At 32.1% G+C, this 72,089-nt stretch overlaps 3 protein-coding genes across 3 annotated transcripts; 1 reads left to right on the top strand and 2 right to left on the bottom strand.

Moving 5' to 3' along the window:
• The first annotated feature begins 10,321 nt into the window (after positions 1–10,321).
• Positions 10,322–11,314, top strand: LOC139484768 (GTP-binding protein Di-Ras2-like). The gene has a single exon (XM_071268740.1). The coding sequence runs from the start codon at positions 10,322–10,324 to the stop codon at positions 11,312–11,314; it is 993 nt and encodes a 330-aa protein (XP_071124841.1).
• A 28,964-nt stretch (positions 11,315–40,278) lies between these two features.
• LOC139484696 (uncharacterized) lies at positions 40,279–41,106 on the bottom strand. Its single transcript, XM_071268610.1, has one exon. It carries the CDS (start codon positions 41,104–41,106, stop codon positions 40,279–40,281), a length of 828 nt encoding a protein of 275 aa, XP_071124711.1.
• Positions 41,107–46,224: 5,118 nt separating this feature from the next.
• Positions 46,225–47,178, bottom strand: LOC139484627 (GTP-binding protein Di-Ras2-like). Its single transcript, XM_071268486.1, has one exon. It carries the CDS (start codon positions 47,176–47,178, stop codon positions 46,225–46,227), a length of 954 nt encoding a protein of 317 aa, XP_071124587.1.
• Between the last annotated feature and the right edge of the window lie 24,911 nt (positions 47,179–72,089).

The following is a 72,089-nucleotide window of genomic DNA, read 5'->3' as shown; positions in this document are numbered from 1 at the left end:
AAAACTAAGCAAGACGAACTCAACCAAAACAACATGATGATTTGAAATATAAATGGGAATTAAGCTAAAGTAAAATGTATTTTTTAAAGTTAGAGTAACAATAAAAAAAAAACCGCTTGTAGTGAAAAGAAAAATCACAAAAATATTGAACTTCGAGAAATGATGATTGATACGTATAGCAAATGTTTTAGATTACATTTTTATTTATGGCCAACATGTCCACAATATCAATAGTCAAATATGAAATACAGGTTGATTTATTTGCGCATAAAATTTCAAAAATTCTTTTATTGCGTTTTAAATGCCTTTAAATATTATCATTATAAAGAACAATCAAACCCTTAGAATTTGAATTAAATAACTGCATTTTTCATAAGCTTAATTCCCATTAAATATTTGCATAATGAAGGTGCCGGATGACCAAATATGATATAAAAAAACTTACTTCTGAGCACCAGTATTGACACGTGTCTCCGTAATAACGTCCACCTGTTCAAGCTAATAGAATACTGCTCTGTGCGGTATGATGTTTAAATGTTATTTAAAGAAAACATACTGACTCACATGAAGATTTAATCAGCTGGGTATTGGCGCAATATTTATGCAATATTGAATAAGAATTCATACTTGAAAATAAAATTAATTATACAAGAGTACGGAATCAGAACAAAATAGTAAATAATAGGTTTATATTAAAAACTATATTGTTCTGATATCATGTTAACTGTTTATCTTTCATTAATTAAATCTCATCTACATTAAAAGAACTAAATTTTAAAAACTAAATAAAACTCCATTTGACAGTTCTCGTGACTCAACCATGAAAAATATTCGAACATGAACAATGGAGGCAACAAAAGTATACCTCTGTTCAAAAGTCATAAATCCATTAAGCTCATTCTAATCCAGTTCAAAATACAAAACCCAGAAAAACACATCAACTTTAAGAGGAGTCAACGAACATTTTTCGACTTTAGGAATAAGACTGGTGGACTTATAGATCCCTGAGGGTGTCATCAGCACAGTAGTCAGTACTTCTGTGCTGACATGAATTATCATTGATATGGTCATATTTATAAATTAACTGTTAACAAAACTTTTCAATTTTTGAAATACTGAGGCTTTTCTACCTTAGGAATAGATTACCTTAGCTGTATTTGGCAAAAATTTAAAGAATTTTGGTCCTCAATGCTCTTCAACTTCGTACTTTATCTAGAAATAAGACTGTTGGAGTTTTATAGCCTTTGTTACTTTTTTGGATACGAGTGTCACTAATGAGGCTTTTGTAGACGAAACGCGCATCTGGCGTAAATACAAAATTTAATCCTGCTATCTAAGATAAGTTTATTTACAACCACTAGGTCGATGCCACTGCTGGTAGAGTGTTAATTCCCTGAGAGTATCACCAGCCCAGTAGTCATCACTTCTGTACTATAATGAAATATCATTGATATGGTCATATTTATAAATTAACTGTTTACAAAACTTTTGAACTTATGAAATACTAAGGCTTTTTAGGAATTTTGGTCCTCGATGCTCTTCAATTTCGTACTGATGTGTCTTTTGTAGACGTTACGCGCGTCTGGCCTTAATGCAAAATTTAATCCTAGTATCTATGATGAATTTATTTTCCAACGGTAAAACATCCCTAGTATGAAGTATTTAAAAAAAATCAAAGTATATAGTTTTGTACTAGAGCTAGGTCATAAACATCCATGTTCTTCAATTTTTGCTGAAACTGCGTGACTTTTTTAAATTGATGAGTTTTTGAATGCCTTTTTCCAACATAGCGTTAAGTCAAAAATCAACGGTGTTCGCGACTAGAAAATAAACTAAATCTAGATTCCACTTAGAAGTTATTTACAGTACATGGCATGGTTTATATAGATAAAAGATGTGGTATTAATGACAATGCGATAACTATCCATCCCAGTCACAATTTGTAAAAGAAAAACCATAACAGGTCAAAGTACGGTCTTCAACACGGAGCATATACATGTCAACTAGATTTAATTGAATTCAGTAGCTGATGTTCCTTTGAAAGTCCCTTTAGAAGTGACAATCGTCATGTTGTTCAAGCCAGGAAATTCAAATTTGAGTGAAATAGAAATGTGCTATGACTATATCAGGTAGAATATATCCGTTTTCTTCTGTAAAACTTATATTACTTCATCATCAATATCGTTACAATTAGGCAATTAAGTTTCAACTGCTATTTTGTAAGTTTCAACTCTTTATCACAATAGAAACCATCATAATTTAACAAAACATTTAAACATATTATTACCAATCTGATATGAACAGCACATGCGATTTTTTTTCAACTGGAAACACCTAAATCAAATCTTTTGTCGTACATATTGTAGTTTGCAATTTGTTTTCAATTTGTAGGTGTACAAAAATGTAACTATTTTATATGTACACAAGGGTCACAAATCTATGATATTTTGCATGTTTAGGTTTTTTTTACACCTTAACCGAATAAATCAACATCAGCAATACAGCCTCAAATAATTAAAATCAGATAAGCATTTCTAGATATAACTAGATAGCTTTTTTTTTGTAAAACTACACATGCTACATGCTATTTAGTAATAATTTCTCTATTATGTGTTCATATTGTTGCAAATGTCGTTTAATATCAACAACAATGTAATTTTGTTATTACATAGAAACTGTATGATAAGTTACTTTAGTTTTTTTTAGATTGAAAAAAATCAATTCAAAACAATTGTCAATCAAAACAAATCTACACATAAAGTTGGTAATTGAAAGGTTACAGAATTACGGAAGCCGATAAGGGCCATTCAAAAAAAAAAATATGTCGTAATTACGACATAGCATGTCGTAATTTCGACATAACATGTCGTTATAACGACATCGTTATGTCGTAATTTCGACATAATATGTCGTTATAACGACATCGCTATGTCGTAATTTCGACATAGCATGTCGTTATAACGACATCGCTATGTCGTAATTTCGACATAATTTGTCGTAATTTCGACATAATATGTCGTTATAACGACATCGCTTTGTCGTAATTTCGACATAACTTGTCGTAATAACGACATAGCTATGTCGTTATAACGACATCACTATATATATTAAAGAATATGTATTATGATTGCCAAGACACTAAATGACACAGAAATTAACAACTATAGGTCATATCATAATGCCCCCAATAACTAGAAAAGTCCCCGCATAATCAGCTATAAAAGAGCGACGAAAGATACCAGAGGGAGCAGTGGCGGATGCAGGAATTTTCGAAAGGGGGGGGGTGCTAGCCCAGGGCAAAGGGGGGGTGCAGGGGGGGGGGGGGGTGCAAAACATGTCCCGATTCAAATGCATTGATCGGCCAAAATAAAGGGGGGGTGCGGACCCCCGGAACCCCCCCTCTGGATCCGCCACTGGGGAGAGCCCCCGAAATGCTGTGTGGCAGACAGTGTTATTAATTAATTATTAGCTCCCTTGGTAAAACTCCAAATTTCATATTTAATGTATTTCATTGTTAAATAATTTACATGAAGCTAAATAAGTATATATCTGTTAATTGCATAGCTTTTGCTATTTGAATTCATTGATTAAAGATATTTATTTATATTGTAAAGTTTAATATTTGTATCGTCGCAAAGTCTTTGGTCACCTTCTTTGGTTACCTTCTGTGAGAAACTTATATATTTTATAGATCCTGATTGTAAGTAATAAGAAACCGACAGGGGACTAAGCCGACTGACCTAAAGTCCTATCAAGGCAAGCAAAGCTTAACAGCTTTCTTTAAAGAAGCGCACAACTACGTGGTTTGTAGTAATGAGGGTGAATGGACGTATCGATTGCTGTGTATTGACTGTCAAACGGATGGGCACGATGTTCCTAAAACACGACGTTACACATAAAAAGCGGCGTCGAAGAGGGTTCTTGATAAATTTTTGCAAGTTTTATTCGTTTTTTTATATGTTGGTTGATTTATTTATTATTATTACAAAATTTTTAAAATTTCTGATTCTGGTTCTGTTCGTTTTGTGATGTCATTTTATCATAAATTACCTCAAGTTGTGGAAATCTATTTAATAATGTTTACCCTTTAAGTTATTTCAACTAAAAATGCATTACTGTCGCAAGTAATGTGGGAAAGAAAGATGGGACATAAGTAGATATAGGCAGATGTGGTACAGTTTTCCGTAAAAAAGATAATTTTTTTTAGATGTACGAAACTTTTATCATATGATGTTTAACTTTCAAGGTGCATATCATCTGTCATTGTAAAATTTCTAAATCTTAACTCAACCCCAATACAAATATATCTGACACTCTGCAAGTAAATCGAACATTTTTACCCTTGGTTAAATTTGAATAGAATTGTATTTTCCCTGGTACATAAGTTGTCGAAATACACCCCTTCAATTACTTGAACCTTGGCTTGAGAATTATTTCCGCAAGTCATCTATAGTGTTTAATTCCTGATATACATTTTAAAATATAGTAATCTACTCCTGGATCGTCCGCGAAAACGGCTTAGATAATCCCGGGTTTTTAAAATTCGATGAAACGGTTTTCGTCGCTGTTTGGAATTTGTCTTTCAATTACTAGTACCTCCATTTCATGCACAAGTTTATATTGACGAAAAGTTCCGGCTTCGCTAGTGCAGGAATTAATTTCATCACGACAGTTATAACATGAATAGCAGGACAAATCGCGAAGTAAAACACTCCGTGAACTGGTATAAGTCTTTTAATATTGGTGATTGCACCTTACTGAAATGACGACTTTAAATGATCTATGGAGTACTTCCACAATATAAATTTCAATTCGAATTTTACATTTAGAGGATTGTCTTGGTGTCTAAAATTTGTCTTTGCAAAAGTTGGACGAAGTTCATGTAATGAGATGTTTTTCCCCATTTCCCCATTATTTTAAATAAATCGTTAAAAGCTATAAACGATTAATAAAAATTGCAAAATTTAACCTGTGTCGAACCTATGTCCCCGGGTGGAGTCTATAGCAACATGCGCTATTCTTTTTTTTCGGCAGCAATCATCAACCTGTTTTTCCAAATTTCACAACACGATTTGTTTTAATTATCATGAACATTTAATTGAAACTTTAGCACATGTAACGACGGAAATTAGCGTCTTTCGAACTTTCGACGTTTGGACAAATTGGCTACTGCTTTGTAATGTGTGGAAGCATTTTATTCCTTTAGACCCAAACATGTTGTTAATAAGAAAAGAATCTTGTCATTTTTTACTCTTCGTGTATCTAACTTTTGTTTTGATTAATTATAGAAAATACGCGTTAACTGCTTTGAAAAATGAAATATCAACTTGGACAAAATGGCTACCGTTTGAAAAACGACTGTGTAGAGAAGATTTTATTGAATCAGCAATATTTGAACTCACGAACAATGAGGCAAATATTTGTACTTTTGTAGATATTATTATTGTCTTACTATTTTTTATTCATTTTCTGCTACTTACAAAATTCACTTTCAGTCGTTGAGATAACGAAAAACGTCGTTGGACATTTTTCTTATTCCCGCTTAATATAAAGCCACCGAGTCAAATAAAATTTGGCAAAAATAACGTCTTTAACGCCACAAAGAACCGACACCTGTCGTTGTTCCTGCCAAGTATCAAGAAGATCAGAGAATAAGAAATAGGATCACTATACATAAGATTTAAAACAGTTTTTCATAAATGTAACGTTGGACATCCGGTTTTTTTCACATAGCTTTGCTAATATAATCATCAAATATACTAGATATTACTTAGTATATGATCAAGAGCTGTAAAAACATAATTTGAAACATATATTGAATTTGCTTTAATATTGGTTCGTGTTTTCTAACATTTTTATTTTGTTTTGCGGATGAAATTTCGAAGATTCTGTTTTAAATCCTAGAGGTTGTAGAAACATCGTGTCCAACGTTTGTAAGTAGAAAGAGAGCAATCAATATTTCAATTCACCCTTATTACACGAAGGCATGTAGTTGGCGCTGGTTTATAGGTAGGATGTATGTCAGTCCTCATATAATTCAACACAGATTAGTTCAAACAAGTAGAGAGTTTATCAGACTATCTCTGCATCCCTTCCACGGTCGTTATCTCCTTAGATAGGATCTATAAATTATATAAGTTTCTCACAGAAGGTAACCAAAGAAGGTGACCAAAGATTTTGCAACGATACAAATATAAAACTTTACAATATGAATAAATATCTTTAACAAATGAATTCAAATAGCAAAAGCTATGCAATTAACAAATATATACTTATTAAGTATCATGTAAATTAATCAACAATGAAATACTTTAAATATGAAATTTGGAGTTTTACCAAGGGAGCTAATAATTAATTAATGTTAACACTGTCTGCCACACAGCATTTCGGGGCCTCTCCCTCTGGTATCTTTCGTCCCTCTTTTATAGCTGACTATGCGGGGGCTTTTCTAATTATTGGGGGCATTATGATAACATATAGTTGTTAATTTCTGTGTCATTTAGTCTCTTGGCAATGATAATACATAGTCTTTAATATATATAGTGATGTCGTTATTACGACATGTTATGTCGAAATAACGACATAGCGATGTCGTTATAACGACATGTTATGTCGAAATTACGACATAGCGATGTCGTAATAACGACATGTTATGTCGAAATTACGACATGCTATGTCGTAATTACGACATAATTTTTTTTTTTTGAATGACCCTTATCGGCTTCCGTACAGAATAGAAGTGCTATAAACAATACACAGCACATTAGTTAAAGGGCTATGAACCTGATGAATTTGATTTTTCTACGCAACTAGAACTGTCGGTAAAATACGAAACTTATTATTGTAAAACAAAGAAGCTCATACTAATAATGACCACTACCCTTTCCTCGTTCTTGATATCTATATCATAAACGGAAAGCTTAATACTACAATTTTTGATAAAAAAGATGATTTTTCATTTCCTATCGTCAATTATCTATTTTTAGATGGTGACGGTCCCTTGTCACCATCTTACGGTGTTTATATATCCCCACTTGTACGATTTGCTCGTATATGTAACAATGTTTAAGATTTTAATGAGACAAATTTATGTATTACTGAAAAATTATTACACCAGGGTTTTCGATATCACAAACTAGTCAAAACATTTACTGAATTTTATCATCGGTACAAGGACATCATTCGTAAATATAACTCTACATGCAGACTTCTTATACGTTCAGGTATTTCACATCTAATCGTTTATGATAATATTCTGTATAAAGCACAAAAATGTCAGTATTCACCTCAGAAGCTAATAAAACCTTTAAATAGACTTATTAAGAAGGGATATAGTAACGATACTGTTGTCAGGTCATCAAAGTTTGCATATTTTGGCTTTAATATTGATTCACTTATAAGGTCTTTGCATCGGAACTAAACACATTCATTTAAAAACCAGTTGTTGGCATGACACGGTTGTGTTCTCCTCATATATGTTTAGATGGTATGATACATAACCCCTAACGGGAGGGATTGTGCCTGATATTCATATGATGAAGACATAACCTTTCAATCAGTGTAATTGTAGTCTGCAGCTGGCATATCAGTTAACTGCTAGTAGTCTGTTGTTATTTATGTATTATTGTTATTTTGTTTAGTTTCTTTTGTTACTTATTCTGACATCACACTCGTACACTCTTGAGATGAATTTTAATGTACGTATTGTTATGCGTTTACTTTCCTACATTAGCTAGAGGTATATGGGGATGGTTGAGATCTAAAAAAACATGTTTATCCCCGCCGAATGTTTGCGCCTGTCCCAAGTCAGGAGCCTCTGGCCTTTGTTAGTCTTGTATTATTTTTAAATTTAGTTTCTTGTGTATAATTTGGAGTTTAGTATGGCGTTCATTATCACTGAACTAGTATACTAGTATATATATTTATTTAGGGGCCAGCTGAAGGACGCCTCCGGGTGCGGGAATTTCTTGCTGCATTAAAGACCTATTGATGACCTTCTGCTGTTGTCTGTTATATGGTTAGGTTGTTGTCTCTTTGACACATTCCCCATTTCCATTCTCAATTTTAAGGATTATAAAATTTATTAAAAAATTGTATATATTGAAACTTTAGTGTTTTTTTATGGAAACAATTTTGCGATCGCACGATTACGACATCGTTTGATTTCCGGCGCCATTTGTAAACACCCTGATAATTTTTATGTAGAGCTTATTATGGAATACAACAATTTAAAGTCTTATATGGTTTATATGTTACGGTGTCATTCAAAACAAATAAGTAAAATTAGGAATATGAAATCCTAAATCAAAAGGGACTTCCTATTTTGGATTTTCTTTGGTGTTCGGTATGTTTGGTTTTTTTTTACTTTTACTATATAAGTGTATGGAAATATCAAGTTGATTGTACGCCATCCTCATTGAACATTGCATTTCATAATCACAGTAGAATATTTGACAGAAATAGCACATCTATATATTCTATACAAAATATTGAAATATAATTGTTTTCAAATATCTTAATTTAAAAATGTAATGATATAACCATTCGGTTTCTTCTTTAGTATTTTCAATTATTAAAACAAACCATCAGCAATATAAAATAAAAACATCACTATATACATTTAATGCGTCCAAATAGTTTTTTTGTTTTTTGGAATGACCTTCAACCATAACGCTCGAAGCCGAATATTTAAATGCCAAGGATGTAAAAGAACCATGAGCTGTTGAAGATCTTTATTACCAAAAAAAATAAGAGCTTGATTTATCTGAGGTCAATTTTGCCAGAGGGAATTGCATCTTTCTTATATCTTTTTATATCTCTTTAAAACCTAACAAACCAGTGCTAATAAGGACATGAACATACATTGAAAGATGGTATAAAACTATGACATTTCAATTTAGTAAAGTTTATTCATTAGAAAACCAAATACACCGAGGCTTTAAAATGCATACCTAACATTATTTTAAACCTAGAACACGATAATTCCAACTTCTGACAAACTGTAATAAGTTTGTGTATAGCATTTATAAATTAAGATGCAAAATCCTTATGAATGTTTGAGAAAAGATCCATACAATATGGCACACTTTTAATCGCCTCTTTGATTTCACTTTTATCTCACCGAGTGCCTTAAAAACATTTGCCCATTGACCCCCATTTCCTTTTATAAATCTTTTACATGTCTAATGAAAAGTCATCTGGTAAAGTCTTATAAAATTTCAATTATGTATTAATAGTTTTTGAGAACTTAAACCTATCACTGATAAAGCTATGAAAAGTCAAGAGAGAATATTTTCCCGCCAAAATGTCAATGGCAATGGCTAATATCTCGAAAACAAGCACATTGACCTATATTTATTTTTTGTTCTTTTGATTCCTTTATTAATACCCTATCAAGACAAACAAGTGTATTGAATAGTTAATTATTTTGAAACTCCTTTAAGATTAGAAGTTTTAGAAAACAATTTTGATACTGTCTATAATGTCTTTTTTATCAAGTATTTTACCGGATTGTATTTCTCTATTCTATAATTCAAGATTGCTTACGTATGCTCAAGTATGAATTACTGGGAAGCTCGTTTTGTCTTACGCGATCCCTGGATATTAGCAAATTTCTATCATGGACAAATACATGTAAATAATTAATAAAATGAAACCGTAAAAATGAAGATAAACCAGTATACAAACTTACTCTTCTGGAGCACCTGATATCACTCACAATTTTTGGTGGGTTCGTGTTGCTCATTCGTTTCGATGTTGTGTTATGTGTACTATTGATTGTCTGATGGGCTTTATCATTTTAAAGCCATGGCGTTGTCAGTTTATTTTTGACATATAAGTTTAAATGTCCCTCTGGTATCTTTCGCATCGCTTCTTTTTGCAAAAGAAAAAAAAACTTTATATTTCGGGATATATACCTTCAGTAGGAATGCTCAACCCATAAAATTGAAGCAAGGTTTATTTTTGTATTACCCAAAAATTGCTTGATATTGGAATTACTTAGATTTAATTCAGATGTATTTATGTTTTGCGTGGACCAGATTAGATTTTGATATAGTTAAAATTTAAAACTTCAACGAAAAATGTCACATTTAAGAAAATACACAAACACGTTACATTCAAAATCAATACGTCATTCACTTATATCTTTAGATCAAAAATTTTCATTGGTGTATATTTTGAATTCCTATTTACACCTTTCAAACGTAGACTTTTACGACTATTTAAACCAACTTACGCAGCATTTTACAACTATTCAAACCTTTGCGTAGTAAATAATACTTCATTCGTCATAGAAAACAAAATAGGGTAATTTTTTGAAATGACAGAATTACAGTCTAGATCTCAAATAGCCGTTCTTGGTTTAGGAAGAGTTGGAAAAAGCTCAATACTGCAACGATATTTGAAGGATAAATTTTCGAGCGCATATAGAGAGACAGTTGAAGACATTTATCCTCAACCCTATGATATAAATGGAAAGCGAAGATTTGTTGACTTTATAGACACTGCCGGGAATATATACTTCCCTGCAATGCGTAAAATATACATTTCGAAGGCTGGATTCATTCTAGTTTACTCAATCTGTGATAGCAGGTCATTTGAAGAGGTACAAAAACTGTGGAATGAAATAAAGTCTGCAAGGGAAAATAATTTAAGTATACCTGTTGTAATTGTTGGTAACAAACTAGACGAAGAAAATGATAGACAGGTTGAAACCTTTGCCGCATTAGAATGGGCTTACAGGGAGAACCTTGGTGGATGTTTTATAGAGGTTTCTGCAAAAGATAACAATGCAGTCACAGAAGTTTTTGACATGCTATTAGAACAGTTGGGAAATAGGAGAGCTGCACAGCCGAAAACATTCAGAATACGTTCTACCAGTTTCACAAGAAAAGAAAATGAATTTGATAAATGTCGCAATAACGGTAAACAGAAGAAGAATAAGAAGATGGTGTCATATGAAAAAGTTCAACGTTCAAGCAAAGGTTTCCAGGATAACGTATTTGACGATTTCAAGGAATCTACAATTTACCGAGTCCAAAGAAAACAAATGGAACTGTGTCGATCTGTGAGCGATACCGATGCTTTACAAAAACCGAATTATAGTGGAAGACAGTTTTTACGCAGCATAAGTATGCCAGATGAAAAATCAAAAAGCGGGTACCAGGGATGGAACAGAATTCATAGACTTATAACAAAATTATTTCGACGTTCAGATTCCATAGAAACCGACACATCACGTGTTCAAAAGACGGAAGGTCACACTGTCATGTTGTTGCATAATAGATTACCAGAAAATGGAACACGAAGTTGATCTTTAGTCTATGTGATGTTTCTGTATTTGAATAATTTTGTTAGTCAGTATTAAAATGTTTTGAATATAATCATGTAGTTTTGAGTATGCACTGTTATTCGTTTTCTTGAATATATAAATAAAGATATGTATTTAATACCAGTGTATTCTTCATTTTATCTCAATTCCTTGTCAAATCTAGCATTTATAAACCACTAAATGTATCCCTGTTTTTTCGATGTACGTCTTGCTCAATTTTCAATCTCAAACAATCCATATTGCAAGGTATTCAAAGTGCTTCACGAAACCTCTTTCTTAGTTATTCACATCAATTTTATTAGTTACCAAAGCCGGGGTAAGAATCATGGTGAAATCCACTACTTCACGGGCAATCAAATGTGGCTACTGGCAAATTCTTATGATCTGTAAGAGTACATATAATGCAAGTATTGTTTCTCTTCTCTTGCAATATCATTGAATCAAACGATCTTTTAAAGCAATTAAACCCTTAAACTAGTATCAACCGACCTTTTTTTCTTTAAATGTCCTGTATTGAGTCAGGAATATGGCAGTTGTTATAAAAAACAATGGTTTCTCTGTATGTTGATGTCTGTTTTGTTGTACTGCAGTATGTATTCCTGTTAACATGATTACTTTGTTTTCCTCTTATAGTTGATGTGTTTCCCTGGGTTTTAGTTTGTAGCCCAGATTGATTTTCTCTCAATCGATTGATAACTTTTGAACACTGTTATACTACTGTTGTCTTTATCTTTCAACGGCCTTTTACCCAAATATTTCTCATATCAAACTAAATGACAAATTGAAAGAAATTGTTCAAGCTTTGTAACGTCAATGTAAATATCTTGAGTAATTGATAGATAAGTTTTTTTTAAAACAAATACCAATTTAATTTAAACAAAAGAATCATTGAAACGAACATTATTAAAATTCTTTATTTATGAATTTCCCATGTAAACCGATTGTACTCCTGTACTCCTGTTCCTCTTCTTAAGCTTGCATATTTCATCGTCTATTCATCTGACACAGACTTCCTACTTCTTATGCAGAATTCAAACATCTATGGTTATCCTTTAACTTCACGTTCCGCAATATAGATATATGATGTCCTTCACTAAATAAAAGTGTGGGACATTGTTGAAAAGTTATCAATGGTACCAGGATTATAATTTAATACGCCAGACGCGCTTTTCGTGTACATAAGACTCATCAGTGACGCTCAGATCAAATATTTGTAAAGCAAAACAAGTACAAAGTTGAAGGGCATTGCCAAATACGGCTAAGGTAATCTATTCCCGAGATAAAAAATTCCTTAGTTTTTCGAAAAATTCAAAGTTTTGTAACAGGAAATTTAAAAAAAAGAAATACCATGTAATTTATATTCATGTCAACCCCAGCAGTGGCATCGACCCATTGGTGTAAATAGTTATCAAATGTATCAGGATTATAATTTAATACGCCAGACGCGCGTTTCGTGAACGCATCTATAGAAGGAAAGGAAACATTTAATACAGTTAATAAATAAACTCATCATAGAAACCAGAATTGCAATTTTGTTCGATTCATACCTTGACTTATATTTAGAAACTGAAAATGAGGATCATTTATAGGAACAACACATTGTGACAAATGAGAATACCTCTGCTTTCTAATTGTGAACTTTTGATTTCTATTTAGCGTCTTCATATGGAGTACATATACCAATAGGGATACGATAATACATAGCTTGCGTTTATCATCGTGGTTCCTTGATAGTGGGTTGCTGTATTCAACCCACGTTTATAATGATATGTGATGCTCGTTGTATTAAAGTATCTTATTCGTTTGAATTTTGTCCTGCAAAATTTAATCGAAGCTTAGGGTTTTCATTTTACTAATAATTTAACGTATTCAGTAGTTACATCATATTCTATGAAAAACACTACCAGATTATTAATCATTGCTAATGTTACTTTTAATTTTTAGTAACATTATACTTGCTGTTTTATGTCAATTGGTGTGAGTTGTTTACTGTCTAATTATATTCATTCACAAAATATTAGTAGACATCCACTTTTTTATTGGGTTTTTTGTTTTGCTGCTCACAATATGATTTATATAAAGAAAACATAAGTATTGTATTTGAAATAAAAAGCAATTAATACTTGTTGTATATGATTTTGTTTCCAAATATTAGATATTATAGTATCAAAAATTTATATTAAGTGTTTTTAAAAGATCGCTAATGTATATCTTTACGGATTGTTACCTAACTGAAAATCATCAAATGCTGGAAACTGCTTAAAATCCATTAATTTCAATTTAGTTCACACACAGTAATAAAAAAACCATCAAAACCATTGTTCACTGGTAAAATTAACTACATACGTTTTTTAGTTTCTACACCTTTGTCGTTATTAGGGTTGAAGGTGATAACAGGAGAATATTGTGCTGGTATTTGCTGGAAATGCTATGTATGGGATTTCAAACTATTACTAGTGCAAATGAAAATGCCGATAAACATTAGTTTTTTGGGGGGTTTGTTATTTTTTTGGCAAAATTGCAATCAAAATATTATCATAAAAAGGATGGTCTATTCTTCGAAATCTACAAATTTACGGGGATGTTTTCAATATGTTTCCTTCACCGAGATTTTAGGTGGTAGGTGCAAAAATGACGACTAGGAGTGTGAAAGTGTTAATTTTGTCTATCAAAAACAAAATATATGAACCTCTTTAATATGTCATGATAACAGTGAGTTAGTGTATTTTGTCTTCCCACGGGTGTTTACGTGATGCTACCAGATAAAGAATCTTCATAAACAATAAAAAGGTTTATCGACAAACAAAGTATTTTGAGCTTGCTCCAATAAAACAATTATGTGGCATTGTATAACAAAATGATGTTTCCAATTAATTCAAAGCACACGAGAGCACACAAAAGAAGAAAAAAATTTAATAAAGTAATAGAACATTACAGCTTTCTGATTAATCTTTTGAACCTTAAAAGAGGGACGAAAGACACCAAAGGGACAGTCAAACTCGTAAATCTAAAACAAACTGACAACGCCATGGCTAAAAATGAAAAAGACAAACAGAAAAACAATAGTACACATGACACAACATAGAAAACTAAAGAATAAACAACACGAACCCCACCAAAAACTAGGGGTGATCTCAGGTGCTCCGGAAGGGTAAGCAGATCCTGCTCCACATGCGGCACCCGTCGTGTTGCTTATGTGATTACAAAATTTAATCCGGTAAATAGTCTAATTTGTTAAGATGTTACTCTACGTTGTTGTTTGATGTTTCCAGACTTAGGGGCACAAAAAATTATTAACAGATAAAGAATTCCATAGAATGGTTATCAAAAGTACCAGGCTTATAAGTTAACCTTACGAAATCAAGCGCTTGAATAAACTAACAAAGCGAATGGAAATGTCATATTCCTGACTGTAAAGCTATCCACCAAATTTGCACAATCATTCATCGAAGTTTTCAATCACTTTATTATATTGCATCTGCCTAATAATGATGAAATGTACTAGAGGATTGGTAGGCCTTTAACGAAACAGTAATTGATTACATCCTATTACTAATGTTCTTTCAACTAATCAGGCGAAGCTTACGTTTCAATTTGCATAAGGACAGTCTATTCGAAGACGTGTGTAATAAGGATGATTGCCGTTATATAACTGTTACTGATTTCTAATCGCCCATCAGTTCTACCATACAGAAAAGAATAAAGTGTACGATAAGGGATGCAATAGTTTAAATTTATAGCATTTACATGTGCTAGAGCGGAGTTTCTTTAATAGTTATTCCACGAGGACGCGGTTTGTCAGTGTAAGATCACCCCGATGGCCGGATGCCAGATGGTGATCTAACACTGACACACCAACTTCGAATGGGATAACTATTTTATATCCCCGCTGTTTTAGATTAGGCGAAAATCCATTTACAATTAATTAAATCTAGTTTAGAACGCCACACAACCATTATAATATACTTTATATATTACTATATGATGTATACCCTTTATGACCCCCGAACACGAGGAGTAGATATCAAACAATATCAACTCGCCCACTGGCCATCGGCCCACAATATATCGCCACTTTATAAAAAAAATCGCCCCACTCTTGTTTACCGACTCGCCCCACTTTGAAAAAGTGAAAAATCAAATTGAACAATCAGTCTGACAACTCACTTATTAACGAAAAGGTTTTAAACCACACTGAATAAAGGTCTGCCAACTCGCCCCACTTATAAAAATATATTGCTTCCTTTAAGTATGTTAAATTACTGATAGTGTGTATCCAGTCGTCCTGGTGTAGTGGTATGTGTCGAGCTTGATTAAAGATAAAAAAAAAAAATGTGTCGAGCTTGATATGCTAAAGGTCTTGAGTTCGAATCCCAGCATATACACTGTATTGTTTCTCCGTGAATTTCGATAGATAGTCTTTTCGGTATAATTAATTTAAGTTTTATATTGGAATTGACATTCCCGCCAAAATGTTACAGAACAAAGGAAAGCATGCATAATATAGAAACTCAAACTGGGGTGATCTGGTAGGGGTGATCCGGCTCAGATCACCCCTGTTAGAACAAAGGAGCTGGGATGTAATTTAAAGTATCGGCTACTGTTTTATTCTGTTCTAAACTTTTTCTGATTGTGAGATTTATTTTAAACGTGTTATTTAGACCCTATTTGTCCTAGATAAAAATATGATCAATTCCATTTGCAACTTAACCCCCATCCTCCTAAAAATCATTCGGAATATAATAAAGAGAAATGAGTCTTTCAAAACGTTATAAAATAACGACATAGGCATATTTCAAGATCTGAACAATTCGAAACAGGACCTTCATTATTACTGCAGTCGGATTGTGGAGGTTTTTCAGGAATCCTGGAATCGAATTACAGAAGCCCTGACATATTACTTTAAAAACAAAATTTTTGACCAAATAAATAAGTTGTTGTAGCCTTGAACAGACGTGATTTTAGTCAATGAAACACACAATCCGTTTGGCTGATACTTCTGATTCAATTGTCTTTATTATTACATACTAATTATTAATTGTACCTCACAATTCCACAGAATACTAATATTGCCATTCACAAACGATAATGGAAGACTACCTTCATTATTTCGTCTGATATATATATATATATATATATATATATATATATATATATAGATTGCCTAACAATGTAATTTTAACACACTATTTAGTATGTAAATATAAGAATGTTTAAAATATTTACAAAATGATGAAAATAAACGCAATATTTCGCTAGACCAACTAGCTTTATCAAGCGTGCATCTATCCAGGTGAAATCGGGTGTAGATGATAAGAAACTTTTGCAGCTCAACGTCTGTGTTGCACTGAACTGCCTTCAAAAATAAGAAAATTTTGCAGCTCAATGTATATGACCTCTTGCATTTAGCTGCTTTGAAAATAAGAAAATTTTGCAGCTCAATGTACATGTTGCACTTGGAATCTTCTCGTATAACATATATATATATATATATATATGTTATACGAGAAGATTTTAGTCGAACATTTCAGTAACGGAGCAAGGGGGTTGAGATTCCGGGTGATATAATGCCCCTCTGTGTTTGACAATTTATACTTTTTTACTCATCGTTTTCATATGACTTGTTTGTGTTGGAACCCCCTCTTCTTTTTAAAAATGGTTGCATACCAAAAGAGGATTCTCATAAATGGACCGAAACACAATCTTTAACCAGTTGTTGACGGCGCAAATGCCGCTGTCTTCACGATTGAAAACAGCACAACATACTCTAGCTTTTTGGATCCGTCTAGGTGAGACAAAAATTATGAACTTACATGTGATATTCGTGACTATTTAACATTTATAATTGCTATGTACTATCACTGATTTGACTTTGAATAATAATAAAATTGAGAATGGAAATGGGGAATGTACCAAAGAGACAACACATATATTTGATAGTACGATCTACAGAAAAGAAAAGAGTTAAAGTAACTAAATATACTAAATTGTTTCAACCTTTCTCTAAATAAACTCGCCATAAAGTGAATATGTTTTATTCCTTAACTAAATAATTTTAAATCTTTCACATGGCATTTACTTTATTAAATTGTTTTTTAAACAGTACTGCATTTTGTCTACGATGACTACCAGATCATATTGGAGTCTTTCGAATCTTATGAAAAAAAATATGTTCCATATCATTGTAGCCAGTTAATGTCCAGTTGCAAATATTTAATTCATATTCAGGATAATAATTCACGAAGGTAGATTTTGAATAGAAAGAAACAACAACTTCTGAAAATTTAAACTTGCATATAAAATTTCTATTCAGTCATTTACATACGTAAAATAATGTAAAATCACGTTTCTCTTTTTCGACCGAAAATCTTACTTCAAGTAAGCTGCCTTGTCGTCTTATCACAGGTCAGCTCAAGATTGATATGTGGGGACATTACATGCTTCTTATCCGATTACAAAGACTATTGGAACACAACTGTAGTGATTTGGGATAAAGATATATAAGCAGCGTCACCCGTTACATGATTGTATCAGTGTTTTTCTTTTTAGATTTGTAAATGATTTTCCTTGAAATTTAATTTACGTTTTTCTAAATAGAGAAGCCAATAAGTTTCTCTTTCCTCCGAATATACTTTTCAGCTAATCATAAAAGGTGATCGAGATTTTTGCCCTTCAATTATGAATTCATAATACGTAATCCCTATAACCTCGACAGTGGTAATGACTCCTTTTACAACATGAACAAAAAGGTTCATATAAAAAGTATTTGTCATTGCCAACGACGAAAGTAATAAACTGAAAAGTAAATTGCCTATTTTTAAATGTTTGACATATCTTTATATGTCTGACATATTAATATAATAATGTATTTGTTAAGATATTCAAGAATAAAGGTAACGATAACATCCAAATATATCAAGATGTTATGAAAAAAAAGATATGTTATCTAGCTTTATCATATATTTAGTACAAAATACAGCTATTTTGTATATCTAATAAAGGTGCGTTTTTCCAGTCTGTATCCCCTTCCCTGTATCACATACCCCGTATCGCATAGCTAAACCCGTATCGCATACCCCGTATCGCATGGTGAAACCCATATCGCATACCTTTTTTTTTTTTTTTTTTTTTTACATAAAGTCAGTTTTTTTGGGTTTTTTTTGCTTAAGAAAAAATTTCCTCAAAATAGGTCAATTTTTTGAATGACGTCATTAATTGGTATGTAACGTCACGAACGTCAAGTTTTCATATTGTATGTGACGTTACGAACATCAAGTTTTCACAACATATTTTTTGGAACACTAAATGCAACTATAAAAATTACAAAACACTCAAATAAATACCATTATAAAACCAAAATATTTTTAAAACAACAGATTATAAGGTAACCCAGGTGCTTCCTATAAATAATTGAGCAGTTATTTTTTTAAAGGCTTTGAAACAAGACAAAAGCAGAACTGAAGGTAACCCAGTGCAGCTATGGACTAGAAAACATCTCATATAATATTATACTCTTCTGTTGAAATATATGATAAAGCGTATAGTACATGGCAAAATCCGTATCACATCCGTATCACCCTCGACCAATATCATCCCTCGGGCCTAAAGGCCCTTGGGCTGATATTGATGTCTCGGGATGATACGACATATGATACGGATTGTGCCATGTATTATTCTCTACATATCTAATACTCCAGATTTTGATGGTATACAGTAAAGAAACTTATTTCACAAAGTAAATGAAACTTTCAGGTGTTTTTTTACAAGGGGGGCGAAAGTAACTGGTGTGACATTCAAACTCACATAACGAAAATAAACAGACAATGCCATAGCTTAAAAAAGAAAAGTCCAATACACAAATTTAAATACAGACGTTTTTTTAGAGTTCTTTTTTATATTGACGTCCGTTGTAACTGACAGATAATGAAAACAATTAAAATAGAACTGAATTTATGTTGTGCGTATGCTACATAATAGAGGTTTCTATGTTATTAAAATATTTGGTATATGAATAAGTTGCATAATATTTGATGTCTACCACTGTTTCAAATATGAATAAGATATCGTCAAATGAGTAACTTAAACAAGGGTTTCGTTTCAGTAAATGCGGTTTCCTGGGACTAGTTATACTGTAGTTTCTATTAAAAAAGTTAATGATGTCAAAAGAGGAACTATAACATATGTTTTCTTGTCCAATAATACTACATGTATTATAAAGACTGAGAAGATAAGTTGTCACAATTTTTTGGAATTTTGGATCCTCAATGCTCTACAACTTTGTACTTGTTTGGCTTTATAAATATTTTGATATGAGCGTCACTGATGAGTCTTATGTAGACTAAACGCGCGTCTGGCATACTAAATTATAATCCTGGTACCTTTGATAACTATTTACACCACTGGGTCGATGCCACTGCTGGTTGACGACAGTCGTTTAATGTCTTTGATATGAGCGTCACTGATGAGTTTTATGTAGACGAAACGAGCGTCTGGCGTACTAAATTATAATCATGATACCTTTGATAACTATTATGCTGACGGCAGTCGTTTAATATAAGGTTGTTGATACAGTTTACGGATATCCTCAGTTGTTAATGTGTTAAGTCCTAACTGATAATTACAGATAGTTATTTTAGCAATATTTCGTTTCTTGCTAACACCTTTAATTATTTTCACAGATTTTGGAAGCGCAAACTGAATGTTGTAACATGTCTAACTTCCTATCCGTGAAATCTTGCTGGGAGGGAAACTAAAACACACAGAGCCAAACGTGAGCCACGTAAACAATGATAACGATTGATTGTAACGGTCTAAAATAATCTAAAAAAAACACGACATTGGTTTATATCTAATATGATTATATGTATCTCTAAAGAAACCAGACGATTTCAGTTTTCATATTATTTAATCCTCCCCACCTTACAAGCAATATATGAACTTCACCCGCATGCATATGGAATACACATTTTCCAACTCATTTGGTATTCAAGAGTTTGCAGCTGCAATTCAGTCTTTGTAAAAAGTCACCAGTGTATAAGAAGCAGAAAGTAAATAAACCAGTAGTATGTCTAGGAACTCTCGGCCTTTTCTTAAAAAAAAAGTTTATCGGAAAATAATAAGAACTTGTTGATAAATTTCCATACCAACATAAATGATAATCGATGGTCTAGAGGTATATATTCTAGATACTTAATCATCTTAAAAACGTGTTTAAGTGCTTTTCTATTTGTCTTTGTAAATCATTACTTTTACTATTAAGTCTATTTTTGATAACACCCATTTGACGTGGCTCTGACGTCCAGTCATTGTGAAATTGTGCTAGGTGGTTTTTCTTTTTTCTTTTTTTTTCTTTTTGTATACTTGTCTTTCGTTTTTGATAAGGTAATTTGTCTATATGCCTTTTTATTTTTCTTTCTTCATATATTAGTTCGTTTTCATAATGATTAATATTAAAACTCAATGTTGACTGCTTTACCCCTATGTTTTACATGTTTACCTATAACGTATGTTTGTTTTGTTTACCCATCGTTGTCAATATAATGGACTTTTATGCGACTGTCTTACAAGTGAGAGGTTTAGCTAGCTATAAAACGAAATTAATCCACCATATTCTACAGAAGGAAATGTCAGTTACACGTCAGGATTATGACAATTGTTATCCATTTGTTTGATGTGTTTTGAGCTTTTGAATTTGCCATTTGATTAGGGTCTTGTCGTTTAAAATTTTCTTCGGAGTTTGGTATTTTTGTTTTTTAACTCTTAACCACCGCCCTTATCAACCAACAAATTGAATACACTGATAGGAATAACTATATTGCTATAAAATATGGTAAATCATAGATTTACAAATACAGATAAAAGGTAAAATCACAAAAATATTATACTCCAGGAAAAATTCAAAACGGAAAGTTCCGAACCAAATGGTAAAATCAAAAGCTGAAACACATCAAACGAATAAAAAACAACAGTCATATTCCTGAATTGCTGTATGCATTTTCTTACGTAAACAATGGTGGATTTTACCTGGTTTTAAAGACAACACCAATCAAAACCAGGGGTAAACAAAGACTCACAAATCCAAAAGACATTTACATCAACAGTTATAAATATCAGATAAGAAACAACACGAACTCCACTAAAAACCGGGAGTGAAATAAGGTGCTCCGGAAGGGTAAGCATTTCCTGCACCGTATGCGGCACCCGTCGTGTTATTTCTTTGTTCCGTTCGGTAATGATGGAAGGTTATTATGACTGAGGAAGAATATCAGATATGATTTCTGTCACACTTTTGTCATAATGGCCAATCAGCTCATGATGGCGACCGTAAAATATCTTGAGTGATGACCTTTATTTGATTGATTCATAGCCCTGTCTTAGCAACTTTTGAGAAAGCAAACAAAATCACCAAATCGTTCAACAAAATCGTTCAACAAAATCAACGTACTTTGAGCTAGCTCTCGAGTAACGTATCAATTGAGACACATATACTCCATATGCTGATGCCTCTGTGATGTTGCTACACAGAAATGGAAATTTGACTATAGGAAAATCAAAATCATCGCGTCTGTCAAATGATTAAGGATCGAGCCATTCCGATTAGCATGCAATGACGAACTTCACACGACCAAATGTAACATATTTTGAAATGCGAGTCTAAAAAAATACATATTTATTTTCGCCTCAATACTCCTAGATATATAATTGATGGAATTTTAGATTCCTTAAGTTACAAATAAGTCTGCCTCATATTTTGACTTCCATCTAGGATAATCTCTCAATGCCGAACGAAGTGAAGGCAACGATTTATAAGAATTAAAACAAAACAGTTGACGACAATAGTTACTAAAAAATAATAGACAAAATATATATATGGCCATCTTGCTTGAATTAGTTGAAACCTTAGGTTTTTTTTTTAATAATGTTTGAATATATAAAAGGACAACTTAAAATCTGTTTTTATGTCAAAAACAATCATGCCAAAGAACTGATTACTGAGCAAATGATCCACAAGAAGTGGTATAAAGAAAGTAATGTAACAAAACAAAACAACCACTCACAAATGAATTTATAAATAAAAGAAAATTAGGTGTATATATTGACGAAACAACTATCCAACAACACAGAAAGTCAAAAGGCAACTAAATTGTAGCATCCTATTTTCAATAATAAATAGGTGTCTTTATCAAACGCAAAGCTTGCACTTGTCTCTTTTCTATGATATACTAGTTTTTATGGAGAATATGAAAGCTCTGCCTTCCACACAAATTATTTTTAAATGGGTAAATACAAACAATATATAACAAAATCGTACGCCTAGAACTATAAAAAAGAACGACTGAAACTGAGACTATGGTCACATCATTGAGCGAAACAGTATGTCTGATTCTCAACTCACTAGCGATATGTTTTCAAATTGTAACGTTGCCTATTCTTTCCTATTCCTGATTGGAACAAAGGTGACATTTATACTGACTGTATATAGATTAACCTAACTGGTGATGCATATATAACAATAGACTTTCTTTTACACTTCGGTGTTTCTGTTGTTCCTTTTATAGTTGATGTTTCCCTCGGCCTTAGTTTGCGATTCATGACTTGAACACCGGTACACTATTGTTGGTTTTATTTACTCCGTCAACGTAACTGGACGGTCTCAGTAACACGGAGTTTTCTAGATTCGCTCAGTGTTTTATTTTTATCTAATTATGGTTTTGATAATTGGACATCACTTACACAACTAATACCAGCATAAAATCAGGAAAGCCTTAACTACAAACTCAGTTGATGTACTTAATAAACAAAATCTAAAGCATCGTCATAAACTGCAATGCCAAAAACAAACTTTAGATTTGTATGATAGTAAAACAAATTTTTCAATCTTGTGCCAAACGTCAAGTTCAGGAATGGATATTCATCCTTGAACATACAAGTCGCAATAACTTTGATAATAAAACAACATGTGTATTTTAATAACTGTTTCAATAAGTTTTTTAAGATAACAATAAAATTTCAAGGACTATTCCTACACTTTTAATTATTATGAATAATATAACCAGTTTGGTGTTTAAATTCCTTCAGGTAGAACCAATGTTCAGAACTCATCTCTTGATTTAAAAAGAAATATGTATAAGGTCTGAACAATTGATGATATCTATTATAAAATATTACCACTATAAAGAATATATGTTCATTTTAATGTTAAAAGGATGAGCGTTTAAAAATCCTAATAAAATACTAAACATTTTTTCTAGTCTGGCCATGATGCTTACTATATTCACTTATCAATAAAAATACATTTTACCGTAGATATCAATTACAAATTGACAATATAAATCTAATTTCAAATCGTGCTGTCGCACATCCACCATTATACAAACAAACCATCTAATTAACTCTCTGTATACTTATTAAAGAGGGACGAAAGATACCAAAGGGACAGTCAACCTCATTAATCGAAAATAAACTGACAACGCCATTGCTAAAAATGAAAAAGACAAACAGGCAAACAATAGTACACATGACACAACATAGAAAACTAAAGAATAAACAACACGAACCCCACCAAAAACTAGGGATGATCTCACTTAACTGCATCTCACGTCGGTATGCACATGTTTATATTAGCATCCGTTACTTAGTGCTGTACTCGATTCTTATTTACGAATTTTGAGATATTTGGACAAACAATGTAAAACATTGATCATTTGATATATGACAAAGAGAAAGAGAAAGAATTCAATGAGGCTATCAAATGCCATAAGTTTACAACAAAAACAAACTATACTATGGACATAAAGGAAAACAGCGAACCATACAAAAGTTCTCAAAACCATTCACAGAAAAGTAGAAATTGTGCAACACGAACCCTATAAAAAAAACTGCTGTAAACCCAGGTTCTTTTCAGAAGTAATTAACTCCTGCTCCACTAGTGTCGCCTATCATGTAACCATTGCTGGTAGGATTTATGTCATACTGTAAAAATCGGTGATTGAGATATCGATCGGAGGACGGAGGAGGATTCTGTGGCAAGAACAAGTGGAACAAACTCATGGTGATCTAGATCTGGGACAAAGATGAAAGTTGAATGACTGGTGATCCTTGTAAAACCACTATTTTTTTTACAATAAAATCAAACGCACCGTGACCTTATTCAGAAAGAAAAGTGTGTTTTGTTTGTTTCCAATATCTGAAGTACCTGTTGTGGTTCTTTCTTAGTTTCTGGAACCAGTATGTCACTTTAACCAAGAATTAGTGGCGTGCCTACTTTTTTATAAACAATATACATATTTTCAAAGTAAATCTATGATAAATTCCTTTGGCTGATATTATTATCATTAAAATGAGGGATATCTGCTGTCAGAAGTCATCTAATGCAAGATAGTTGGCACATCTTACAGAAATCTTCAATTGCTAATGTGCTTGGTCTTCTGATAATGAAGTGTTATTTTCACAACCTTTCGTAACCTTCAGATACCTTTAAAACAAATATACAGCTTGTGAAAGTGCAAGACGAAAGCTTTTTTGCATATTAGCTACTTTCCTATGTGTGAATTTAATATAAAAATGTTTTTGGAATGCGACAATTCGACTTGCAAAACATTCCATAAGTCGATAATTCGAATCCTTGAACTGTGAAATAACGATTATAAAATCTAACTTGAAAGAAAGCTTACACATACAAAGGGGGATATGACCTACGAAAGCTATGGTGACGAACAGATATATATTTCATTGTATCAATTTGGTAAGGATATGATTTTGGTTTATATCAAACATAATCTCTGAAAATAACCATTGCCCTTTTTCAACCACTAAATTTTAAACAAGAAAAAAAATAACTACACCTTCATATAATATGAAAAAATCTCATGATGAAGTCTTTCGATTTACCTGCAATGATGGAGTTCAGGATACAATGTGCAACGAAAACAACAAACTAACAACACTTCACGCCAACAAGGGTCTATATGACAGCATACCGTTTTCAGTAATTAACGTATATGTTAAATACCAAGCTGACAATTGACTAATCTCGGAAAGAAGTACGTTTTACAAACACTTTAAATGTTTTGCCTTCTACACAATTTTTTAGATAGGGGAAACGGAAAAGATATTTGTTTTGCTCATTGTTGAAGCCAAACAATTATCTTTAGTAGTTATCTCTAGGTAATTATGTCTCTTGTATAGAGTTGTCTCAATTTCAATCATACCACATCTTTGTCTTCTATAATGACTAAACGACTAACAAGGTTGCCGCAATGTAACATCTTTATATAAAAGATAATTCATTTAATTTCTAATTAGCTAGTTGTATTTTATTCATAATTGGGATACTTACGGTAAAAGTGAACTCTTCATGAGAGTGATGCAAATGAGGCAATAAACGCTATCCGTTCCCGAAATTAATTTAATCCAAAATCAGTTAATGTGCTTAATCTAGGTTCACACTGCCGATCAGATCAACTCGATGATCCCGATTGTCCAAATTTTCACGACCATGCGTGATCAAATTCTTGATCGGTCCTGTTTACGACTTCTACCCGACTGATCTCCGACTGTACACGACCTTAACCCGACCATTCACGACTCCTCAACAACTCCATTACGACTCAAGCCCGACCACTAATTGAATGCATATTTTATAATTCCCACCAATTCACGATCTCTACACGATCTGTACTCGACTATATATAGCTAGCTAGACAAAATCAACTATACTCGATCTCAGCCTGATCTCGGCCAGACTAGATCGACTTGATCGTATAGGGGTCGTAGGGATAGTCGGGCATTGGTAGGGTATGTACAATTTCAGTATAAAAACATCTGAGATTTTTTTATATCACCCGCTACAGCGGAGGATGCATTTTATTGTTACACTTGTCCGTCCGTGAGTACGTATACGTACATGCCAACAACTAGTTTCCGTTCTCTAACTTTATTTTGTTTCAACCAAATTTTATGAAACGCAATGCCATAAAACACAGATCAAGTGGGAATTTGGGTGGTGTCACTTTTACCATTCTTGAGTAATGACTATTTATAACGTTATATGCAAGCTGGGGCATTGTCTGTGTCCAAAGGACACTTTCCCCGTTTAATTAGTTAGATTCAGTAGTTAACAGAAGGTCTGAGTAAAATTTTACATTTAAAATATCTACATGGAAATAAAGCAGTTGGATTGTTTGGCGAGGTTGTGTGGGCTCAGACAGACAGGTTAATAGCTGTGACGGAACTTGAATAGAGCATAGAAAACAAACAAAAAGGGGTATACAGCAAAGAAATATCTAGATGGTGCAGTGGCTGACAAGCTAAGGCGACCACTGTGTGGGCAATATAAATAATAATCACAAAAATACTGAAATCCGAGGAAAATTTAAAACGGAAAGTCCCTAATCAAATGGCAAAGTCAAAAGTAAAAGAGACTTGCAGGAGCTGAAAAAGAGGACCCCAATGGTTATAAAAACTTTCTGAAAGTAGAGTAGGATACTGATTTGTTATAGGAGTTTTATTGCTCTTTTCTTCAAAATGAGATTTGTCACTGGATAAGTACTGATGTTAGATAGCAATATACATACATACTATTACCATCCCGTTTTCCTTGCTTTCTTACAAATTAAGTCTACTGTTTGTGTCATATGTATGTGCATATGTATGTAATCAGTATTTTCCATCCATCTCATACCAAGTAGTTGTATGGTTCAGGATATTTCTTGTTGGTGTATCCATGGCAACAATCTGCCTTTTTTACTAATATTATTGCAAAAAGGGGGCAAAGATGTCACATATTTTCCCAAAATTTTGCCAAAATAGAATTTCGATCCCCTTGAGGATACCTTTTCTGAAACTGTTTACATATATCTATCACGAATTCAAATAAAAATCATTTGTATTTCGTCTAATTTTTTTAATTAAATTATTAAAAAGCGTATGAAAAAAAGTGTTTGTAAACATTCGACCGTACGGTGACATATAGTTGTTAATTTCTGTGTCATTTTGGTGTCTTATGGAGAGTTTACTCATTGGCAATTATACCACATCTTCTTATTCTTATACTACAAAAATTTCTGGACATGCAGAAAATACGGACAGTCAAACAAAAATAACCCATTTAACAACTAAAATATAATATTGATGTTCTTTAAAACTGACTTTGAAGGCTAAATAAGTCATCAGCTGTTTAATAATGAATTTTAATGCAAAAATACTTTCATATTTTGAAAAGTCCTCTGGGGCCCAAATGCAAAATCTACTTTCCTTCCGAAACACCTGAGAGCATCCCAAGTTTTATTGGGTTTTGTATTGCTATATGTTTTTAGTTTTTTTTTTCATGTTGTGTTATGTTCACTTCTGTTTGTATTCTCGTCGGCTTTCGTTTTTCGCTATGGATATGTCGGTTTGACCTTTAGGTTAGATTGTTCCCTTGGTATCTGTGTTCTCTCTTTTCAAATTTTACACCTCCTTGCAAAAGGGCAGACGCGTATTGTACACGGAGGAATTAGATTTTGGAGAATCGTGTAGCAGTCATGTATACTCATGTATGGTCGAATGTGGTCGCGTAGAGATCGGGTATTGGTCGAGTTGGTCTCGGATGAAAAAAAACGTGCGTCTGTCGTACTAAATTATAATCCTGGTACCTTTGATAACTATTTACCTATTATGTCTGTTTGTTTTGTATTGTTCACGCATAGTTGTCAATATAAAGGAACTTGATGTGACTATCATACAAGTGAGAAGTAAAACCAGGTTTAATCCACCATTTTGTATATAATAAAGTGTCTGTACCAAATTAGTAATATGACAGTTGTTATCTATCTGTTTAATGTGTTTGATGTGTTTGAGCTTTTGATTTAGCCATTTGATTAGGAACTCTCCTTTTTGAATTGTCCTTGAGGTTCAGTATTTTTGTGATTATACTTTCTTTGTACGATTTACACAAGAAATATGATTTCATAGTTTATAACGATTGGTGAGAGTTCTTCGGTTATATTTTTAGAGACCACGTTCGTTATATAAATTGATCAGTACATTATAAAATATATGATTCTAGTTAACACAACGCATGTCTCCGTAATAAAGTGTTAATAAGTAGTCATTTTCACAACCTTTCCTTGTCTGCAAACACTTTTACTTTAATTTCAAAACTGTTGAAAATGCATGCTGATTTCTTTTTTGTTTTTAATTGGACAGCTCCCTTATTTCTATTTTTTATTTCAAGGTAATATAAAACAAAAAGTATACCGACTCACAGGACGATTTAATCAGTTGTGAATTGGTGCCTTTGAAAATAAAGGGAAAATAACTGCATGCTTCGAGAAAGAAACTAAACCACATACACAGTACGAACCAGGAAGACGATGATGAAGAATTGATCTTTATTTGATTGCAACAAATTTAAAAACACGATATTGCATTGCTTTTGTGATATTTACATTCTATATGTATCCTATTGCTCTTAACACATCCAAATGCACAAAAAAAACGATATCGTTAGGGCACAAGTACTTATGAAACAATCATGGAAAATCAACAAAAGTTTGTTCTATGTTTAATTCTGAATTAAATTTCTGTATTTAGCATTGCAATACTATGCTTCACGATTTCTATGACTTGTATACGGATCAGATTGCATATTGATATTACTAACAATTAAGATGATTCACCTCAGATAGATTTTTTTAATGCTTTCCACATATATAGATTTTACCATGTTTTTTTCAAAAAAATAATAATAAAGCTATTAATGTCACCGTACTATTTTTCAAGCTACTAGTCGTGCAAAATTGCCCAATTATTTCATGAGAAAACTCTTTTTTTGTGAAAACAAATACATCTTTGAGATAGAGTTTTGAATTGAAATATTAGAAGATAGGTTCATATTAGGAGTGTAAAAAAATCTTAAGAGGTTTAAGATAAAATACGTGCTTTTGAAGGTCATTTCAATTTTGTTGACAGGTATGAATTTTCTACTCTCTGTACTACACTTTTACACCATCTTATCAGGATAAAGTTTTATATTTAATACAATGGTCTTTTAATAAATACCATTGCCCTTTTCGGTAACGAAAAAGATAGGTATGCTAGATACGCTTACTGGACATATGAAGATATAGTTGAAGCTTTAAACAGATATTCAGGTTTTGTTGATAAATTGTATCGACAGGTAGTTGGTTATCATATGGGCACTTATTGTGCTCCTTTGATAGTAGATTTCTACCCTGTATTGCTATGAATCTCAGTTAATAACCAAACTCAGTAATGAAACGTCATTGTAAAATTTGGTTATACATTGAATCATAGCTAACTTTATCTTGTTGATATTTTTGCGTTAAAGAATACAGAGTTTTCTCAATATACTACCCAAATTCATTTAAAGGAACTTACTATAAATAAATATAGCTAAAGAGCAGTAGTTGTCCTTTCTTAGATTTAGACATTTAAATGTCTAAAGGGAAACATCATACTAAAATTTACGACAAAAGGGATAATTTTTCATTCCCTATTAATTGTAAATTTTCCATGTTACCAATATATAATACTTATTTGAGCACCACTTGTGCGTCTTGTAGAAAAGAAATGCGCGTATGGGGGTAACACATTATAGTCTGGTATCTTTGATTAGTTGTTACGAAACTCGCTTGTTCAACGTATTCATAATATATAGTGAAACTTATGTGAAAGTTAACCAGTACGTGTTTGATTTCCAGCATGGGTATCTAGAGAAGTAACTCCAACACAAGCTACGCCAATCGACATCTATGAAAGGAGATGCCTTCATTTTATTCTTAATAAACTTTTTTCAATAACCGGCTTCATTTTATGAATTTTCATGAATTCAAATAATAAAAATATTCATTAATTTAAGATCATTAAATATTGTTATTGTACGCTTTTTTGAAATTGGTAAACGGAAAGGTTCTAAATGATTTTGTAAAGATAACTTTAACATATGTTCAAAAATACAACCGTTTGAATATCGCTATTTATTTATTTGACCTTTTTCAATTAACCACGTAGATTATCCTTGCAATAAATGCACTCAGACAATATTATTGACCTTATATTAATACTGCATTACTCATGTTTCTATCATACATCTTCTTACTACGTTCAATGGTCACTTGTTTTCTTTTGGAAAAGTTTGATGAATAATTATAATTATTATCAATAATGATAAAAATAGAGAAAAGTTAGTGATGGGCAAGGTCATCAGCCTTAAGCATCTGTACCTCTGTTCACCAAAATATATCGAACCAGGTGAACACGGGTAGAAACTATTATATCAGAAAACATCAACATGTAAGAATAAGACAAAATAACAAAATAGAAAACTTCACAGTCAAGGGGAGACAAATCCACTAATAAAAAGTAAGAATGATAAGAAATATATATATATAGAAAAAAGATGATGTTGTATGAGTGCCAATTAATGTGACAACTTTCAATCCAAATCCCAATGTGTAAAAATTAACAATTATAGATCAAAGTACGATTGTCAACAGGGAGCTCACACCAAACAGAAGGCAATACAGGGCCCCATAATGACTAATGTAGACCAATTCAAACAGGAAAGCCAACAGTCTATTCTACGTTTAAAAGAAATCGAGGAACGAAAAAACTTGCATGAATGAACCACATCAACAAACAAAAACCACTGAACATGGTCCTGACTCAAGACAGATGCATGCAAATGCAGCGGTTATAAATGTTTTAACAGTTGCCAGCAATATGTTTAGCAATTTCAGTATACATCCACCTTTGTTGATTCGATATTAACTGGTGAGTCTTATGTTGACGAAATGCGCGTCCATCTTACAAAATTAAAAACCTGAAATCTTTAATGAGTTTTTATAGCCATAAAACCAGGTTCAACCCACCATATTTCCTCAAAATGTCCTGTACCAAGTCAGGAATATGGCAGTTGATATCAAATAGTTCGTTTCTGTGAGTGTTGTCGGTTTTATTTTTGTTGCACTTCAGAGTTCCTGTTGTTCCTTATTTTCCTCTTATAGATGGTGTTTGCCCACAGTTTTAGTTTAAATCCCGAACTTGTTTTCCCGCAATCGATTTATGACTTTACGGTTGTTTTTATTTTATACATTTTATACGTGAAGTGATACACATTAACCACTATTCAATTGTGATTTGCATCAATGTGTTTTGTTGAACACATTTACTTTAGTGTTGATTAGTTTCAATTGACTCTTAAAGTACTCCTGCTTTGGGGTTCTATGAAAAAACGGAGATATTTATCTAAATCATAGCAATTGTACCTGCATGACCTTGAAATGAAGTATTAAAGCGGCATGTATAAACGAAATAATACACTAAAATAGTGAAAAATTATAGACTTTAACCAAAGAATTCATTTTTGAGCATGATAGAAAAATTAGTTTCATATTAAAAATGGCAGAAAAATGTAATGTGATATGTGAAAGGTATACATGGCATTGTTAAAGGTCATGTTTTTTTTTTTATCTTACTGTTGAGGACGTCTTTACACTAATTCCAATGGATTTTGGATGAGTAATGTTGGGTATTGTAGTCTTAGATGCATTAAATTGTTTTAGTAGTTGTTATTATTTGAAATAGCTGGCAGTCACTTCGAGTGCTCTGTCTTTTTTGTTGTTGGGATGTATTTGAAACCTGACATGTCCGGTCTGTCCCTTCGTTACACGTATTTCTTCTTTGTTTCGATCTGATAAGTTACGCCCTTTTCATTTGATTTTAAAAGTTTGTTCTCAAGTTGTACTGTTACATCTCTTTCCAAGTATAGAGGAGGGTTTGTGACTTCAAACTATTTTAACCAAGCAACAATCGTTATAGGCTTATCCGAAGTCCAGAGCTTGTAATACAGAGGTTTTTTTGTGGTGCTGTATATCATGGGTTTTGTTTTCGTTCATTATTTTGTACATAAATGAGGATTCGAGTACTCTGTCTTCTTTGTTGTCGGGATGTATTTGTAAACTACCATGTCTGTCCTTTCGTTACATGTATTTCTTCTTTGTTTCGATCTTATAAGTTACGCCCTTTTCATCTGGTTTTTAAATGTTGTTCTTAAGTTGGGCTGTTACACCTCTGTCCAAGGTTAGGGGAGGGTTGGTGCCTTCAAACTATTTTAACCAAGCCATAATCTTTATAGGCATATCCGAAGTTAGGAGCTTGTAATTCAGAGGTGCTGTATATCATGGGTTTTGTTTTCGTTCATTCTTTTGTACATAAATGAGGCCGTTAGTTGTTCTCATTTGAATTGCTTCACATTTTTCTTTTCTGAGGCTTTAATATATGGCTGACTATGCGGTTTGGGATTTATTGTTGACATTCGTACTGTTACCTATAGCGGTTTCATCTTTTTGATTTGGTATCTGTGAAGAGTTAACAGCAATAATAGCACATCTTCTTTTTTATATAAATATTCCTTCACTGGCAAATGTAGATGAAATATATGCTCAGCAGTCCGGTGTCAGTTTTGAACGAATATAACTGGACCTTTTAGATACTGCAATAATCATTCATAGCCAATCGGTGCATTCTTGTATTTTCCATTTTCTATGCAAGATTTTTTGATAGAACAAAACTTATTTGAGGACAGAAACATTTTGTCGGTCTCAAATTGAGGAATATTTATGTTGTCATTTGAATTACACATTTTACAGAGAACAAAAGATGTGTAGAAACATTTCATGCATAATAGTTGACTCAAAGTGAGTATCTTGGTAACTGTTTTCGAAAAATATTTGCCATATGATTACAGTGCAAATAATGTTTATATGGCAATTTTGCAATATTTAGTTCATTTTGATACCGGTTTACTTGTAGATAACAAATAAGAAACACATATGGATGAAACAATCATCAGAATTGACAAAGTCTTGTTTTCGATTAACTAGACATGTGTAGCTAACTATATTAAGGGATAAAACGTTATTAACCACATTTTCCTTTAATGCTGTTTGATGTTTACACAAATGAAAGGGTGGGGTCTACCATCATCTGCCAAAGTCTAGTAGAAATATGCTGTTACATGTTTGTGTAGGGTTTATCTAATTTGACCACGTTTGGGTTTACTTAAAAACGGTCATATATTATTAGGTGTTTTTGCAGATATTCTCAATATGAATATTCATAATTGTTTAATTGCATTGTAGTAATATATTTTGAAATAAGTCTTAAATGTTTTGGTTATGCTAACTTCGACAGAATACAAAATATTGCTGAAACTATTATAGATAAACATTTGAAAACTATTTTTTTTATGAAATTTCATTGTTTGAAACAAGCCTGCTAACTGAACGGATAGAAAAACACATATTTTGAACAAAATACAATTTTGTATTTATATATAATAAAATTGAGAATGGGAATGTGTCAAAGAGACACAACCTGACCAAATAGTAGATTACAACCGAAAGCCACCAATAGGTCTTCAATACAGCGAGAACATTCTGCACCCGGAGGTGTGAACTACGTAAGACAAGAACGTGGTACATTCTATTGTCTCTCTTTTCATTATTTAAGTGTGCTAAGCGAAAACTGTATAGTCTCAGTGATAAATGTACCAGTGGCCAAGTGTATAAGGAAATCAGTAAAATGTAGTCTGGGACATATAACATTGAAACAATTTTGACATATCGACATTATAATACAGAGAACTACAGTCTATCGCTTTGCACCAAAACTTCATTATTCAATTCATTTTGTTCCAGTTTTTCATTTTTTTTTTAATTTTCTGAAACCTTTATCTGAATGATGTCAAAAAAAGATGGAAGAAAGATACCAGAGGGACAGTCAAACTCATAAATAAATCGAAAATAAACTGACAACGCCATGGCTCATTCACTAAATCCTAAGTGCATAATTTCGTGAGAAGCGTTTCCAGTATGATTTTTAATTTACTTCCTTTTCAGCTTGTAGCTTATGGAGTCTTTAACAGTAAACAAATAAAATTCCTTAATATAATGTCAGTTTAGACAAAGTCCAATTTTCTAAGATGCTGCTACATCATTCTCATAACAAAATGCTAGATCACTGTGTAAATAACTATTATTGTGGATTCATTTATATAAGTGGGTACCAATTGTTTTGTGGATATTTGATTTCGAGGTTTGGAAAATAAAATTGAGAATGGAAATGGGGAATGTGTCAAAGAGACAACAACCCGACCAAATAAAAAACAACAGCAGAGGGTCACCAACAGGTCTTCAATGTAGCGAGAAATTCCCGCACCTGGAGGCGTCCTTCAGCTAGCCCCTTAAAATGACCTTGGAAAAGTCTGCATACATTCGTATAAAACAAATATAATTCATTGTGCATTAGAATTATGTAAGTTTAGTAAATGTTTTGACTAGTTTGTGATATCGAAAACTCTGGTGTAATAATTTTTCAGTAATATATAAATTTCCCTCGCTAAAATTTAGTACATTGTAACATACACGAGCGAATCGTACAAGTTTAGATATATAAACACCATTATATGGTGACAAGGGAACGTCACCATCTAAAAATTGATAATTAACGATAGGAAATGAAAAATCATCTCTTTTATCATAAATGTTTGTATTTTGTATAAATCTATAATTGTTAATGATATAGATATCAAGATCGAGGAAAGGGCAGTGGTCATTGATAGTATTAGCTTTATTTAAAGTAAGTTCAACAGGGTAGATTTCTTTAGTATACATACTGAAGTCGTCATTATTGAAAGCCAATATATCATCCAAATATCTAAAAGTATTGTTAAATTTTTGTATATATCAAATGTTGTTTCGATGGGTCTTTGCTAATTCTATTCAGAAATTGTAACTCATAACAATACAAAAACAGGTCCGCAATAAGTGGTGCACAGTTAGTCCCCATTGGAATACGATATACGGAATCTCCAAAGCGAACAAAAATGTTTTAAGTGAAAATTCAAGCGCATATATAGTATTAAAGCATGTCCAATTGACATAGTTCTTTTGTTTATTGCTACTAAAAAATGGCCTAACAGAGTTTGGACATATGTACTCAGATTCTGACTTTTTAAATGCCCAGTTAATTAGGGATGTGAATTTTTTCTTAATAAGAATATGAGGCAAAGTGGTATATAGGGTAGAAAAATCAAAAACTTTGAACAGATTCAAGATCACCAATATATGCATGCAATTTATCAAGTACTTCCAACGAGTTTTTGACACTCCAAAAGTAATTAATTCCACTATTTTCAAAGGCCTTATTTGAACAATTTATTATCATATTTTTTATTGTACCAAATGTAACAGTAAGTAGAATAGACAATTTAGTAGTGGAAGAATGGCTTGAAGATGAAATAAATCTATAATTGTAAGGTTTTTTTGTGTAGCTTCGGAAGCCAGTACATAGGTGAGACTTTCATTGTATTTGGTTCTGCTTGTAAAGAAGTAGCTAAAAGTTTGTGTTTGTTACAGATGTCATTTTCTGAAAATGAAGTCAGTTGGAATGTTGGTGAATTCGTGATTTCCTTTTGAAGAACCTCAATAAAAAAAATTACGTCAAACAATAATGATAATATTTGCAGCTTTATCAGCCGGGACAAAAACAAATTCCTTGGCTTGTTCTTTTAGTATATGTTTGATACGCGAAATAGGGTTTTTATGGTTGTTGTTAAGAGTAAAATTTTCTTTAAAATATTGTATTCGAATATCAACTATCTTTATTACTGAATTAATAAAAGAGTCCAAAGATTTTTTTGTCAGCTTTTTCCCGTTTTACCCATTTCAAACAGTAGGTACGGAGTGAGTCGTTGATGATACTACGACACTCATTTCAATTAATAATTGACGGAGGACGATATTTAGGCCCTTTACTGAGGAATGATTTTAACTCTCGGTCGCGAACGATGTTAAGGTCTCCTGTTATGACATGGAAAATGGGTCCATAAGTGTATTCGGAATTACTGCAATTACATGAAATAGGTGCATTTTCAATGATATTTACATCTTTTACACAATTGGCTATAATAAAACACATATTTCCGGGTAGATTTCTTGTAAAGATAACAAATAAGAGGGAGTTCAGTGCTATCAAAATATCCAGGAATTTTTAAATGTCGTTAAAAATACCGGCAATATTTACAAAATCAAAACCTTTGTTGACATACTTTATTTTAATAAAATGTTTTTTATAAAGCTGTATGCTTTAAAATTCGTTTTAACTATTCAAAATTGATTTTTACATTAAAAAAATTTCAACACTTAAATAAAGGCAACTGTAGTATACCGCTGTTCAAACTCATAAATCAATGGACAAAAAACAAAATCGGGGTAACAAACTAAAACTGAGGGAAACGCATAAATATAAGAGGAGAACAACGACACAACACTACAATGTAACTAACACACACAGAAACGGACCAAGCATCAGACAAAATCCCACGAGAATAACAAATATAACATCAAAACCAAATACATGAATTTGGGATAGACAAGTACCGTGACACGTCTTATCGCAATGCCAATTTGCACTCAAAAATAAGAGAAAACAAACGACGTAACGTTAAATTGTAACACACACAGAAACGAACTATAATATAACAATGGTCATATTCCTGACTTGGTACAGGACATTTTTAAAGGAAAAAATGGTGGGTTGAACCTGGTTTTGTGGCATGCCAAACCTCGCACTTTAATGGCAATGTTAAATATAACATAGAAATGACAACATAATATTACAGGACTACAATACAAATAAATAGGAAAACGTATTAGACAAAGAAACACATGATTAATGAATAACAAAAAGCATCAGGTTTAAAATTTATACCTAGATTCAACTCAACGGATTGAAAAATACATGTATTAAGAGAGCAAACTACAAACAATATAAATTATAAAAAAAAAACATTCTTAAAAGTAAAGACGAACTGACAAACACTATACAAACAACTTAAAGATTATAAAGCTCTTGAACTGTTTCGGTTTGACAGATCGTTTGCTTACAATCATTTGACTGTGAATGTTCCTGATGACGGTAAATCCAGAAAAGCGCTTCGGACCTATCAAATTTACAACGTGTTGCTTTCATATTTTTAGCAACACGAACAAACCCAAAATTAGAGGCCTGATCATGTATTACTGATGGTCAATAGTTCCTTTCTTACGTATTACACCCATCCAATAAAAAGATATTCGATGAGTAAACATTTGCATCTAGCGGATGTGTATATGTCTCTTTTGTAACCATCGAATAATGACAAACGAGACAAGTTTCATTTAAAGGTGTCCCCTTCCTTAGCAGTAGTATACCAACTTCACCTGCATATGGCATATATATTTCATTCGGGTTTCAAGTGCCTGCAGTTGCTACCCAGACTTTATAAATCGTCACCAGAGTCTGAGCAGAAAGTAAATGACCTTTAGTTTTAGTCGATTTCTGTTAAAAAAATCAATAATTAAGGTAATTATTAAATCAGAATCACTATTAAGAAGTAAGTGAAAAAGACTTTTATAAATACTCTTATATAGTGCTCAATTTCTATGTTTGAGTCGAACAGAATACACAATTACCAAAACCAAGTATATAATAGAAGTAAAATACTTATTCATCACTGTAAAGAGCAAATTCGTATACACGGCAATAAATTAATATAAAAAAAAGTAACAGAAGTTACAATGAACTCTCATACAAGCGACTAAGTGTAAAATGTGATGGGTTACACCACAAGAATTTTGAAACATTCTACTCTATTAACACAGCATGAGTGAAGAACCCAGCAAGCAATACCAAAGTCATGAGACGTGGTATGATTGCTAATGAAACAAAAATCAGCCAAAAGACAAGGGTTGGAAAACTACAAGTCATCTGGCGACATTCAACAATGAGAAAAACTGGTACAGAATTGTAAACTATAAAAAAAAAAGTAAAATCACAAAAATACTGAACTCCGAGGAAAATTCAATCGGAAAGTCCCTTATTAAATGGCAATATCAAATGATAAAAATTTCTGCTATCATCAATGTTACAAAATTGCAACCATTTTAATATTTTTTCATATAATGACGTAAATTATCGTTGCAGTAAAGGCACTCAGACGAATTAATTGATAGTTATATTTCCATTTCTAAATTAATCTTTTCTCCATAAACCGCATAAAAGTTTGTCTGCCAGTTTTTAAAAGTGAAATATTTTCAATTTTATCTGTTTTCGGATATTTAATTGGTGTCAATAGTTATCAAGGTACCAGGCTTATAATTTGATACGCCAGACTCGCGTTTCGTCTACATAAGACTCATCAGTGATACTCAGATCAAAATAATTAGAAAACCAAACAAGTAAAAAGTTAAAGAGCATTGCTGACACAAAATTCCAAAAAAATTGTGCCAAATACGGCTACGGTAATCTGTGTCTGGGATAAACAATTGTTAGTATTTCGAATAAATAATAATCGAGCTGGTGATACCCTTGGGGACTTTAAATGCGTTTAAAAAATTCAAAAATTATTTTTAAATTCAAAAAACAATTTTCAATTTAAATTTGACTAGACGAATAAAAATTGAATACTAGTATATTTAACAAACTACAAATAACAAAGACTCGAACATGAAACAGAAAAAATATGGTAAATAGTATAAGACGAACTGACAAACAAAATTCTACAAAACATTATACAGAAATTGAAAAATTAAGCAACACGAACACAACAAAAATTACAAGCGAATTAATGTGCTTCGAATTGTCAATAGTTCCTGCCTTGAGTATTACACCCAACAAATCACATATGTTAAACTCCACTGACGACAAATATTGACATTGAAAAAAAGCAGATGTGTATCTGTCTCCTGTGTAACCCTTAGACATCGAATACAAAATCATCGATGAACAATAAAATAGCCTTTCTAACACAATAGGCATAACTTTCTCTGCCTCATTTTTAGATTTCTCAATTTGGACAGAAAGCGGCAATCTCAGTACCAGAATCTATGACAAATGAGACCATTTTAATTTTCAAATTTTAAATTACGACCACTTTAGCCCCAATATACCAACTTCACCTGCCTATGGGATTAACATTTGCCAAGGCATTCTGTACTCGATAGCTTGCAGCTGCTAGTCGGACTTTATAAGACGTCACCAGTGTGTGAGGAGAAAGTTAATGAACCAGGATAACGTGAAAAAAAGATCGTCCTTTTTCTAAAAAGTTAATGGAAGATTCCAAGACCTTGTTTGTAAGTATTACGTTTGAACTTCACAAACAACACATTATGGTCTTGAAGTAAAGACTCTATGTACTGAGGTTGTTTATCATCGTAATTACTTGTTTATGTGTATTTTGTATTTGTCCATGTACATTTTTTACATATACCTTTTAGTCCATTTTTGTTATAATAAAAACAAAAAAGTTCTTTCGAAAATTTTAATGAAGCCATCACGAGTTGGTTGACTATTTACAGGTTTTGTAATAACATGAGCAAAACGATGGATGCCACAGTGTGAAGAAGGATCTGCTTACCCTTCCGGGGCATCTGAGATCACCCCCAGTTTTTGGTGGGTTCGTGTTGCTTAGTCCTTAGTTTACTATGTTGTATCTTGTGTACTATTATGTGTCTGTTTATCTTTTGTTTGTTTAGCCATGGCATCGTCAATTCATTTTCTTTCTTTTTTTTCGCGTTTAATTGACAAATTGTTCATTAAATAATGGCATGATTCAGTCTTTATGCTAAGCTTCACAAAAATCTAGTATTAACTTCCCGGTCTACTTTAAGAGCATGAGCTCTCGCTTTAGTTCGAAGAATATGTTAATTGATTCCATTCGGTTCTCTGAACTAGTTTACATTATTTATTGGATTTATAAGAGTATTTTTTATTTATTTATTTGTATGTAAAGGCCTTGTCAATCTTCTTGCGATGACTGTTCAATTATAACTACAATCATAACATGTGGGTGTTTTATTTATTTATTTTTTGTACTATTTACTGTTAAACAAACATATATCTTAATATAAAATATTTTTACATTTGTTCTTTTCTAATTCATTATTTGGTGATGAATCTTTGCGTCGAAAAAGATTGCTTAAAAGTTTATTTAGTTTCTTCAGTCCTTGATATTTTTTCCTTTCATCTGCACCAGTTTTTAGGCTCGATGAATGTTCTAATTCTCTGCAACAAACTGTCTCTTTCGATTTAATATACTGTGCACCTTTATAGCTATAGGATTTTTGAATTTTATTTTGCTTCTGATGAACTTTATAGATATAAGTCTCTTTGTAGTCTTCAAACATCGTGTGTCGGAAACTTTTACTTGAAGCCTCCACTTTTTCAAAAGTCTTCTTCCCTTTGTTTTTTATGTGTTTGCTCTTTTGTCTCTTATCTTCTTTCCGTGTTAAGCTTGTTGACCGAATTCGAAATGTTGTGGCTTGTTTGCCTCTCGTGTTTCCCAATTGCTCTAACAGAATGTCAAATATTTCTTTAATTGCATTGTTGTCTTTAGCTGACACCTCTGGAAAACATCCATCAAGGTTCTCACTGCAAGCCCACCCTAATGCTTCAAATGTTTCTACCTCTCTGTTGTTCTCTAAATCTAGTTTGTTCCCAACGGCTTCACAAGGTATACTCAAAACATTATCTCTAATAGACTTTATCTGCTCCCAATTACGTTTAATCCCTTCGAAAGATCTCGCATCGCAAATTGAATATGTAAGAATGAATCCTAATGCTTTTGAGAAGTATATCTTCCGCATGGCTGGAAAGTAAATGTTTCCTGCAGTATCCAAAAAGTTCATATATCTCCTCTTTCCATTGATACTGTATTGTTGAACATGCATTTCCAACACAGTTTCTGAGTCAGTTAGAAAAGGTTTCATGCAAATATCTCATCAGAATATAAGACTTCCCGACATATCCAGATTCTAAAACTGGTATTAGATAACTTGAGTCAAGCTCTGACATTATTATAAGGTACTATAGTTTGAATTTGATCAATAGAGTAATTCAACAATACCAAAACTTTATATGGTAACCATCTCTGTTTACGAATTGAGTATAGCATTGGTCTTAGAATTGAAATCGCAAATAAAAACAAATGTTGCAATCTTATTCCCAAAGCTTCAAACGAAAGTAGTTAACCCTTTCTTTTCCTGTTTAACGAATTTGGGGTTGTTTTTTTTTAATTACGCATTTTTTTGTTCTTGTTTGTTTTCCGCCTTTTTCTGTTGTTCTGTATTTTGTTGTCTGCCCTCTATGTCTTTGTTTTTCGGGTGATCTCAGGGTGTATCTTTGAACATTGATAAAAAGCAATTTTGTGTAAGGTGTTATCATTCTTTCAATGTATTTACACTGAGTTCGAACCCAGCTCGTACAGGAGCACTCGACTCCAATCATGATTGACCTGGCTTGTCAGTTTTCCTATCGAGGGTCGGTAGTTTACTCCATGCACTCTGTTTCCTCCACCCATAAAAACAGAGCGCAACGAAATAGCTCAAAATTGGCGATTATTAGTGGCGTTAACACACCAACAATCAATCCAATGTATAAAAGTATGATTGTAAAGGTAAATCATAACCGTATTAATACTACAATATGTAATTATAATATGTTGTACACAGCTGGTACCTGTATTTTACAGTGCTGTATTTGTACTTGAAATTTAGGTACTACAGATATTTGGTTACTACCGTTACATTTTCAGCATTTTGTAAGATTTTTCTATTTCAAATCTCTCAACGTTATGATTTTCAAACATGGAATATTGTATTATTTCTGTACAAAAATATTTAGTGCAAATCAAGTACTGTAAAATACAAGTACCTAAATATTACCATAATTTTAAAGTAAAGAAATAGTACTAAATATTAAAAGTAAATTTCCAGTACTGCATAGTTTTAGTACAGAGATAGTACCTATGCAAAAGTAGCTGTGTATAATGGAATTTTATGCGACTCTCATACGGGTGGGAAGTTTGGTTGGCTATAGAACCAGGTTTTTCTCCATACGAAAATGCCTGTACTAAGTCAGGAATATGACATTTGTTGTCCATTCGACGTTTGGTGTGTTTGAGATTTTGATTTTGCTAACTTTTTACAGGCATTTTCCGTATTTAGGCATTTTGTAAAATGTATCTGCGAAAACACGTGTGTTTACAATATTACTCTATATCCGATCATTTTCTCATATGTTTACTATGCAAGGCGATCATTGCTTTATATGAAATACATGAAAAAGATGATAAAATGTTTTGTGAATCAAAAAAAGTTTGTAAAACAAAGATTTCTCTACTTTCGACTTCAAGTGCAAATTTGACCTTTTAATAAAAAGGTTACAAATTGACAAATTGATATTACTTTTTGATGTGTAATACAGAATAGCTGATACAAAAACATCATTGAAGGGTCTTTTTTGTATACAAAAATTGAGAATGGAAATGGGGAATGTGTTAAAGGTGTAATACCACCACATCATGCATGGTACATCACATCCGGTTGTATACGAAAGTAGGTCGAAAAAAAATATTCCCTTGAATTTGACAGTTGTAGGTAATTAATCCTACATTTTATTGCAGTAAAAGATTTCTGTGTCATAAACATATGTCTTGGGTATTTCAAAGCACCATTATTTTTTTATTTGGGATTTCTATAGAATATTTTGTAATCTTGAGGTTACATGGTGACTAAACCTTGTACACAGATAAAATAAGGGGAGAAATTTGATTGGTTAACTTCCAGTGATGGGTATTTTCTTATAGGCAATGAAATATATAATTAATGTTATGTGAATTTTTTTCTATAGTACTGGACAGGATAAATTAACCTTTACTCATGCCAAGTATTTCTTTATTTGAAACAAAGATAAATTCTACAGAATTTTTTGAAAAGTTCAAATTTAACAAAGACTAATAGGGGAAAATCAATGGTGGTATTACACCTAAAGAGACAACAACCCGAACAAAGAGCAAAAACAGCCAAAGGCCATAAAAAGGTCTTCAAAACACCAAGAAAAACAAAGTTCTATACTAGTTCAGTTAATATGGACGTCATACTAAACTACAAAACATAAAAATGAACTAAAATTATAACAATACAAGACTTACAATAACCAGAGGCTCCCGACTTAAGACAGGCGCAAAATGCGACGGGGTTAAACATGTTTAGTGATATCTCAACCCACCCCCTTTACCGCTAGCCAAAGTAGAAAAAACAAACATACAGCAATACGTACAGTAAAACTCGGTTTAAAAGAACCCGAGTCCGATGTCAGAAAAGGTAACAAAATTAACTACGCAAAATGACAATGATAGATAAATTAACAAAGAATTACTAGCTGTTACTGACATGTCAGCTCTAGACTTCTATTAAACTGACTTAATGGTCATGTCTTGATCATGTGAAAATCGAGCAAAATTCCATTTTGTTAGGGATTTAGTATCATACCATCATATAACATATGACAAGAACATAACCCGTAGCATGCAAACAACTGGTATGCATATGAGGAGAAAATATATTGCATTGCAATGAGAACACATCTGAACACTAAACATTGTGAAAGAGAAAAAGGTTAAAACAAAAAAAGGTCAACAAGAAGTTTTCATATTTGACAAGAGATGGTCTGAATATAGCAACAATATTCAAGAGCTTGGAGCTGCTAGACATGAACCTAAGAGTTAATTATAATCTAAATGTGTGTTCAATTTACCAATTAGTCAGAGAGTTAACAAGAAAACATGGCAAAGCACAGTTAGAGAGGTTTTGCGTTTCTGATTCTTTAATTATTTTTTTTTTGTGTTATGTGTACAGTTGCTTTTCTGATTGTCTTTTCTTTATAAGCCATGCCATTGTCAGCTTATTTTCAACTCATGAGTGTATATGTCCCTTTTGTGTATTTCGCATGTCGTTCATTATGAATGTAAATCCAGAAAAAATGGATCGATTTATTTTTGAATATTGAACAGTGGTATATTACTCTTGCTGGTAAACTGCTTGTCCCCAGATGGTAAATCAGCTCAGTAGTTTGTGTATCTTTACTAACTTGGTTTTCTATAACGTACTCAAGCATATGAACCCTCCATTGAGAAATTGTAACATTATTTTTTGTTTAAAAGACTAAGGTTCTAACTTTTCAGGTGGAGTGGAATTTCGTTTGTCTTGATTATTCTTTTGGGACTTTATTATTATGTTGTTCATGTTTTTTTGTATGAAGGTTCCTGATGAACTTTTAATTCAATTTTTCATCAGTGTGTGTTTCATATCAATGTTTACTTACATTTACATTTGCCATTTTCTAATTTACACATGCATACGAGAATAAGTATATCATTAATACTCTATATTTATATGTGTAAATTCTTGTCTCTGTCTTACACCCACTTTAGTTTTCTATTTTACTTATTTTTCTTTTTTAAAGTTTGATAACTATTAATTCATGGTTTTATTTCATAAATAGACATATAGTCTGGTGATTTTTTGTGACACAACTGCTTATGAAACAAAAAATAGTTTACGGGTATGTGGGGGAAAACTACAAGTCAACGTTCGACATATAATGACCATAACTAGTACAATATTGGAAAAGCAAAACATCTCTTAAAATATCTTAATCAATTACCAAAAGCCAACGGCTTGAATATACATTGTTCATGTTTTATGCTAATGCTGTTGATTTTTTATTTTCTTTTAGTTTAATTGACAAATTTTTCAACAGATGATGACATGATTCAGTCTTTATGCTAAGCTACTCATAATGCACCACAAAAATCAAGTATTTACGTTTAGCTAGATAAAACAATTAATTATCTTATTACTACCTCCATTTGATATGAATCAGTATTGATATTTTCATTGTTATTAATTAATGATATATCAGCCTTACAAATCTAATCTTGAATTCTATCCTAATTCTATCTTATTTTGGAGAAATCTTTTTAGAAATTCAAATGTAACGTCACTTTGTGCGTTATTAACTTTGGCTAACTCGGCTGTGTATTTTTATGTGCTGGTTTAGGTTGTTTTACGTAATGTATCCGTTTTTAATCTGTATTTAGTCACCACTTCGGTTCATCATGTATATCTATTAGATAGTCATTTTATAAAATTAACTGTTTGCAAAAGTATGATTTTTTATTTAATAATAACGTTGTTCTTATCCCAGGCAGAAAACCCTAGCCGTATTGGTCACAACTTTTTGTAACATTTGGTCCTCAGTGCTCTTCAACTTTGTACTTGTTTTGGCTTTCGAACTTTTTTTCATCTGAGCGTCACTAGTTAGTCTTGTGTGGACGAAACGCACGTTTGGCGTATTAATTTTAAACCTGGCACCTTTTGTTAGCTATTATTCGTGTGTTTTTCTGTCCTATATGTTCTCCCATTTATTTGTATTGTAGTCCTGTCATGTAATGTTGTCATTTTAATGTTATATTTAACATTGTCATAAAAGCGGGTGGTTTGTCATGCAACAAAACAAGGTTCAACCTTCCATTTCTTTCTCAAAATGTCCTGTACCAAGTCAGGAAAATGGCCATTGTTATATAATAGTTCGTTTATGTGTGTGTTACATTTTAACGTTGTGTTTCAGTTGTGTCGTAGTTCTCTTATATTTGATGCATTTTCCTCAGTTTTAGTTTGTAACCCGGATCTCGGTTTTTTTCTCATTCGATTTATGAATTTCGAACAGCGGTATACAACTTTTGCCTTTATTTAGATCCACTTTAAAGATCATGAGCTCTGGCTTTGGTTCGAAGATTATGTTAATTGATTCCATTCGGTTCTCTGAACTAGTTTACATTATTTATTGGATTATATAAGAGTAATTTTTATTTATTTATTTTTATGTAAAGGCCTTGTCAATCTTCTTTCGATGACTGTTCAATTATAACTACAATCATAACATGTTGGTGTTTTATTTATTAATATAGATTTTTGGTACTACTTACTGTTAAAGAAACATATATCTTAATATAAAATATTTTTACATTTGTTCTTTTCTAATTCTTTATTTGGTGATGAATCTTTGCGTCGAAAAATATTGCTTAAAAGTTTATTTAGTTTCTTCAGTCCTTGATATTTTTTCCCTATATCTGCACCAGTTTTTAGGCTCGAGGTATGTTCTAATTCTCTGCAACAAACTGTCTCTTTCGATTTAATATACTGTGCACCTTTATAGCTATAGGATTTCTGAATTTTATTTTGCTTCTGTTGAACTTTATAGACATAAGTCTCTTTGTAGTCTTCAAACATCGTGTTTTGGAAACTTTTACTGGAAGCCTCCACTTTTTCAAAAGTCTTCACCCCCTTGTTTTTTATGTGTTTGCTCTTTTGTTTCTTATCTTCTTTCCGTGTTAAGCTTGTTGACCGAATTCGAAATGTTGTGGCTTGTTTGGCTCTCGTGTTTCCCAATTGCTCTAACAGAATGTCAAATATTTCTTTAATTGCATTGTTGTCTTTAGCTGACACCTCTAGAAAACATCCACCAAGGTTCTCACTGCAAGCCCACCCTAATGCTTCAAATGTTTCCACCTCTCTGTTGTTCTCTGAATCTAGTTTGTTCCCAACGACTACACAAGGTATACTCAAAACATTCTCTCTAATAGACTTTATCTGCTCCCAAATACGTTTAATCTCTTCGAAAGATCTCGCATCGCAAATTGAATATATAAGAATGAATCCTAATGCTTTTGAGAAGTATATCTTCCGCATAGCTGGAAAGTAAATATTTCCTGCCGTATCCAAAAAATTCATGTATCTTCTCTTTCCATTGATACTGTATTGTTGAACATGCATTTCCTCCACAGTTTCTGAGTATCGGTTAGAGAAGGTTCCATGCAAATATCTCATCAGAATAGAAGACTTCCCGACATATCCAGATCCTAAAACTGGTATTTGACAATTTGAGTCAAGCTCTGACATTATTACAAGGTACTAGAATTTGAATTTGATCAACTTATCTACTCAGACTTCATTTTATACACAAATGTTGTGAGAAGGTGTGAATAATATTTTCCAATCAATTGTCGAAAAGACAGTTCAATGACAATTCATAGTGTAGGTTGGTTTAGGTTCTATCCTTATTTAGATGGAATAATTAACAACTTCCCCATAGAGTAATTTAACAATACCAAACTTTATATGAAGAAATTTTGGCAAAAAATCTATGAACTCTTTAAAAGAAGTAAAATAGATTTTGATATTAAATTGCAACATCTTGTATTTGGATATAAAATTACAGATAGTAAATATTATTTTTTGAATTATATACTAACAGTATTAAGTTCTTCTATTTATAATTCATACTATGTATCCAAGCAGAGAACAAAAACTGTTGATGTCTTTAGTATTTTTGAAAATGAATTTAATAAAAGAATAGATGCATATAAATCAAGATGTCCAATGTTATTGTCAATTAGAAAGAATTTTTAGCATTGATAAATCTCTGCATAAGACAACTATACATCCTTTATATAATTTTTATAAGTTAATAAGTTGGACCAGCTATTTATTTCCCTGGATAATCAGTGGAGTGTAACGGGTAAATCAAGAGAAGCTTGGACTCTTTGTGAAATTTGTAACAAGCAAGATTAGATGAATAAGTATTATTATGTTGTTAAAAAAAAAACTTTATATGGTAACCCATCTATGCTTTAGCATTACAGCATGAGTCTGAAAATTTAAATCGCAAATAAAAACAAATCTTGCAACATTATTCCCAAATCTTCAACGATAAAGAGTTAAACCTTTCTTTTCCTGTGGCACGAGTTTGGGGGGTTTTTTTTCTTTCTTTTTTTTCAATTACGCATTTTTAGATTCTTTTTCTGTTCTTCTGCATTTTGCTGTCTGTTTTTCTATGTCTTTGTTGTTCGGTTGTTCTCATGGTGTATCTTTTAACATTAATTAAAAGCAATTTTGTGAAAGGTGTTATCATTCTTTCAATATATAAACACTGAGGTATCAAAACTGACCACCACGAAACGCTTATTATGGGGTTCGTGTTGCTTATTCTTTTGTGTTCTATGTTGTGTCGTGCGTTCTATTGTTTTTGTGTTTGTCTTTTTCATTTTAAGCCAGGCGTTGTCAGTTTATTTTCGATTTATGAGTTTGACTGTCCATCTGGTTTCTTTCGTCCATCTTTTATTAGTGGCGTTTAAACACCAACAATCAATCCAATGTATAAAAGTATGGTTGTTAGGGTAAATCATAACCGTATTTATACAACAATATGTTAGTATGTTATGTTGTGTTATGATTAACAGAATGAATAGTGTTAGGGAAAGTAAAATCACAAAAATACTGAACTCAGAGGAAAATCCAATCGGAAAGTCTATCATCACATGGCAAAATCAAATGACAAAACACATCAAAAACGAATGGACAAGAACTGTCATATCCCTGACTTGGTACAGGCATTTTCAAATGTAGAAAAATGGTGGATTAAACCTGGTTTTATAGTGCTAAACCTCTCACTTTGTTGCCAGTCTCATCAAATTCCGTTATATTTACAATGATGCGTGAACTAAACAGACATACTAAATAATATAGTCAAAATATGGGTACAGCAGGTTTTTTTTACTTTTTACAAAGATGTGTTTGACAAATAAAGTGTAGTCATATGCACAAAACAGATCACATAATTTTATAGTACACATAGAAGTACGGGAAAAGTACTTATCTAACATTTGAGAACAAATACATATAAACAGATATCAACAATGTCATGCTAATAGCATAAATAACAGAACAAAAAATCCCCAATTATAAAACAAAAATAAATTTAAAAACCCGATAAATTTGGAAAAAAGTAAACATTTTAAATCTATTTAAACACATAAACACATACAGCATAATCATTCATTGTATTTATTCAAACGGAGAAAAGCAAAATGACATACACATGTGTTTACTTTCATATATAAGGTATCTGCTTTTGATTGTCATTTAAATAGTGTTACTCTTCATATTTAAGCAGTTCTGTCATTGCGCAAAGTAGTTTGCTCCTCAAGTACCAATACATGCAAATTAAGATGAGAATCAGAATCGATATCTTAAAAATTATTGTCTGAATTTCGAAAGTACTGACGGACCATATAAATATACATATGTATCTACAATTCTTTGTATATCAAACAAGAAAATATACAACTGAAATGGGTATAATACACAGTTAATAGTTTTAAACAATTGATGTATAAATTTCTTTAATTCCAGACTTATTGACGTTACATGTTCTTATGAAATCAAGGTCTTGATTACAAATTATCACACTTTTAAACAAGTAAACAAATATATATCAGTGGGTGTAAGACCAAAATTTAGAGTTTTAAACATGAATATAAATAAACTCATTTTTATATTGAAGTGCAAATTGGGAAATGATAAAAAGAAATGTAAACAGCATTTTCACCTTTATGAAAAATTAAATAAAACATTATAAAAGAGGGACGAAAGATAGCAAAGGGACAGTCAAACGCATACATCTAAAACAAACTGACAACGCCAGGGCTAAAATGAAAAAGACAAACAGAAAAACAAAAAAAGAATAAACAACACGAACCCCACCAAAAACTAGGGGTGATCTCAGGTGCTCCGGAAGGGTAAGCAGATCCTGCTCCACATGTGGCAGCCTTCGTGTTGCTTATGTGATTACAAATCCGGTAAATAGTCTAATTCGGTAGGTCACATTCATGAAAGGGAAGGGGATTGTAGTTACGACGTAAGGAACATATCCGATATCATTTGTGAAACGGTTATTCCATAACGGTCAACCAACTCGTGATGGCGTCCGTAAAATTTACGAAGGGATGATTTCAACTTCACCATTTGGAACTCTTGGTTTAATAGCTTCCTTATGAGCAGCAACCCAGTATCAAGAAAATCATGATAAGAAATGCAAGCACGGGAATATCGTATCAGTTGGGAGATATATACCCCGTATGCAGGTGCTGCTGGAATGTTGCTACTTAGAAATGAAAAGTTCACAATTGGAAAGCTGAAATCATCTCTTTTGTCGTAAAGTTTTGTTTTCAACCGACCCTCATTGTCAATTTCTAGACGTAAGTCAAGATATGAAGCCGACTTAACTGTATCTGTAGTATCCTTTATCTCTAGTTCGATGGGATAGATGCGTTCCACATAGTCACCAAATTTTGAATTGTTTAGTGAACGAACGTCATCAATAAAGCGGAAAGTAGAGTTAAAGGATATTGCTAACTTCTGATCTTTCTTCCTAAGAAGTTCCTGCATGAAGTCAGCCTCATAATAATAAAGAAACAAGTCGGCAAGTAGAGGGGCACAGTTCGTTCCTATTGGAATGCCGACAGTCTGTTGAAAAACACGTCCTCCGAACGTAACAAATATGTTGTCAATCAAGAAATCAAGCATCTTGATAATATCAGTTTCAGAGAATTTTTTGTTTGAATCAGAGTGATTTTTTACAAAGTAGGATTTATCCCTCCCTAAGACAAGATACTTGTATCTACGTTTGCCATTCTTTTTTATGAAGTAAAGTAATACCGACTCTTTCAATTTGTTTTTTAGTTTGGAATGTGGAATACTTGTGTAAAGAGTAGAAAAGTCAAATGTTTTAATACTGTTACAAGATGAAAGAGAGTTAGATTGTATGTACTCTAAAAGATCTTTGGAATTTTTAAGTATCCCCATCTGATTCACGCCGCCTCTAAAATGGGCAGTTTCACAATAACTTTGAAGCCCGTCTTTGATTGCTGATAAAATAGATGTTAATAATTTAGAAAGATGTTTCGTTGAGCACTTGGAAGACCCAGCAATATACCGTTGTTTGTAAGGACACTTATGTAGTTTAGGTATCCAATACAGTGATGGAAGATCCAGTTCTTCATCTTTGGTTGAAATACCAAAGGAACATAGAACAGATCTATGATTATCCAGGATTTCCTCTTTGGTAAGTGTCGTGAGGGTATATGTTGAGTTTCCAAGTGAATTTTCAATACCTAATTCGTTTATCAAGCAGTTAATGTAATGACTTTTACACACACAAACGATGTTATTTGGGGCTTTATCTGCGGGGACAACAACATATCTGTCATGGAGGTCGGATAGGTCTTTTGCAACATTTGGGTCTTTAAAGATTGACGTAGCATGGGCATTGATGGACCCATTCAGTTTCTTAATTCTGATTTGTATCAACGACCTCATTGCCTTAATCCATTCGGAAAGAGTGTCTACGTCTTCCTTCTCGCGCTAGTCAATTGCCTGGCATAATCCTCGACTGAATCCATCAAAATTTTAAAGTTGTATTGCCAATTGATGGATTTAGGCTCACGATATTTCGGACCTTTCGATAACACATTTCGTAGAGAAGTGTTATTAACAATGTTAAGGTCACCAGTAATAACGTGGCCAGCAGGATTATATGTGAATTGGGAACTAGCACAAGTGCAATCAGGAGGTTTAGACTTGAAGTCGTCAATATCGAGATCCTGCAAAACGCGTTTGTAATTGAAAATTTTAGTTGCAATAGGTTTGGTATAGGTATAAGAAATTATTGGCACAGACTGGTCTTTGAAATAAGGAGGTATTTTCGATTGAACTAATTTATGATGAAGGATATTGCCTAGGTTGACGCCATCGAGACCTTTGTTGGCAAAGGAAAGATTTAGAAAAGATCTTTTCTCTGTTTCATCTTTTCCAATGCGAACTGGCTTGAAAAGTCTGTGACCTGCAATATCCGAAATTATAGCTTGAAGTTTGTATTGGTTTGAATCAGGGTTTGTAACAGTGGATTCCAAACATAAATTGAACAGAGAATGAAGTTTTGAAAGGGGTAATGAATAAATTTTCGTGCGAATGTGGTGAATACCTAACGGCTTTTGTATAAATGGCAGCAAGTCATTAATAGAGACATCATGCAGAGAAGGTGATGTATAATGACGATGACCATTGACTGCGTCTACGTCGAGGAGTCGAGTTGAAAATATTCATCACATTCAACGAGTTACACGAAGGACTAGATAGAATACCTATACCATCAATTTTGTCATTGCAGCAATAAGGTGTTGCAGTTCCCAATTATCTAATCCAGTAGTCTTCTTTTTGTCTACGGAGAGTCGTTGAAAGATTAGGATTGTTAGAGCTATGGTATATCTTTTCGATAATGCGAACTGTCATAGAAACGATGGAATGATCGGGCTGATTGAAATGCTGTTATAGAATGTCGTTAGCATTCAGGTTAATGTCTGATTTATGACCGCACATACGTTTGTTTAGCCTTCCTTTCGTTTCACCGACGTATACCAATCCGCAAAGGTTGCACTATAATCCGTAGACCACATTTATCGATTTACAATTCAGATTATCGTAACTTCTGGTAAAATATGACTTCTTGGTCAAATTGCTAGTGAATTCAGCATCTGTAATTAAAATAGCACAAGTTTTGCAGCCTTTGCTCTCATATTTTGAAATGCGACAGTGTTGTACTGTGTCATCAAAAACCAAAATGTCTTTAAGGAGAACTGAACATGGCTGTATATAAATTTCTGCAACTGAAACGATTTTCGGATTTACCTTCATTAGCAACGCTCATACCAAAACACATACACAGGTATTTGATTAAGTCCGAAAAAAACCATGATCAAATACCTTAAGTTCAATTTTGCTCGAGTTAGAGTTAGATCCTAAATTTTTTGAATAATTTCTCAAATTACCAATGTATTTTTCATTTGTAATCGAAAATTAAGCATGTTAGTACCTAGGCATGTACTGTTAAGATGATGACACCAACTAATTAAGAATAACAGTTATTCAGTTCTTGTATCAACATAGTGTTATACCAATGGAATTATACTTTATGAGTTTTTTGCGTGCGAGCCGTTTTTCTGGATTCATTTGAAGGCCTAAATGACTAACAAAATGCAATATGCTATGCTAATAGAAAAAATCCATTATGCTTTTTCTTCAGCCACAAATTAATTGGAGTATTTTGGGACACAATTTGGCATATTTTGTTAAAAATTAACCCGAGGATACCGAGAAAAAAGGTGATCAGTGTATTGGAATTTCTCATTGACAGCATAGTTGTTGAGTTTGTATGTGGAATTTTTCAGCATATTTTCGGCATTTCATTAAGAACTAACTTTTTTGAAAATATAAGGGTTTTTTCCAGTGCAAAAATATTCAAACCTCATCCGTGTATTCAGTATATATGTTATAATATAATGGAATTTTATGAGACTCTCATACGGGTGGGAAGTTTGGTTGGCTATAGAACCAGGTTTGGTTCACCCTTTTCTCCATACGAAAATGCCTGTAACAAGTCAGGAATATGATAGTTGTTGTCCATTCGACGTTTGATGTGTTTTAGATTTTGATTTTGCCATTTGATTAGGGTATTTCCGTTTTGAATTTTCTGCGGATTTTTTAATTATTTTTTTTCATTTTACTTTTTACAGGCATTTTCCTTATTTAGGCATTTTGTAAAATGGCTCAATTTTAAAACATTTAGATAAAATGCCTTAGTTGACAGGCATTTTGAAAATGCCTGATATCTTTAAAGAAAATTCAATCAATTGCTTGTTTCTAGCAAATTATATGAAATACATGAAAGACATGATAAAAAATCTTTGTAAAGTAAAAAAAAGTTTGGAAAACAAAGATTACTCTGATCTCTGAAAAATATATCGCCTGCAAGTGCAGTTTTGACGTTTTAATCATTTTGATGTCTATAATTACTTTGAGTATGTACTCACTCTCTATTACAGAAGAAGGGAAGAAGATTTACAAACGAATGTATTGAAGACGTTTGTTCTAATCAGAAACGGGTTATATGGAACAGACAAAATAAAAGATTAGAATAAAAGAACATCCTTTGGATCATTACTATAAACAATTGTATGTTGTTGTTATTGGTTTTGGAAGGCGGCTTACTTATGTAGTAATTGCGCCTTAGATTCATATAACATAATTTAAGATATTATGTATATAATTATACTTTCAGTCTTTAATTTATTTTTAGTATTACGTTTTGGCGAGTAATCTTATGAAACTTTGACGAACATGGTTGCTGAATTACTAGAAAATATATATATGTTGAGAGACAAAAAAAAAAAAAAAACAATAATAAAAAAAAAAAAAAACACATATCAGAAGGTACATGTACTATGTACTATGAAAATGAAAAAAAAATCAAGAGCAAATGATAGTCCCTAATGAAATGTACATTATTAATTGATAGGTGTCATAAAATTGTTCAGAAAATTTATATGGTTGTTCACCTTTGTGTCGTCTGTGATATACTTATATACATGTATATAAAAAAAAAAGTATTTTTAGAAACCGGTAACAAGACATGTGCTAGTTATATGCTACCAATGTAAGGACGTCTTCCTCGATTGGTGTAGCAAATAAAGAATCCTTAAGAAAGGATTGATTGTAGTTTTTCCTTTTCCATAATGGTAAGTTGCATCAATTTTTTCCAAATAAATTGCCAAAGACATACTGGTATTTTGTGATTCCTCATTCCCTGACAAGAAAAAAAACACTTCTGTCATTGAACGAGAAATCATCCCTACCTATGCCCTTAATCGCCTATTTAGATTTATATATATATATACAGTGTATAATATATAAATGGAGCAAAAATAGAAAAATATGAAAAAAAATTAATACCAGTATATTATTTAAACAATGACATTGTTTGATTTTATTTTTAGTACAGAGAATGCCAGCGAAACATAAGTGCTGGGATGTGCATATATATAATTATACAATAATCTGTGTATGTTTGTCTAACTGACATCCTCTAGTACAAATTTTAGAATTTATCATTTTATTATCATAGAAAAGGATTCAACTCTAAGACTTGTTTCTATTCTAATAATGTATGAGCGTAGTGATTGTGTTTGTTTATTTTTCTTAATTTCTATCAATAAGAGTATGACTATAGTTGTCAGTTTATGAAAATCTGAGAGGACATATTGTATTTTTGTTTAAGCTTTAAAGACTTTTAACATATAACGTTACATAATTAAGATAAATGTTGGTGGCACTTTCATATAAAAAAAGGCCTGTAACAAATGTTTCTATTGTTAATTATCTGAGCATAGTGCGATGTGTTTGTTGTTTTCATATCTTTAAAAAAAAAATATGACTGTAATTGTCCATTGTAGAGAATCTTAATGTGATGTTGTATTTTCCCTTAACATGTACTGTTAACTTATCTAGTAAATAATCTTCAATAGATCAGAATGATTAAATTGAATGTCGATACTTGTTAAATTTAAATGCGTGCATTTCATGGTCAATTAGTACTGGTGTTTGAAAGGTGAATGATTTACTGTTGTATGACACAGGTAGAAAAAGTCTGTTTGATTATGCTCAAAGGACTGACACAAAGGTGAAGTGTGCATTGCACTTGTGACTTGCTTATGCTAGTTCTAATTAAATTTAAAAAGGAAATTATTTCAAATTCGGGTGAGTTTTTCATTTATCTTTAATCTTGCTGGTTGTATACTGAATTGATGAAATATTTTAACTTAGCTACCATCTGAAAAATAATTCATATAGACTTGTTCCAAATACATAATTATTTGTTTTATGATCTCTAGACTAAAGCTAAACGGCACTTATACATGTAGTTGAGAGTCTTCCTATTTCCTTATAAGTATATTAGTTTCCCGTAGATAGTTATGCACGGGACTGAAAGTGTGTGTGTATCCGGATAGAAGGTGTTTCAACGAGAGATCTACGACTCCGTTATTTTTAAGCATATCAAACATCTGTTTACGTTGCACATCATATTTTGAGCAGACTAATAGGAAGTGTACTACATCGTCTGTGACTTTGCAGTTTTCACAAATTTCACTCGGACTTTTCCCTATTTTGTGTAGATACTTATTGACATTAATAGAGCCAGATCTTAATCTGAATATTATTCGTTCATTTTCTCTATTCATTTGTGGTATAGTAATCTTAAATGATACATTATTTTGGAAGGAGTGAAGTAATCTACCCTTTGGGTTGTCTGACCACTGTTTTTGCCAAATTTGTTTTAAAATGTTTTTTGTTAAACATTTGATGTCTTCTTTATATAGGGGAATATGACAATCTATTGTATCTTTATTAAGAGCCACTTTGGCAGTCTGGTCTGCAATTTCGTTTCCTAAAATTCCGACGTGGCTTGGGATCCACTCAAATATTATGTTGCTACCTAGTTTGACTAACTGGTTGTATAAAAATATAATGTCGTATAATAAATAATTTTTTACCTTAAATAAATTACTCTTTAAGGCTTGGAGAGCTGATAGAGAGTCGACAAACACAACGACATTATTTGGTTTAAATTCTTCTAACCACATAAGAGACAGAAATATTGCCATAAGCTCGCAAGTGAAAATTGACATATTCTTAGGCAGTTTGAAACCTTTTTTTATTCCCATTTCAGGTATTGCGAATGCACATGAGGTTTTATTAGAATTTGGATCTTTAGATCCGTCCGTATATATTTTTAAAAACTGGCGGTACTGCGTATCAATCATGAAGTTACTTTCACTTCGAATTAAGTGTGGATTATCCTTTTTCGAGATGAGACTTGAGAGTTGTGTGCATACACGGGGTTTAGTCAAATGCCAAGGGGGTGTCGGGAATTGTTTGTATTTATATATTTGATTAATATCAACATCATGTTGATTAATCATATCTTTTGAAACAATAAAATATGGTTTTTTATTCTGTTTTATTTCCCTGGAGTAGCAGAGAAATGTTGCCTTTTTTGCAAAACTTTCCTTAGTTGGATGGTTGTCTTCATGACTAGATATATTTAAAAACGATTTTGTAATAAGGCACTGCCTACGTTCTTCGTAAGGTGGGTCACCCATTTCTACTTGCAGTCCACTTGTGGCTACATTTTTATATGCACCTGTACAAATTCGAAGTGCTTGACTTTGCACCCGGTCCAGTATTTTCTTTACAGAATGTGAGGCAGAATTATATACTTCACATCCGTAGTCTATTTTGGATCTTATAAGAGCAATGTATATGTTTCTAAGAGAATGGCTGTTTGCTCCCCACTTAGTACCTGTTAGAAGTTTCATGCAATTTAGGACTTTACTGCATTTTGCCTCTATATATTGAATATGTTTTAACCAAGTCAATTTACTATCAATAATTATTCCTAAAAATTTCACCTCATTGACTACTTGTAATAGACTGTTACCTAACGTTAATAATAACTTCTCAGACTTTTTTTTTCTACTAAAGACAATAGCTACAGTTTTAGAGGGGGATATGAGAAATCCCCATTTATCACACCATGATTTTATATTGTCAAGATCTTTCTGTATTCTCCTTTGAATATAACCAATATTTTTACCACACAGCCATATTGCACTATCGTCTGCAAATTGGGAAATAGAACAATTATTAATACACGAAGGGAGATCGTTTACCATAATATTGAATAATGTCGGACTGATGGCCCAAGACCACAATTAATGACCCCGCTTTTCGTTGTCCACGAATATAGTTCCTTTTAATTAGAGTGTATTTTTCCTTAATTTTTTTTCTTTCCTTTCCTCACTCATTCCTCAAATCTTTTTGGGTGGAAATGAAAGAAGAGAGGTCAAATAAATTTTTGGAGGTTGTATTTTAACTGATTTTGATATGGAATGAGTGATTAGGTCAAGTGCAAAAAGGTGATATTTACAGTTTTCGGAACATCTCTTGACTTGTCAATAGGGGTATAGATGTGTATTGGCTAAATTTGTAAAAGTGATTGCTTCAATCTTTCTGAATTTTGGATATGTATTTGGACTAGGACAAGACATTACACACACAAAAAATTGGACAAAAGTGCATGGTGCAATTTTTTTAAATGATGCAAAAGGTTATAAAGAACTGATAGAGGAATTAATTGTGGTCTGTGGCCTAAGAGGTGCATTTCAGCAAATTTAGAATTTTTACTTTGGCATCTTTTCTGAATGATCTATTGGTATTGATTTGTCAAACTATATGAGAAGAAATGATTTTCACTTTCATTTGATAGAAATTTTGTGAAAAAGTCACTTTTCAGGTTAAATGCCTAAAATGTAGCTTTTTCACTTTTTTCACTATTTTTTCAAAAACAGCATGCTTAATTTCTCTCTGACAGTTTTTTTCTGATATCTATTTGTGTTTGTGGTATTTATTTCAGTTGTTTAACTTATTTGTGAACTCTGAACACAAAAAAAAGTAGATAAAAACATAAAAAGAGTACAAAATGTGCTGTTTTAATAGTCTAAGTCTAACGGTCATTATACGCAGCAGGTGAAATGTGAAGTTCTATGCACTTAAAAGTTGTATTCCAAAACAGATTGCACTGAACCTACATCAAAAACACTTATTACTGGTTGCTTAACCATTTCTGTTTCACAGAATACCTTTACTTTCTTCTGTTGGATAGCTAGTGGTTTAAATATTGGCCTTTTGAGGCTGACATTTCATTCAGTTTTTAAACAGTAAAGTTAATAAACTTTGCATCAGACCATACTGTCTGCATATATAGTTGAAAGTGACAGTCTTGTTACATCCAGGCTCCATGTTTTATCATATCTGAGCACAGATTTTAGCAAAAAGAAGTATATCTCCATCTCCCATATCATTTATATGCTTTTAAATATGCAAATGTGGGGAACGGCCTAAACTGGCAATCTGTTTTTTTAAGCATAACATTGCTAAAGACCATTTTATCCACATGCGTTATGCTATTTGAAACTTATATTTCCATCAAAAGTACATTTATAACCTGTTAAAGTTTGTTTGATAACTTAACAACTTCAGAAAATTGTATTAAGTGAAAAATATTACATTTGATATAAGGCCTCACCCTAATTGAAAACCTCTATTTTTTGGCACAGGCTCATATAAAATTAACTTCTGGCCATTTTGCATAAGTCTGATACATTAAATATGCTTTCTGTTGCTTTAAATAGATGTTAACTTATACATAGAGACATTAAAAAGTGTTAGTTTTGGTATCTTTTGGTTTTTAGAAGCTCAAATTTGATAGTTTTAATTGTTCTAATTCAACGCCACAATTCAGCACCCAAAATTCAGATATAAAAAATGCCACATTTTTTTTATTTGGTATCATATGGCTTTGAAACTTTGTAACCTGTTTTATAATATACTAAGCTTGAATCATGCCAAGTTTTATTAGAATTGGTCAAGTTTTAGGCCCCTAATAGGCCCAAGACCACAATTAATGACCCCGCTTTTCGTTGTCCACGAATATAGTTCCTTTTAATTAGAGTGTATTTTTCCTTAATTTTTTTTCTTTCCTTTCCTCACTCATTCCTCAAATCTTTTTGGGTGGAAATGAAAGAAGAGAGGTCAAATAAATTTTTGGAGGTTGTATTTTAACTGATTTTGATATGGAATGAGTGATTAGGTCAAGTGCAAAAAGGTGATATTTACAGTTTTCGGAACATCTCTTGACTTGTCAATAGGGGTATAGATGTGTATTGGCTAAATTTGTAAAAGTGATTGCTTCAATCTTTCTGAATTTTGGATATGTATTTGGACTAGGACAAGACATTACACACACAAAAAATTGGACAAAAGTGCATGGTGCAATTTTTTTAAATGATGCAAAAGGTTATAAAGAACTGATAGAGGAATTAATTGTGGTCTGTGGCCTAAGAGGTGCATTTCAGCAAATTTAGAATTTTTACTTTGGCATCTTTTCTGAATGATCTATTGGTATTGATTTGTCAAACTATATGAGAAGAAATGATTTTCACTTTCATTTGATAGAAATTTTGTGAAAAAGTCACTTTTCAGGTTAAATGCCTAAAATGTAGCTTTTTCACTTTTTTCACTATTTTTTCAAAAACAGCATGCTTAATTTCTCTCTGACAGTTTTTTTCTGATATCTATTTGTGTTTGTGGTATTTATTTCAGTTGTTTAACTTATTTGTGAACTCTGAACACAAAAAAAAGTAGATAAAAACATAAAAAGAGTACAAAATGTGCTGTTTTAATAGTCTAAGTCTAACGGTCATTATACGCAGCAGGTGAAATGTGAAGTTCTATGCACTTAAAAGTTGTATTCCAAAACAGATTGCACTGAACCTACATCAAAAACACTTATTACTGGTTGCTTAACCATTTCTGTTTCACAGAATACCTTTACTTTCTTCTGTTGGATAGCTAGTGGTTTAAATATTGGCCTTTTGAGGCTGACATTTCATTCAGTTTTTAAACAGTAAAGTTAATAAACTTTGCATCAGACCATACTGTCTGCATATATAGTTGAAAGTGACAGTCTTGTTACATCCAGGCTCCATGTTTTATCATATCTGAGCACAGATTTTAGCAAAAAGAAGTATATCTCCATCTCCCATATCATTTATATGCTTTTAAATATGCAAATGTGGGGAACGGCCTAAACTGGCAATCTGTTTTTTTAAGCATAACATTGCTAAAGACCATTTTATCCACATGCGTTATGCTATTTGAAACTTATATTTCCATCAAAAGTACATTTATAACCTGTTAAAGTTTGTTTGATAACTTAACAACTTCAGAAAATTGTATTAAGTGAAAAATATTACATTTGATATAAGGCCTCACCCTAATTGAAAACCTCTATTTTTTGGCACAGGCTCATATAAAATTAACTTCTGGCCATTTTGCATAAGTCTGATACATTAAATATGCTTTCTGTTGCTTTAAATAGATGTTAACTTATACATAGAGACATTAAAAAGTGTTAGTTTTGGTATCTTTTGGTTTTTAGAAGCTCAAATTTGATAGTTTTAATTGTTCTAATTCAACGCCACAATTCAGCACCCAAAATTCAGATATAAAAAATGCCACATTTTTTTTATTTGGTATCATATGGCTTTGAAACTTTGTAACCTGTTTTATAATATACTAAGCTTGAATCATGCCAAGTTTTATTAGAATTGGTCAAGTTTTAGGCCCCTAATAGGCCCAAGACCACAATTAATGACCCCGCTTTTCGTTGTCCACGAATATAGTTCCTTTTAATTAGAGTGTATTTTTCCTTAATTTTTTTTCTTTCCTTTCCTCACTCATTCCTCAAATCTTTTTGGGTGGAAATGAAAGAAGAGAGGTCAAATAAATTTTTGGAGGTTGTATTTTAACTGATTTTGATATGGAATGAGTGATTAGGTCAAGTGCAAAAAGGTGATATTTACAGTTTTCGGAACATCTCTTGACTTGTCAATAGGGGTATAGATGTGTATTGGCTAAATTTGTAAAAGTGATTGCTTCAATCTTTCTGAATTTTGGATATGTATTTGGACTAGGACAAGACATTACACACACAAAAAATTGGACAAAAGTGCATGGTGCAATTTTTTTAAATGATGCAAAAGGTTATAAAGAACTGATAGAGGAATTAATTGTGGTCTGTGGCCTAAGAGGTGCATTTCAGCAAATTTAGAATTTTTACTTTGGCATCTTTTCTGAATGATCTATTGGTATTGATTTGTCAAACTATATGAGAAGAAATGATTTTCACTTTCATTTGATAGAAATTTTGTGAAAAAGTCACTTTTCAGGTTAAATGCCTAAAATGTAGCTTTTTCACTTTTTTCACTATTTTTTCAAAAACAGCATGCTTAATTTCTCTCTGACAGTTTTTTTCTGATATCTATTTGTGTTTGTGGTATTTATTTCAGTTGTTTAACTTATTTGTGAACTCTGAACACAAAAAAAAGTAGATAAAAACATAAAAAGAGTACAAAATGTGCTGTTTTAATAGTCTAAGTCTAACGGTCATTATACGCAGCAGGTGAAATGTGAAGTTCTATGCACTTAAAAGTTGTATTCCAAAACAGATTGCACTGAACCTACATCAAAAACACTTATTACTGGTTGCTTAACCATTTCTGTTTCACAGAATACCTTTACTTTCTTCTGTTGGATAGCTAGTGGTTTAAATATTGGCCTTTTGAGGCTGACATTTCATTCAGTTTTTAAACAGTAAAGTTAATAAACTTTGCATCAGACCATACTGTCTGCATATATAGTTGAAAGTGACAGTCTTGTTACATCCAGGCTCCATGTTTTATCATATCTGAGCACAGATTTTAGCAAAAAGAAGTATATCTCCATCTCCCATATCATTTATATGCTTTTAAATATGCAAATGTGGGGAACGGCCTAAACTGGCAATCTGTTTTTTTAAGCATAACATTGCTAAAGACCATTTTATCCACATGCGTTATGCTATTTGAAACTTATATTTCCATCAAAAGTACATTTATAACCTGTTAAAGTTTGTTTGATAACTTAACAACTTCAGAAAATTGTATTAAGTGAAAAATATTACATTTGATATAAGGCCTCACCCTAATTGAAAACCTCTATTTTTTGGCACAGGCTCATATAAAATTAACTTCTGGCCATTTTGCATAAGTCTGATACATTAAATATGCTTTCTGTTGCTTTAAATAGATGTTAACTTATACATAGAGACATTAAAAAGTGTTAGTTTTGGTATCTTTTGGTTTTTAGAAGCTCAAATTTGATAGTTTTAATTGTTCTAATTCAACGCCACAATTCAGCACCCAAAATTCAGATATAAAAAATGCCACATTTTTTTTATTTGGTATCATATGGCTTTGAAACTTTGTAACCTGTTTTATAATATACTAAGCTTGAATCATGCCAAGTTTTATTAGAATTGGTCAAGTTTTAGGCCCCTAATAGGCCCAAGACCACAATTAATGACCCCGCTTTTCGTTGTCCACGAATATAGTTCCTTTTAATTAGAGTGTATTTTTCCTTAATTTTTTTTCTTTCCTTTCCTCACTCATTCCTCAAATCTTTTTGGGTGGAAATGAAAGAAGAGAGGTCAAATAAATTTTTGGAGGTTGTATTTTAACTGATTTTGATATGGAATGAGTGATTAGGTCAAGTGCAAAAAGGTGATATTTACAGTTTTCGGAACATCTCTTGACTTGTCAATAGGGGTATAGATGTGTATTGGCTAAATTTGTAAAAGTGATTGCTTCAATCTTTCTGAATTTTGGATATGTATTTGGACTAGGACAAGACATTACACACACAAAAAATTGGACAAAAGTGCATGGTGCAATTTTTTTAAATGATGCAAAAGGTTATAAAGAACTGATAGAGGAATTAATTGTGGTCTGTGGCCTAAGAGGTGCATTTCAGCAAATTTAGAATTTTTACTTTGGCATCTTTTCTGAATGATCTATTGGTATTGATTTGTCAAACTATATGAGAAGAAATGATTTTCACTTTCATTTGATAGAAATTTTGTGAAAAAGTCACTTTTCAGGTTAAATGCCTAAAATGTAGCTTTTTCACTTTTTTCACTATTTTTTCAAAAACAGCATGCTTAATTTCTCTCTGACAGTTTTTTTCTGATATCTATTTGTGTTTGTGGTATTTATTTCAGTTGTTTAACTTATTTGTGAACTCTGAACACAAAAAAAAGTAGATAAAAACATAAAAAGAGTACAAAATGTGCTGTTTTAATAGTCTAAGTCTAACGGTCATTATACGCAGCAGGTGAAATGTGAAGTTCTATGCACTTAAAAGTTGTATTCCAAAACAGATTGCACTGAACCTACATCAAAAACACTTATTACTGGTTGCTTAACCATTTCTGTTTCACAGAATACCTTTACTTTCTTCTGTTGGATAGCTAGTGGTTTAAATATTGGCCTTTTGAGGCTGACATTTCATTCAGTTTTTAAACAGTAAAGTTAATAAACTTTGCATCAGACCATACTGTCTGCATATATAGTTGAAAGTGACAGTCTTGTTACATCCAGGCTCCATGTTTTATCATATCTGAGCACAGATTTTAGCAAAAAGAAGTATATCTCCATCTCCCATATCATTTATATGCTTTTAAATATGCAAATGTGGGGAACGGCCTAAACTGGCAATCTGTTTTTTTAAGCATAACATTGCTAAAGACCATTTTATCCACATGCGTTATGCTATTTGAAACTTATATTTCCATCAAAAGTACATTTATAACCTGTTAAAGTTTGTTTGATAACTTAACAACTTCAGAAAATTGTATTAAGTGAAAAATATTACATTTGATATAAGGCCTCACCCTAATTGAAAACCTCTATTTTTTGGCACAGGCTCATATAAAATTAACTTCTGGCCATTTTGCATAAGTCTGATACATTAAATATGCTTTCTGTTGCTTTAAATAGATGTTAACTTATACATAGAGACATTAAAAAGTGTTAGTTTTGGTATCTTTTGGTTTTTAGAAGCTCAAATTTGATAGTTTTAATTGTTCTAATTCAACGCCACAATTCAGCACCCAAAATTCAGATATAAAAAATGCCACATTTTTTTTATTTGGTATCATATGGCTTTGAAACTTTGTAACCTGTTTTATAATATACTAAGCTTGAATCATGCCAAGTTTTATTAGAATTGGTCAAGTTTTAGGCCCCTAATAGGCCCAAGACCACAATTAATGACCCCGCTTTTCGTTGTCCACGAATATAGTTCCTTTTAATTAGAGTGTATTTTTCCTTAATTTTTTTTCTTTCCTTTCCTCACTCATTCCTCAAATCTTTTTGGGTGGAAATGAAAGAAGAGAGGTCAAATAAATTTTTGGAGGTTGTATTTTAACTGATTTTGATATGGAATGAGTGATTAGGTCAAGTGCAAAAAGGTGATATTTACAGTTTTCGGAACATCTCTTGACTTGTCAATAGGGGTATAGATGTGTATTGGCTAAATTTGTAAAAGTGATTGCTTCAATCTTTCTGAATTTTGGATATGTATTTGGACTAGGACAAGACATTACACACACAAAAAATTGGACAAAAGTGCATGGTGCAATTTTTTTAAATGATGCAAAAGGTTATAAAGAACTGATAGAGGAATTAATTGTGGTCTGTGGCCTAAGAGGTGCATTTCAGCAAATTTAGAATTTTTACTTTGGCATCTTTTCTGAATGATCTATTGGTATTGATTTGTCAAACTATATGAGAAGAAATGATTTTCACTTTCATTTGATAGAAATTTTGTGAAAAAGTCACTTTTCAGGTTAAATGCCTAAAATGTAGCTTTTTCACTTTTTTCACTATTTTTTCAAAAACAGCATGCTTAATTTCTCTCTGACAGTTTTTTTCTGATATCTATTTGTGTTTGTGGTATTTATTTCAGTTGTTTAACTTATTTGTGAACTCTGAACACAAAAAAAAGTAGATAAAAACATAAAAAGAGTACAAAATGTGCTGTTTTAATAGTCTAAGTCTAACGGTCATTATACGCAGCAGGTGAAATGTGAAGTTCTATGCACTTAAAAGTTGTATTCCAAAACAGATTGCACTGAACCTACATCAAAAACACTTATTACTGGTTGCTTAACCATTTCTGTTTCACAGAATACCTTTACTTTCTTCTGTTGGATAGCTAGTGGTTTAAATATTGGCCTTTTGAGGCTGACATTTCATTCAGTTTTTAAACAGTAAAGTTAATAAACTTTGCATCAGACCATACTGTCTGCATATATAGTTGAAAGTGACAGTCTTGTTACATCCAGGCTCCATGTTTTATCATATCTGAGCACAGATTTTAGCAAAAAGAAGTATATCTCCATCTCCCATATCATTTATATGCTTTTAAATATGCAAATGTGGGGAACGGCCTAAACTGGCAATCTGTTTTTTTAAGCATAACATTGCTAAAGACCATTTTATCCACATGCGTTATGCTATTTGAAACTTATATTTCCATCAAAAGTACATTTATAACCTGTTAAAGTTTGTTTGATAACTTAACAACTTCAGAAAATTGTATTAAGTGAAAAATATTACATTTGATATAAGGCCTCACCCTAATTGAAAACCTCTATTTTTTGGCACAGGCTCATATAAAATTAACTTCTGGCCATTTTGCATAAGTCTGATACATGAAATATGCTTTCTGTTGCTTTAAATAGATGTTAACTTATACATAGAGACATTAAAAAGTGTTAGTTTTGGTATCTTTTGGTTTTTAGAAGCTCAAATTTGATAGTTTTAATTGTTCTAATTCAACGCCACAATTCAGCACCCAAAATTCAGATATAAAAAATGCCACATTTTTTTTATTTGGTATCATATGGCTTTGAAACTTTGTAACCTGTTTTATAATATACTAAGCTTGAATCATGCCAAGTTTTATTAGAATTGGTCAAGTTTTAGGCCCCTAATAGGCCCAAGACCACAATTAATGACCCCGCTTTTCGTTGTCCACGAATATAGTTCCTTTTAATTAGAGTGTATTTTTCCTTAATTTTTTTTCTTTCCTTTCCTCACTCATTCCTCAAATCTTTTTGGGTGGAAATGAAAGAAGAGAGGTCAAATAAATTTTTGGAGGTTGTATTTTAACTGATTTTGATATGGAATGAGTGATTAGGTCAAGTGCAAAAAGGTGATATTTACAGTTTTCGGAACATCTCTTGACTTGTCAATAGGGGTATAGATGTGTATTGGCTAAATTTGTAAAAGTGATTGCTTCAATCTTTCTGAATTTTGGATATGTATTTGGACTAGGACAAGACATTACACACACAAAAAATTGGACAAAAGTGCATGGTGCAATTTTTTTAAATGATGCAAAAGGTTATAAAGAACTGATAGAGGAATTAATTGTGGTCTGTGGCCTAAGAGGTGCATTTCAGCAAATTTAGAATTTTTACTTTGGCATCTTTTCTGAATGATCTATTGGTATTGATTTGTCAAACTATATGAGAAGAAATGATTTTCACTTTCATTTGATAGAAATTTTGTGAAAAAGTCACTTTTCAGGTTAAATGCCTAAAATGTAGCTTTTTCACTTTTTTCACTATTTTTTCAAAAACAGCATGCTTAATTTCTCTCTGACAGTTTTTTTCTGATATCTATTTGTGTTTGTGGTATTTATTTCAGTTGTTTAACTTATTTGTGAACTCTGAACACAAAAAAAAGTAGATAAAAACATAAAAAGAGTACAAAATGTGCTGTTTTAATAGTCTAAGTCTAACGGTCATTATACGCAGCAGGTGAAATGTGAAGTTCTATGCACTTAAAAGTTGTATTCCAAAACAGATTGCACTGAACCTACATCAAAAACACTTATTACTGGTTGCTTAACCATTTCTGTTTCACAGAATACCTTTACTTTCTTCTGTTGGATAGCTAGTGGTTTAAATATTGGCCTTTTGAGGCTGACATTTCATTCAGTTTTTAAACAGTAAAGTTAATAAACTTTGCATCAGACCATACTGTCTGCATATATAGTTGAAAGTGACAGTCTTGTTACATCCAGGCTCCATGTTTTATCATATCTGAGCACAGATTTTAGCAAAAAGAAGTATATCTCCATCTCCCATATCATTTATATGCTTTTAAATATGCAAATGTGGGGAACGGCCTAAACTGGCAATCTGTTTTTTTAAGCATAACATTGCTAAAGACCATTTTATCCACATGCGTTATGCTATTTGAAACTTATATTTCCATCAAAAGTACATTTATAACCTGTTAAAGTTTGTTTGATAACTTAACAACTTCAGAAAATTGTATTAAGTGAAAAATATTACATTTGATATAAGGCCTCACCCTAATTGAAAACCTCTATTTTTTGGCACAGGCTCATATAAAATTAACTTCTGGCCATTTTGCATAAGTCTGATACATGAAATATGCTTTCTGTTGCTTTAAATAGATGTTAACTTATACATAGAGACATTAAAAAGTGTTAGTTTTGGTATCTTTTGGTTTTTAGAAGCTCAAATTTGATAGTTTTAATTGTTCTAATTCAACGCCACAATTCAGCACCCAAAATTCAGATATAAAAAATGCCACATTTTTTTTATTTGGTATCATATGGCTTTGAAACTTTGTAACCTGTTTTATAATATACTAAGCTTGAATCATGCCAAGTTTTATTAGAATTGGTCAAGTTTTAGGCCCCTAATAGGCCCAAGACCACAATTAATGACCCCGCTTTTCGTTGTCCACGAATATAGTTCCTTTTAATTAGAGTGTATTTTTCCTTAATTTTTTTTCTTTCCTTTCCTCACTCATTCCTCAAATCTTTTTGGGTGGAAATGAAAGAAGAGAGGTCAAATAAATTTTGGAGGTTGTATTTTAACTGATTTTGATATGGAATGAGTGATTAGGTCAAGTGCAAAAAGGTGATATTTACAGTTTTCGGAACATCTCTTGACTTGTCAATAGGGGTATAGATGTGTATTGGCTAAATTTGTAAAAGTGATTGCTTCAATCTTTCTGAATTTTGGATATGTATTTGGACTAGGACAAGACATTACACACACAAAAAATTGGACAAAAGTGCATGGTGCAATTTTTTTAAATGATGCAAAAGGTTATAAAGAACTGATAGAGGAATTAATTGTGGTCTGTGGCCTAAGAGGTGCATTTCAGCAAATTTAGAATTTTTACTTTGGCATCTTTTCTGAATGATCTATTGGTATTGATTTGTCAAACTATATGAGAAGAAATGATTTTCACTTTCATTTGATAGAAATTTTGTGAAAAAGTCACTTTTCAGGTTAAATGCCTAAAATGTAGCTTTTTCACTTTTTTCACTATTTTTTCAAAAACAGCATGCTTAATTTCTCTCTGACAGTTTTTTTTGATATCTATTTGTGTTTGTGGTATTTATTTCAGTTGTTTAACTTATTTGTGAACTCTGAACACAAAAAAAAGTAGATAAAAACATAAAAAGAGTACAAAATGTGCTGTTTTAATAGTCTAAGTCTAACGGTCATTATACGCAGCAGGTGAAATGTGAAGTTCTATGCACTTAAAAGTTGTATTCCAAAACAGATTGCACTGAACCTACATCAAAAACACTTATTACTGGTTGCTTAACCATTTCTGTTTCACAGAATACCTTTACTTTCTTCTGTTGGATAGCTAGTGGTTTAAATATTGGCCTTTTGAGGCTGACATTTCATTCAGTTTTTAAACAGTAAAGTTAATAAACTTTGCATCAGACCATACTGTCTGCATATATAGTTGAAAGTGACAGTCTTGTTACATCCAGGCTCCATGTTTTATCATATCTGAGCACAGATTTTAGCAAAAAGAAGTATATCTCCATCTCCCATATCATTTATATGCTTTTAAATATGCAAATGTGGGGAACGGCCTAAACTGGCAATCTGTTTTTTTAAGCATAACATTGCTAAAGGACCATTTTATCCACATGCGTTATGCTATTTGAAACTTATATTTCCATCAAAAGTACATTTATAACCTGTTAAAGTTTGTTTGATAACTTAACAACTTCAGAAAATTGTATTAAGTGAAAAATATTACATTTGATATAAGGCCTCACCCTAATTGAAAACCTCTATTTTTTGGCACAGGCTCATATAAAATTAACTTCTGGCCATTTTGCATAAGTCTGATACATGAAATATGCTTTCTGTTGCTTTAAATAGATGTTAACTTATACATAGAGACATTAAAAAGTGTTAGTTTTGGTATCTTTTGGTTTTTAGAAGCTCAAATTTGATAGTTTTAATTGTTCTAATTCAACGCCACAATTCAGCACCCAAAATTCAGATATAAAAAATGCCACATTTTTTTTATTTGGTATCATATGGCTTTGAAACTTTGTAACCTGTTTTATAATATACTAAGCTTGAATCATGCCAAGTTTTATTAGAATTGGTCAAGTTTTAGGCCCCTAATAGGCCCAAGACCACAATTAATGACCCCGCTTTTCGTTGTCCACGAATATAGTTCCTTTTAATTAGAGTGTATTTTTCCTTAATTTTTTTTCTTTCCTTTCCTCACTCATTCCTCAAATCTTTTGGGTGGAAATGAAAGAAGAGAGGTCAAATAAATTTTTGGAGGTTGTATTTTAACTGATTTTGATATGGAATGAGTGATTAGGTCAAGTGCAAAAAGGTGATATTTACAGTTTTCGGAACATCTCTTGACTTGTCAATAGGGGTATAGATGTGTATTGGCTAAATTTGTAAAAGTGATTTGCTTCAATCTTTCTGAATTTTGGATATGTATTTGGACTAGGACAAGACATTACACACACAAAAAATTGGACAAAAGTGCATGGTGCAATTTTTTTAAATGATGCAAAAGGTTATAAAGAACTGATAGAGGAATTAATTGTGGTCTGTGGCCTAAGAGGTGCATTTCAGCAAATTTAGAATTTTTACTTTGGCATCTTTTCTGAATGATCTATTGGTATTGATTTGTCAAACTATATGAGAAGAAATGATTTTCACTTTCATTTGATAGAAATTTTGTGAAAAAGTCACTTTTCAGGTTAAATGCCTAAAATGTAGCTTTTTCACTTTTTTCACTATTTTTTCAAAAACAGCATGCTTAATTTCTCTCTGACAGTTTTTTTCTGATATCTATTTGTGTTTGTGGTATTTATTTCAGTTGTTTAACTTATTTGTGAACTCTGAACACAAAAAAAAGTAGATAAAAACATAAAAAGAGTACAAAATGTGCTGTTTTAATAGTCTAAGTCTAACGGTCATTATACGCAGCAGGTGAAATGTGAAGTTCTATGCACTTAAAAGTTGTATTCCAAAACAGATTGCACTGAACCTACATCAAAAACACTTATTACTGGTTGCTTAACCATTTCTGTTTCACAGAATACCTTTACTTTCTTCTGTTGGATAGCTAGTGGTTTAAATATTGGCCTTTTGAGGCTGACATTTCATTCAGTTTTTAAACAGTAAAGTTAATAAACTTTGCATCAGACCATACTGTCTGCATATATAGTTGAAAGTGACAGTCTTGTTACATCCAGGCTCCATGTTTTATCATATCTGAGCACAGATTTTAGCAAAAAGAAGTATATCTCCATCTCCCATATCATTTATATGCTTTTAAATATGCAAATGTGGGGAACGGCCTAAACTGGCAATCTGTTTTTTTAAGCATAACATTGCTAAAGACCATTTTATCCACATGCGTTATGCTATTTGAAACTTATATTTCCATCAAAAGTACATTTATAACCTGTTAAAGTTTGTTTGATAACTTAACAACTTCAGAAAATTGTATTAAGTGAAAAATATTACATTTGATATAAGGCCTCACCCTAATTGAAAACCTCTATTTTTTGGCACAGGCTCATATAAAATTAACTTCTGGCCATTTTGCATAAGTCTGATACATGAAATATGCTTTCTGTTGCTTTAAATAGATGTTAACTTATACATAGAGACATTAAAAAGTGTTAGTTTTGGTATCTTTTGGTTTTTAGAAGCTCAAATTTGATAGTTTTAATTGTTCTAATTCAACGCACAATTCAGCACCCAAAATTCAGATATAAAAAAATGCCACATTTTTTTTATTTGGTATCATATGGCTTTGAAACTTTGTAACCTGTTTTATAATATACTAAGCTTGAATCATGCCAAGTTTTATTAGAATTGGTCAAGTTTTAGGCCCCTAATAGGCCCAAGACCACAATTAATGACCCCGCTTTTTCGTTGTCCACGAATATAGTTCCTTTTAATTAGAGTGTATTTTTCCTTAATTTTTTTTCTTTCCTTTCCTCACTCATTCCTCAAATCTTTTTGGGTGGAAATGAAAGAAGAGAGGTCAAATAAATTTTTGGAGGTTGTATTTTAACTGATTTTGATATGGAATGAGTGATTAGGTCAAGTGCAAAAAGGTGATATTTACAGTTTTCGGAACATCTCTTGACTTGTCAATAGGGGTATAGATGTGTATTGGCTAAATTTGTAAAAGTGATTGCTTCAATCTTTCTGAATTTTGGATATGTATTTGGACTAGGACAAGACATTACACACACAAAAAATTGGACAAAAGTGCATGGTGCAATTTTTTTAA

Source organism: Mytilus edulis, chromosome 1 (assembly GCF_963676685.1).
Source record: "Mytilus edulis chromosome 1, xbMytEdul2.2, whole genome shotgun sequence".
NCBI classification, from domain to species: Eukaryota; Metazoa; Mollusca; class Bivalvia; order Mytilida; family Mytilidae; genus Mytilus; species Mytilus edulis.
Note: the sequence above shows the minus strand (reverse complement) of the source record. Positions and strands in the feature narration are given on the sequence as shown.

Excerpts from the sequence above, each read along its gene's own strand:
- LOC139484627 (XM_071268486.1), bottom strand. The coding sequence starts at position 47,178 with ATGTCAGAGCTTGACTCAAATTGTCAAATACCAGTTTTAGGATCTGGA.
- LOC139484696 (XM_071268610.1), bottom strand. The coding sequence starts at position 41,106 with ATGCATGTTCAACAATACAGTATCAATGGAAAGAGGAGATATATGAAC.
- LOC139484768 (XM_071268740.1), top strand. The coding sequence starts at position 10,322 with ATGACAGAATTACAGTCTAGATCTCAAATAGCCGTTCTTGGTTTAGGA.